At 41.1% G+C, this 66,397-nt stretch overlaps 5 protein-coding genes across 6 annotated transcripts in view; 3 read left to right on the top strand and 2 right to left on the bottom strand.

The window, feature by feature from the left end:
* Window positions 1-6,059: 6,059 nt before the first annotated feature.
* Window positions 6,060-25,225, top strand: arid5a (AT-rich interactive domain 5A). The gene is made up of 7 exons (XM_028578508.1): window positions 6,060-6,094; window positions 11,267-11,337; window positions 16,787-16,955; window positions 18,992-19,044; window positions 21,251-21,348; window positions 21,438-21,603; window positions 23,383-25,225. The coding sequence occupies exons 1-7, from the start codon at window positions 6,091-6,093 to the stop codon at window positions 24,634-24,636; spliced, it is 1,815 nt and encodes a 604-aa protein (XP_028434309.1). The 5' UTR covers window positions 6,060-6,090; the 3' UTR covers window positions 24,637-25,225.
* A 7,943-nt stretch (window positions 25,226-33,168) lies between these two features.
* Window positions 33,169-38,279, bottom strand: si:dkey-31c13.1 (uncharacterized). 2 transcript variants are annotated; one of them, XM_028577920.1, is made up of 5 exons: window positions 37,685-38,279; window positions 36,283-36,434; window positions 34,738-34,857; window positions 34,423-34,575; window positions 33,169-33,671 (listed from the first exon to the last, which is right to left on the bottom strand). In XM_028577920.1, the coding sequence occupies exons 1-5, from the start codon at window positions 37,809-37,811 to the stop codon at window positions 33,324-33,326; spliced, it is 900 nt and encodes a 299-aa protein (XP_028433721.1). In that variant the 5' UTR covers window positions 37,812-38,279; the 3' UTR covers window positions 33,169-33,323. The 2 variants fall into 2 exon arrangements, with proteins under 2 accessions (XP_028433721.1, XP_028433722.1); XM_028577921.1 differs by having other exon boundaries at window positions 34,432-34,575; window positions 37,685-38,278.
* On the top strand, window positions 37,396-48,295 carry gins4 (GINS complex subunit 4 (Sld5 homolog)). Its single transcript, XM_028577922.1, has 8 exons — window positions 37,396-38,337; window positions 39,642-39,728; window positions 43,252-43,365; window positions 43,464-43,561; window positions 44,398-44,486; window positions 45,822-45,912; window positions 46,052-46,156; window positions 47,884-48,295. Exons 1-7 carry the CDS (start codon window positions 38,239-38,241, stop codon window positions 46,146-46,148), a joined length of 675 nt encoding a protein of 224 aa, XP_028433723.1. The 5' UTR covers window positions 37,396-38,238; the 3' UTR covers window positions 46,149-46,156; window positions 47,884-48,295.
* Window positions 48,296-54,612: 6,317 nt separating this feature from the next.
* Window positions 54,613-57,197, top strand: ppp1r3c2b (protein phosphatase 1 regulatory subunit 3C2, duplicate b). Its single transcript, XM_028578996.1, has 3 exons — window positions 54,613-54,646; window positions 54,771-54,847; window positions 55,882-57,197. Exons 2-3 carry the CDS (start codon window positions 54,834-54,836, stop codon window positions 56,738-56,740), a joined length of 873 nt encoding a protein of 290 aa, XP_028434797.1. The 5' UTR covers window positions 54,613-54,646; window positions 54,771-54,833; the 3' UTR covers window positions 56,741-57,197.
* A 4,124-nt stretch (window positions 57,198-61,321) lies between these two features.
* The window catches only part of phyhip (phytanoyl-CoA 2-hydroxylase interacting protein), a 6,961-nt gene continuing 1,885 nt past the window's right edge, over window positions 61,322-66,397 (bottom strand). The window contains exons 2-4 of the mRNA XM_028579051.1: window positions 64,976-65,150; window positions 63,347-63,464; window positions 61,322-61,868 (exon numbers count right to left, since the gene is read on the bottom strand). Coding sequence (XP_028434852.1) covers window positions 61,322-61,868; window positions 63,347-63,464; window positions 64,976-65,150 — 840 coding nt within the window. The remainder of the gene's footprint in view (window positions 61,869-63,346; window positions 63,465-64,975; window positions 65,151-66,397) is intronic.

Here is a 66,397-nt window from a genome sequence, read left to right as displayed (position 1 = left end):
ACCCAAAATTCAGTGAAAGTAGTGATCAAGTACGTGCAATTGTACTTACTTTTCGGGTAATTTGGTTAAAAAGAAACCCATATTTCTGACATAGAAGTTTAGAAAATGGGTCAAATTTGACTCGAGGACAACATGAGGGTTAATCAACTAGGAAAGTAACTTGACCTAGATGTTTTTTTGTACGAACGTAGGGAGAAAGAAATCTTAAGACAACTCCCTCTGACTCAGAACTGAAAGCCGAGAAATAGATGACCCTTTTATTACCCCTTTGCAACTCATGCCTCTAGTGGAAAAAGCTGATTCTGCATTGTCTGCGTGTTTTATTTTTAGCCGTTATATCTTTCAGGCAATGGCCAGTAGGAACCATTTACAGCCCTGTGTAGAACCATTTACAGAAGTAGTGCATCACCTCTTCCTTAAAATGTCAAGTCTGCAGCCAAGTCTCAAAAACGTTCATTTTACTTACATGCAGCGTTGGAAGAAGTATTTAGAGCCTTTAATACTACACTGTAAAAATACTCTGCTACCAGCTAAAGTCCTGCAGTGGAAATGTTACTTAAGTAAAAGTATTTAAGTATCATCAGGAAAATGTACTTAAAGTATTAAAAGTAAAAGAACTCAATGCAGTAAAATCCTCCCATTGTAGAGAGAGTAAAGGATCCAAACAGATGTGTGTTTAATGGTCTAATCATCTCAGCTGAACTTGTAGTCCGTTATATTGTCGGCTAGTTTAATTTAGAATCAAACATCAGATTTTATAAACTACATGTGTTCTGTGTGCATATGTACTTAAAGGTGCACTATGAGATCCTGCATGGTCACTTCTGTTGACGTTCCAAGTAAATTCCAAACAAAACAGAGTAAGCTCGCCCCTCCCCCCATGTTTCTGTAATCCCCACCCCCTCCCCCTCACCTAACCATCTTGTCGTTGATTGGCTGGAACGTGGTTTGTTGTATTTTGGGGCACAGCCTGTGCCCCTAGTGTTTGTTTGACGTTTACGAGCCCTGCGTTGTCTCCCGAGACCGGGCTTTTTCACGTTGTGTTCAGGGGGGCAGGCAGCTAGCGGATCAAGGAGAGAAGCCTACCATTTGGGACAAAAATGAAATTGCGCTGAAACCATGCAGGAACTCATATAGTGTGAGCCTGAACTCTTTTAAAAAGAGCATCAAGGTCTGGTTACTAGAGAGGGTTGCGGAATAGATTAAAGGGCAAGTTACTATTTTTATTTATTTAAGATAAATGTTTTTATGTTATGTCATTGAGTATCTTGTCTCGTCCTGATGTGTGTTGAGGACCACAATGGAAATAAGTCTTGGACTTTATTGTGTTTTTATCCTCGATTGTATTTGATGTCCTTTTATCATGTGTAAGGCAATCTCTTACAATTAAATAAATCAAATCAAATAGTGCACCTTTAAGTTCAGTACTGGACTAAATGTACTTAGTTACATTCCACCACTGCCTACATGTGTGCTCTTGGTTTGTGTTGACTCAGCTGGATGAGTCAAAGTGACATGCTTGTGTTGAGTGACTCCACTTGAAAGGGTTTTTGACATTATAAAGTAATTTCAGCAGCAAATCTATTCTACTTTGGTTCTTTTCAGGTTAGCACAGCAGCAGTTTTATCTACAGTAAAACTTCCCATTCGGGTCAGTGTTGAAAGCTTTGTTTTAAAGCCTGATTTCAGTATTCTTCACCCTGGAACCGTTTTTCACCCATGCATTGGTGTCTAATGTGAACAAAAAAACCGTTGAAACTGGTCCAGTATTAAGCGAGAACCAGGCTCCGATGTTACCCTACAGGACAAATGTTCAGCTTTGGTGTCCGTCCACTAAAAGTGCTGTTTTTGCTGCTGACAGGCTCAGATTATTATTAGCACACCATACACAACATAGCGTTGGCTTCACAGTAACTCTGGACAATCAGTCCTCTACACCACAGCTCACACAATGTCAGTGTGTCTCTACATTTGCATTTCTGCATGTAATGTTTCGGTAACACAGGCCGTTTACTGTACTCATATTTCTTGAAATGAAGAAGTGCTCGCTTCCTTGATTGAGGTTCTTTGAATTTAAATTCACACTTTACTCTCTTAGTCAAAACAGTATGCTTGTGTTGTGTGACTCTGTAAAATCCCTTTTTGATGTCTTCACTTCATTCAAAGTGGACAGAAACAAAAATCAAACTACTAAAAGTTGTCTTGGTTCATCTTTCCACTGTTCCAATAATCACCACTCTGGTTTGGTTGAAATAAACCCTTAATTCACGCATTTACATGTGGAGATATGCTGGCTCTATAAACGCTAAAAGTCCTTATTATTTACATGGAGTCTGGTGGAGATATGCTGGCTCTATACACACTAAAAAGTCCTGATTATTTACAGGGAGTCTGGTGGAAATATGCTGGCTCTATACACGCTAAAAGTCCTTATTTACATGGAGTCTGGTGGAGATATGCTGGCTCTATACACACTAAAAGTCCTGATTATTTACATGGAGTCTGGTGGAAATATACTGGCTCTATACACGCTAAAAGTCCTGATTATTTACATGGAGTCTGGTGGAAATATGCTGGCTCTATACACGCTAAAAGTCCTGATTATTTACATGGAGTCTGGTGGAAATATGCTGGCTCTATACACGCCAAAAGTCCTGATTATTTACATGGAGTCTGGTGGAGATATGCTGGCTCTATACATGCTAAAAGTCCTGATTATTTACATGGAGTCTGGTGGAGATATGCTGGCTCTATACATGCTAAAAGTCCTGATTATTTACATGGAGTCTGGTGGAGATATGCTGGCTCTATACACGCTAAAAGTCCTGATTATTCACATGGAGTCTGGTGGAAATATGCTGGCTCTATACACGCCAAAAGTCCTGATTATTTACATGGAGTCTGGTGGAGATATGCTGGCTCTATACACGCTAAAAGTCCTGATTATTTACATGGAGTCTGGTGAGTTTGGTGATGGTGATTTCGGGGCTGTTTCATGTTAAACAAAAAGGATCGTACTCTTTAAAAAGAAGGTCCATCTCTGTAGGGATCCTTTCCATAATGTTGTCAGACACTTAGAATAATGTAAAGTGAGAGTTCGATATGTGGTGGTTGCATCACTCTAAATAAGAAGAAACAGCTGGATGGAGACCGATAAATGTTAAGCAGCACTTGACTGTTCTTCCCACTTCATCAGCTCCACAACAACAACAACAGTTATTTGTTTTTTACGCAATCACATGTAGCTGAACTAACCAATCAGATGCCAGCAGAACTTAGACTCGGGTAAATGTGAGGAAATCCACAGAGGTAGATTCTTAACTGCTGATGTAAATATATGCAAGTACTGACTGTTTATTTTGTTTTTTTTAAGATCTTAAGATTTTAAGATCTTAAGATTTTGGGCATTTTAGGCCTTTATTTTTATAGAGAGAGGGGGGGGTGACATGCAGCAAAGGGGGTCAAACCCGCGGCCGCTGCGTCGAGGAGTAACCCTCTATATATGGGCGCACCTGCTCCACCATGTGAGCTACCTAGGCGCCCAAGTACTGTATTTACAAATACGTAAATAGTAAACTGTATAAACATTATAAATGGATTTTTGTAGATGAACTCAAATATAATACGTCTCCTTACCAGCAGGCTGCGCTAATCTGTATTGTCGCCCCAAAAAAAGAAAACCGGCAGCTGATTGGACGAACGCGTCACTTGGGTCTGGCTGCTCCCGGATTTTTCAACTGGGCATAATGGTTTGGAATACAGACTTGTATTTTACGAAGATAGTTCGCCGAAACGTGTTTCTGAACACATTTTAAGCGAGAAATAGAATCTGAATCCGTCTTCATTTCAGATCGACAAAGGTCAGTTTGAAAGATTTTCGTCATATTTTGAGAGGCGTTAGGCTCATCCCACTCGCCATTTCCGGGTTAGCCCTCCACCAATCAGATTGGTCATGGAGTCCGACTGCCCGCCCTTCGACCCAGCAGGTCAGACTCGAGTCACCGACCTCGCCAGACTGTCCGACGGCCGATAATCGGGTTGGTGTGTCCGCGCCTTAAGCCTCTGTAAATGGGCGCCTGCTCTACCAGATGAGCTACCCAGGCGCCCATAAATCAGCTTTTAAGGATTACATCAGTAGAGTAATTCATTGTGCGTCAGGGGTTTGCAAATGTGTATGCTTAATGCGTTATTAACAAGGATGTAGCCATACACTCAACTCACAATTTGATTGGTGGTTAGCACTCCACCAATCAGGTTGGTCATTGAGTCCGACTGCCCGCCCTCCGACCCAGCAAGTCAGGTCGGCCCAAATGAAGGCCGACAGCTCCTCCGATGCACACCGAACAGACTCGAGTCACCGACCTCGCCCTAGACTGTCCGACGGCCGACTATCGGGTTGGTGCGTCAGCGCCTTTAGAATAATAATCGGAGCCTGTCAGCGGCAAAAACAGCACTTTTAGTGGACGGAAATTGAAGGTGTGCAGTGGCACATTAGCGTAACATTGCAGCATCAGTCACTTAGATGCAAAAAAATTAAGAAATGGGCATCTGGGTAGCTCACCTCATAGAGCAGGCACCCATATATAGAGGTTTATGTCATTCCCTCTCTCTCTCTACCCTTTCATGTCTTCAGCTATCCTATAAATAAAGGCGTAAAATGCCCAAAATAAACGAAATTACCCTTTAAATTCAAACGATATGATGCACTCACAAAGCAACAATTGACTTCTCACCTTGCTGCAGTGAGGTACAGCTACGTCACCATCCAGCTGAACTATTATTACCATAACCAGTACTTATATAGAACCGTAATAACCCTCTGTCTGTGTTGTGTTTTTATTTTCCAGTTACACTCATATAATAAATTAAGGAAGCAAGATGCTTTCAAAATACCCACTCGTTGTGGTTTTTAATACTTGGTGGTTATACTTCTAAGAAGATATTTGGTAACCACAGGAAATGTCTCTCCCTTTACACACATTATCACACACACGTAGCCTATGTCAAATTATTTTCAAACTCAAGATGCATTTCCGTGCTGAAAAACACATTTTTAAGAACAAACTAAGTGATTTCTATTCTTTCTGATATCTGATCCAGATTACACGCTGTTTAATCTGATCTATGTGTAATATATAGTTCATCAGTAATTTGACAGATCCAAGACTTGTTTGATCCTCCTATTGTACTCTGGGTCAAATTTGACCCATTTTCAAAAGGTTTCTTTATCAGAAATTTTGGTTTCTTTCAACCAAATAAAAAAAAAAAAAAAAAAAACGTGGATGGTTCCATACAGCGCTCTTCACAAATAGAATAAATGATATGTTCACTACTGTCATTGAATTTGGGTGTTTTATTCAATTTTATAGCATTTGAAGAAAAAAAATGATAAAAGAACATTGACAAAAGTGACAAAAATGTTGTAAAAAGCTTCAAAAACGTGGGGAAAAAAATCCCCAAAACATCAAAAGGCGCAGAAAAAATTGCCAGAAACATCGTAAAAAAAGGACAAGCTTGGATAAAAGTGACACAAACGTCGGGAAGAATGACAAAAACATTGCAAAAATCAACAAAAACATTGCAAAAATTACAGAAACTTGGATAAAAATGATAAAAAAAGTGACAAAAATTATTAGTTGTCCCTTTTTTGTCACCTTTTTCAATGTTTTTGTCACCTTTTTTATGCTTTTTTCAAGTCGCTTTTGTTGTCACTTTTTGACACTTTTTTTAGTCACCTTTCTTGTTGCCTTTTTCAATGTTCTTGTCACCTTTTCTGTCGCATTTTTCAACGTCGACGTCACTTTCTTTTGTCGCCTTTTCCGCCAAATTGAGACAAAGAGCAAACAATTTCAACGCAGCTGGTGGTTTTTGGTCTGAGAATCAGGTGATGAAACAGAGAACAGAACCTTGAGTAACGGAAACAAACTCAGTTTCCCAGACTCATTTGCTGCGGTGCGAGCAGAACAACCAATGAAACTGACGTGTGGAGACAACTTCCTGTTTTGTGATGTCAAGTTGAAGAGGGAGCCGCATGAGCTGCTGTCACCAAACACTGTCACGCCGGAGACTGGAAGACACAGCGCTTCTGGAGATGGGTGAGAAGCACTTTTCTGTTTAGTGAAGGCTGATATTAAAACATATTTACTGTTTCATGCATTTAAAACAACAGCTTGTTGTATAGTTTGAGTTAATAATCTTGATGAATTATTTTTATCACTTTAGGCTATGTTTGTATGTCTTTACTTTCTTTTTAACAATCTTTTGTGTCTTTATGAGACTTTTAGAGGCTCTTTTCTACTTATTTATTCACCTGTTTTGCATTTTTGCTGATGTTTTTGCACCGATAGAACTGGATCAAACTTATACAAATACACAAAAAATATATATATCGTTAAATATATCATTATATATATATGAAAAACTGTATCGAGTAATGTAACTTACATTGTTTTGTGAAAAAGAAAACTACCGTAATGTGATTTAGAAACCCATTATGCCTCAGGAATTCTTTTGTTATGAACCACAAGGGTTCAAAATAATCCGTCACAATGTTCTGACTCAGATCAATATCTGGCAAAAACACCACAGCTAACGGCAAGAAAAAAACCCCATATTTCAGCGTAATCTTATCTTATTTATTAAGTGCTTTTATTTATGAGTCTTCTGTCTTGCACTGACTCTTTACTGATTGGTGGATGTGTCAAAACACAATTTAGTTTTTTTACGCAGAGCTTAAAAAAGGACAAATAAAGAAGTCCAAACCAGAAGAGCAACAGCACCCGTTTTAAAAACACAAAGCTAATACACTATATATACTAAAAATATTTCCTCAGCACATGAAATGGAGAAGTTGGAGGCTTCTGAAAGCAGAATTAGAGGTTGAAGCCACAGCACAGGAAACAAGTGAACTCAAAAGAGAAGCATATTGGTGATATCACTGTGGGTGGAGGGCTGCCAGGTTCAGAGATGACAGTTTGTCATGAAAAGAGAAATTCATTCTCAGAATCACATTTCATTCCCAGGGCGTGTTTTATTTTCCTTTTAATGACATGCATTAATACATTTATACCCATATACTCACATGTCAGGCTAAGTTGAGTTTAAGTTTACATTTAAGTTTACTTTACGTTTACATTTGCTTTTAATTTAGGTTAGGTGAGGTTAGTTTACATTTAAGTTAGTTTACGTTTAGGTTAGTTTTGTTTAAGTTAACGTTTACTTTTAATTTAGGTTAGGTTACTATATGTTTAAGTTAGTTTACGTTTAAGTTAGTTTACGTTTAGGTTAGTTTTGTTTAAGTTTACGCTTAAGTTTAGTTTAGGTTAGGTTAGGTTAGTTTACGTTTAAGTTTACGTTTACGTTTACGTTTTATTTAGTTAAGTTAGGTTACTTTGTGTTAGTTTATGTTTAAGTTAGTTTACGTTTTATTTAGTTTATGTTTAGGTTAGTTTTGTTTAAATTTACGTTTAGTTCACTGTTAGTTTAGTTTACTCTTAATTTAGTTTACGTTTAGTTTAAGTCTAGTTTACGTTAGTGCGTTTAAAAATCATCCACAGAATATCGAGCCATGCGTGAGACATGAGAACAAAAGGCACAATCTTCTCAATATCTCACCACCAAAAGTTAAACTATATGCAGTATTTCCTCATGCACATAGCTGTGTTGGAAATATAACAAGTTGAAACCCATGAAATCATAAAGAAACAGAAAAGAAAAGAAAAAACCCAGAAATTAAAAGGGCATCCATAGAAAATATCGCACCTGAACTCATATTCCCCGACCAAAAGTAATATTATCTGCAGCTGGTTTTATCTTTGCTTATACCCACAGAGAATAAAACTTTAGTTACTTTAGTTAGTTTTTTGTCTGAGGTTACCTCACTATCGCCAGATATTGTCGTGTATGTTTATGTGTGCCAATATCATCCGGCGCAGCAAACAAAGCGGTTATGTTCATGAGCAGGAAGTGGTTTTGCAGCTTGTGGTTTTATATCAGACTAAGTTGGTATTATGTTTTACAGATTTCTGTTTTCCTGGCTGATCAATCATCTCACCATTACATTACAAAAAACACTATATAATGGTAGAAATCTTTGTTTTTATAGAGCACCAAAATCATAAAAAAAGTGCTTCACAAAACAGCAAAATAAAACATTTATAAAATGATTTGGTGTATAAAAACCGGTACAGTGTAGCTACTGTAAGAATAAGAAAAAAACATTTTAAAAAGGAATAAAAGAGGTTCAAGCTCAAATAAATATGATATCGTACGAAAATGTATGCACAACAATCCGTATGATATCCTACAGAATTACATCTGGAACACACCGCACACGCGTGGTGTGGTAATTGTAGCCTGTGTGTGTGTGTGTGTGTGTGTGTTCTTGTTTAACTACACATTAACACATTCGTGGGGACCAAAAACCTGGGAGTCCAGTATACTTGTGGGGTCCAATAGCTTTGTGGGACCAAAATGCCGGACTGCACAACTTTAAAGGGCTGTTTGAGGGTTAAGACTTGGTTTTAGGATTAGGGATAGAATTAGGTTATGGTTAGGGTTAGGGTAAGGGTTAAGGTTAGGCATTTAGTTGTGATGGTTAAGGTTAGGGTAAGGGTTAAGGTTAGGCATTTAGTTGTGATGGTTAAGGTTAGGGTAAGGGTTAAGGTTAGGCATTTAGTTGTGATGGTTAGGGTAAGGGGCTAGGGATTGCATTATTTCTGCACTGTGTATCTTCCTGTATGTGATTACCTGCCTATCTTGACACATACACTCGCGTATCGTGCAGTCCATAGAGGAGACGCCAAATCTATTGCTGCAGCGTGCGGGCTGACGGACAGATTGGATAACATGGGCGCCGAAATAAAAATAGCTGCGCTACGCTGGTAAGCTTACTTAAGCGCGCGGTGTGTTTTCCAGCTGCCGGTCACGTGAAATTTAGCCGACAAGAGGTTACAAGAGCACGTTCTGCTACAGTGTCCGGGTTGAACGCAGTGGTGTTGTCTACGTGAAGGCCGTTTTACAGTTGTGCGTAAACTCCACGCCGTAGCCACGCCATCACTCCTACGGCGTCGGGGTTGAACGTGTTTCCTTGTGTGATTTCAGGTGGGTCAATCCAATCAAATCGAAGCATTGACGTCAACGCTGCTGCCAGTTCTGCCGTTGTTTAACTCTTTTCTTCTTCTTCTTCTAGTCCACACGTGTCAAATTCAAGGCCCGAGGGCCAAATCGGGCCCCTCGCCGGTTTTGATCCGGCCCGCATTTCAATTTAGGTTCACAATAAATTTAGGCCCACCTAGTTTTTTGTCACTTCTTCCAAATTTTTGGTGCTTTTAATTTATTTTTTTTACATTTTTGGTGCTTTTTTTTGACATTTTTGACGCCTTTTTACGGAGGTTTATGCGTTTTTTTCAAGATTTAGGCACTTTGTTTTAACGTTTTGACGTTAAGTTTTTGACGCTTTGTTTTTGTCACTTTCTGATGTTCTGACGGTTAAGTTTAGGCACCAAAACGACTAGTTAAGGTTAGATAAAAAAAGATTGTAGGAACATGTGTTTCCTGGGTGAAAGTCTTGTGTTTTTCCCGCTCACTGCCTTGAAAGGGATGTGGTGCATACAGCAATAAATACGTTCAAAACACACGAATTACAGCGCTTTACTTTCTGTAGCCATGTGTGCGAATGGTTCATTAGAACAGCCTGAATTCCACACAGTAAAATACTTTACAAAAAGGAGCAAAACAGAAAACAATAACAGGAGAGTTTATACTGTATTAAATAAAGCCCGCCATACACAACATAGCGTTGGCCTCACAGTAACTCTGGACAACCAGTCCTCTACACCACCGCTCACACAATGTCAGTGTGACTCTACATTTGCATTTCTGCATGTAATGTTTCGGTAACACAGGACGTTTACTGTACTCATATTTCTTGAAATGAAGAAGTGCTCGCTTCCTTGATTGAGGTTCTTTGAATTTAAATTCACACTTTACTATTTTAGTCACAATATGCTTTACTATGTAAGATCCCTTTTTGATGTCTGACAACATAATGGAAAGGATCTCTACAGAGATAGACCTTCTTGTTATAGAGTAAGATCCTTTTTAGTTTAATCAAAAACAGCCCCAAAGTTGCAATGACCGAACCCACCAGACTCCATGTAAATAATCAGGACTTTTAGCGTGTATAGAGCCAGCATATTTCCACCAGACTCCATGTAAATAATCAGGACTTTTAGTGTGTATAGAGCCAGCATATCTCCACCAGACTCCATGTAAATAATCAGGACTTTTAGTGTGTATAGAGCCAGCATATCTCCACCAGACTCCATGTAAATAATCAGGACTTTTAGCGTGTAAAGAGCCAGCATATCTCCACCAGACTCCATGTAAATAATCAGGACTTTTAGCGTGTATAGAGCCAGCATATCTCCACCAGACTCCATGTAAATAATCAGGACTTTTAGCGTGTATAGAGCCAGCATATCTCCACCAGACTCCATGTAAATAATCAGGACTTTTAGCGTGTATAGAGCCAGCATATCTCCACCAGACTCCATGTAAATAATCAGGACATTTAGCGTGTATAGAGCCAACATATCTCCACCAGACTCCATGTAAATAATCAGGACTTTTAGTGTGTATAGAGCCAGCATATTTCCACCAGACTCCATGTAAATAATCAGGACTTTTAGCATGAAAAGAGCCAGCATATCTCCACCAGACTTCATGTAAATAATCAGGACTTTTAGCGTGTATAGAACCAGCATATCTCCACATGTAAATGGGTGAATTAAGGGTTTATTTCAACCAAACTAGAGTGGTGATCGCTGGAACAGTGGAAAGACGAACCAAGACGGCTTTTATTGGTTTCATTTTGATTCTGTCGACTTTGAATGAAGTGTGTTTTACAATGATAAAATCACTGATTATTTACATGGAGTCTGGTGGGTTTGGTGATGGTGACTTTTGAGCTGTTTCATGTTAAACTAAAAAGGATCTTACTCTTTATCAAAAAGCTCTATCTCTGTAGGGATCCTTTCCATAATGTTGTCAGACCCTAAGAATAATAATCTGAATCTGTCGGTGACAAAAACAGCACAGCATTTGCCCGATAATGTTTTGGTAACACGGGACGTTTGCCAATATTTTCTTGAAATGAAGAAGTAGCCTACTCGCTTCCTTGACTGTGGTTCTTTGAATTCAAAATTCACAGTACAGTATACTCGTAGGATTGCTAAATGTCTTGTCTCCTACTGTGTTTCTTGAAGCTCAAGAGGACCAGAGTGAGACGTCCCAACAAACTGCGACCAGTGAGGAGGACAAGGGGACGGGAACGCAGGTACCAAAACCTCAATCACCGCTGATGAAAGTGCCAGTTGGCCTTCTGGCGTCAGTCCGGGCCTTTTCCATCCGTTTCAGTTAATCAGCGACCACAGACATCTCAGAGTGAGCCGTAGCCTACGTTGAGTTTTCATTTCCCTTTTTATAGTGAATTTGCAATTGTTTCAAAAGCCGATTGTGCGTGTACAGTTGTTTCATCTGCTTGTGAAATGAGTAACCAGGGAATAAGTGATTTGGCTTTGTGTCCTGAAAGCAGAGGTGGAAAGTGACAAATGACATGCACTCACGTTACTGTAACTAAGTCGTTTTTAAAATCGGTTCTTTGGCTTCTACTATGTTATGTTTGTTTTTTTCCAACTTTTTTTTTATTTCAATTTGAACAAATAATTGACATACAGCATAGGCCAAGGTGAACAAAGCATGGTTAAAACAGTATGTCACTTTGCCTCGAGTCCCCTAGACCCACCCACAAACCAACCCAGTTCAGGTCCAAAAACAGACCCATGCACACTGACAAACACACACCAGTAAAGACACACGACAACATCCAAAAGATAAAAGTAAAAAAAAAAAAAAAAAAGATAGACAAATTAAAAGAGATAGAGAGGAGAGAAAACAAAAGGGGGAGGGGGGAATAATGCGACCATAGGCTGTGCTCACGGTGTCAAAAATCCTCAATTAATTAATTAATCAGTTAATTTAGGGCAAGACCAGAACATATGAGTATGGTTGGCAGGAGACTGGTTGAGTACGTTTTGTTTAAAGTCTCAAATCACATTCTTAAATAAAAAGGTCTCTAATGTTTTTTTATTGAAAGCGGCTTATCAAATTGCAAACGATAAGTAACTATAAAAAAGTGTAAATAAGATATTAAATAAGGATAAATATAAAAAAGTATATCTCCCCCTCGCCTCTGTTAAATGTAACTAAGTAACTTTTACTCTGAGTACATTTTAAATGAGCTACTTTTTACTCTTACTTGAGTAGATTTGTATATACCGGTACTTTAATTTATACTTAATCCTCCTGTTGTCTAATCTGACCCATTTTCAAAACGTTTCTACATCAGAAATTTGGCTTTCTTTCAACCAAATTGTCAAAAGAAATGACGTGGATGGTTCCCTACAAACGCTCTTCACAAGTAGAATAAAGGATCAGTTCACTACTTTCATTGACTTTGGGTGTTCAACTCAATTTTATAGCACGTGATAACTAAAATTGATAAAAGAACGGTGAAAAAAGTTGACATAAACGTCGGGGAAAAGCGACAAAAGTGTCGAAAAAAAAGACGACCAAAACGTTGCATTTTTATTTTGACGCAGATAACTTGCGCGGTCGACAGAAAGACAACACAAGGGTTAAGTAAAAGTAATGGTACTTCTACTTAAGTAGAATGTTTTTGTACTGTTTCCACCTCACGATACGCAAGCACATCTCACCACCATGAGCCACACCACAATCATATATATATATATATATTTTTTTATTGCACAAACAGAAACTGCACAATGGTCCCCACAAGCCATTATTCTGGTAACTGAATCGAAGAGATACAATATGAGAAAACACAAATTCGCTCATCAAATTTCCAGGGCTGATGTGAGATGAAAGCCCGGCGGTTTCCGTGGTCACCTCTGGCCTGCCGATAGCATCGACTCAGCACGCCAACGACAATCATTGCGAGAATCGCACATATACAACACCTTGACATCAACATCACCCACGCCGTTTTCCAAAAACACAATTTCATCTAGTGGAAATGAAGCGAGTGTTTCACAATGATATTCACTCTCTGGTGTGTCGAGTGGGAGAGAGAGAGAGAGATAGGGAGGGAGAGGGAGAGATAGAGAGAGAGAGGGGGAGAGAGAGAGGGAGAGTGAGGGAGAGAGAGATAGGGAGGGAAAGAGAGAGGGAGAGATGGGGAGAGAGAGAGGGAGAGTGAGGGAGGGAAAGAGAGAGGGAGAGAGAGAGAGAGAGAGAGAGAGAGAGAGAGAGGGGGGAGAGAGGGAGAGTGAGGGAAAGAGAGAGGGAGAGATAGAGAGGGAGAATGAGGGAGAGAGGGAGAGAGAGAGACACACATAAGCAGAGAGAGGGAGAGAGAGATGGGAGGGAGAGAGAGAGAGAGAGAGGGGAGAGAGGGAGAGAGGGAGAGAGAGAGAGAGAGAGAGAGAGAGAGAGAGAGAGAGAGAGAGAGAGAGAGAGAGAGAGAGAGAGAGAGAGAGAGAGGGAGAGAGAGAGAAAGAGAGAGAGAGGGGGGGAGAGAGAGAGAGAGAGAGAGAGAGAGAGAGAGAGAGAGAGAGAGAGAGAGAGAGAGAGAGAGAGAGAGAGAGAGAGAGAGAGGAGAGAGAGGGAGAGAGAGAGAGAGGGAGAGAGAGAGAGAGAGAGAGAGAGAGAGAGAGAGAGGGAGAGAGAGATGCAGCGAAGGGGATCCAGTGCGTGGCTTCTTGTGCAGACGTTTCCTGTTGGCACCCATCGAGCGTTTTGTGAATCAGATCTGAAAACAGTTTCTGAAAGTTGTTGAACTTTATGCAACAACTGCAACCTGCAACAATGTGCAATATTTTAACCTTGTGATTTCAGACGCAGGTGCAAAATCAGGGACTGCAACTAACGATTCCTTTAATCTGTGGATTCTTTTCTCGATTAATGGATTCGTTGTTTGGTCTATAAAATGTCAGAAAATGTCAGAGTTTTCCCAAAAGCCCAAAATGTGTAGTGGATATTATATGCACAAAGACAGCGGTGGAGCAAATATGTCCTCATAGCCACACGAGAGAACGTAACGCTTGCAGTTTTTAACACATTGTTAACGTTGTGAAACTGTTGCAGTTTGGTTACGTTTAGGCCCAAAAACTACTTTGTTAAAGCAACACCAAAGCACTTTTCCTCTTCGGTCCCCCTACAGGTTGGAAGCAGAATTGTTTATTACCGTTAGCATTATGTCTCATTCAGACTACAGGTCAAACTCAACTTCCCTAAGGGCCACACTAGAAAATGAGAATCCCATTAAGGGCCAGACATGGGAAAAGTCATATATCTTTGACTGAATTATTGCATGTCTCATATATGTCGAAGAAAATGCCAAAAACGGTTGGAAAAGGTGTAAAAAAAAAAAAAAAAAACTTTGTGAAAAGTGACAAAAAGTAGGTGGGCCAAAATGTATTGTCAACCTAAATGTAGATAGGGGCCAGATCAAAATTAGCAAGGGGCCGGATTTGAGTTTGACACGTGTGCGCTACCCAATCTGGCAAACATGCATAGCGCGGTTATAGCCGGCAGAGAGCCGCAAAGCGAATCAACTGTTACGAGTTGATGAACCACTGAAACGATTTTGGAAACATTATTTCAAGGTACAAAAGAATCTTTGGTGTTGCTTTAAATTTAGAAAACAATGGTGGGTTGGGTTAAAATCAGACGCTACTACTTACTTCCGTAAAGTTAAAACGATTCACTGTTTACTTGTATTTTCAAACGGGACATGAATACTTTGTCACCTTACTTCCCTGCTTTGCTACCGTCATAACTACAACAGCCACTAGAGGGCGCTATAAACCTAAATATAGGTCGTAACTGCTGCTTGAGCAAATGACCTATGTGGGCGTTTTTCAGAGGAGGACAGTCTCGGTCACAGAGGAGTGAAGAAGCCAGAAAATATTGACGTTAAAGAAGCTAAAATCAGAGAATTTTGGGCAACACAGAGTGACATGACACTGTCATGAACACATGAACCCTAACCCTAACCATAAATTGTCATGACAAAAAAAACGTTTATGACTTGTTTATAATGTTTACAACACGTTCATAACGTGTAACCACATTTTGAAATAATGTTATAGTTGACAACTAATTCATCTTTGTAGTTCTAGTGCAAAAAAACTCACAGTTTTGGAAATACAGACAATTCAAAGTGATGTGTCTGATCTTTAGAAATACAAACCTAATATCAAGCGGAAAGTCAGAGCTGTTGGCTGGGAACAGCAGCCGCGGAGCTGTGACTCAGTCGGGGTTATCTCGGTTACAGGCCTGCACCTTCACTATTACTCACTCTAGAGGCCTACTTCTCGGAACCAGGAACCACATAGAGGAACTCGATTCAATATGAAACCACGCCGAGCTGTTTTGTTTTACAATGACTGCTACAGAAATAAAGCAGCTTCTCCGTGCGCTGACTCAAAAAGTTAAATATTGACACTTGGCCACTGTGGTCTGGTTCTGACATCCTAATGTTATCGATATTGATCGATGCGACGGGCCAATGCGAGATTTCGCATTTGAATATCAGATAGAAGTGAGTAAACCTGAATTTTGTGTTTGGTTTGAGGCAGCGGGAATAGTTTCAGACAACTCATTTATACCAAATAAACTGTTCATTGTCCACATAGATGGTGCATTCACATGTTCCTCCGAAAACTCAGAAAAACTTCCGACTTCGGTGCGTGCTTGAAAGTCGGAAAGTCGGAAAGTTGGAAAAGTTGAGTCACTTGTTTGTCTTCAGACGCCACTACATCTTATTAGTTTAGATGGATGGATGAATAGATAGACTGATAGATAGATAGGTAGATAGATAGATGGACAGTTAGATAGATAGATAGATAGATAGATAGATAGATAGATAGATAGATAGATAGATAGATAGACTGATACATAGACAGATAGGTAGATAGATAGATAGATAGATAGATAGATAGATAGATAGATAGATAGATAGATAGATAGATAAATAGATAGAGAGATATATGTATTGTCCCGGACAAATAAACTGATAAAAGAGATGATTTAAAGTCAGTCTTCCCTGTTTTATATTTGTATCAGTAAACCGTCCTAACTGATGATCTGGATTCTGCAAGACGTGGCTGTTTCATTTCTCCTTTCTAGCAAACCACAAATAGTGACATTGTCAATTTCTTATGCTGGAGTTCTGAGTAGTCTGGGTGGCACCACTAGCGTCTTATTTCTTGGTATTTTAACAATTCCTATTCAAAGTTACTGAAACTAGTTCTGCAGAAATACAGCAAACATGCTGCAACCCCGGTTATTTCTTACATTTTGACAAAGCCGCGTTTTTGTCATCTTTCTCATCACATTGTTTGCACTTAAATGTACAAGATCTTTCGTTTTTGTTTTTCAATGTGACATTTGTGATATCAGCGACTGACAACTCCAGACCAAAAACCCCACAAGTCTGCTGCTTTCTCTCCAGACAGGATGTGTAGCGGTTGTCTATTGAAAGTAGCGGTAAAACCCTACTCTCTGATTTTACCGTTTCATTTCAACTTTGTCTCCCGTGAGATGACTGTGTGCGTCTTCTTTCCCAGCTATGATAATACCTTCAACTGTAAAACAGGTTTCTATAGCGTGTGCGTCACATTTACAGGAGCTGCTTGATTTGCATGCAAAAACATTTTAAAAAACCTTCTCGTTTTTTTTCTTTTCTTCCACGCTATAAGGCTTCTCCCTCCGTCATCGAGATTCACGACTCCATGACCGAATGCGAGGAAGACGCGGCGCCCAGCCCGGTGCAGATGGAGGAGAAGGCTTTTATATCGAGGCTGCACGCATTCATGAAGGACAGAGGAACGCCCATAGAAAGGATCCCACATCTGGGCTTCAAACAGAGTGAGTTGATGTGATGTGGGCAGAGCCAGATGTTGGAAACGTTTGGGGCTCTCAGCCCAAACCAAGCGGGTGAGGGGGGGGTGGTCTGAGGACATGTTTTAAAACTGAGTTTGGAGCTTTATTTAGCCCCCCTCTCGACAAGCATGACATGGTTGACACCACTGGATGCCTTAGGTAAGGGGTGTCGGTCAGTGTAACTCTCATCAGTTCAATTTTCTATAAGCACAAACGGACATTTGGAAAAACTGAAAAATGGGTTCCAATATCCAATTTTTCATTTTTTTTCCACCTTGACAAATTAAAAAATTGGATCTTTAAAACTGTTTTTCCAATTTTCAGATTTTTATTCAGAGGATCAGAAATTTAGAAAATTACAAAATTGCGTCTGAGCTCCAATTATTCATAATACTGCCATGGTATTCTCTCCCTCTGCTTAGCGGAATATGCAGGTCATTATATGGACCAAAAAATACATAAATAAAAAAAACTGATAGACTTTGGGGTCAGAGGTGTTTGCAACTGATGGTTTCAAGTGGGGGGTGGGGCGTAGCTAGGCAGAACGAGGGAGAGAATACCATGGCAGTATTATGAATAATTGGAGCTCAGACGCAATTTTGTAATTTAAAAAATTTCTGAACCCTTTGAATAAAAAACAGAAAATTGGAAAAACAGTTTAAAAAGATCCAATTTGTTAATTTGTCGAGGTGGAAACAAACTGAAAAGTTGGATATTGGAACCCATTTTTCTGTTTTTCCAGCTGTCCATTTGTGCTTAGAGGGTGCGCTGCCTTGCCAACTTCACTGAGGGCCACAATGGAAAATGAGAAACCCATCAAGGGCCAGACGTGTAGAGTTTATTGACTATGCTTTTATTTCATCGAAAGAGTCAAATATCTTGGACTGTATTGTTGCACGTCTCTTTTAGTATTTTTAATTACAGTTTTGGTCGACATAACGGCCTAAAAAAGTCAGCAAAAAAAAAAAAAAAAAACTTCCTTAGCCATGATAAAGTTTAGTAAATCAGACAAAACAAAGATTGTAATTTTAAAAGAAGCTACCACACAGCCAGTGGTGTAGTCTACGTGATAAGCAGATATATACGCAGTATAGCCACTAAGAAAGCTCCAGGATTTCCATATACCCACTTAAAAATGCCCAATGACACGCTACAACATACTGTCCATTATATTTTAGATATATTTTTAATTGTCATCTGTGTTTTTCTTCTTCACATAGGCTAAATAAAGGTATTTCCACCGTAAATTGGGGCATACAAGTGTATCCGAATACAGGAAATGAAGTCTTTGATGCTCAAAACTTCCCTGGAGGAGGACACCCCGCCAAAAAAAAGAGGCAGATTCTGGCTAGTTGTGCACCAAACCAAAAAGACGAAAAACTGTTGTCAAACTCCAAATGACGCGACTCTCGGAGCAGAATTTGGCAGATTTACCGACTTTGAGACTGAGAAACTCCCACAGAACCAGAAAGTATTTGAATATTCAGGCGATGAAATCATCAATCATTGTTTTGCAAGATTTGCTAATCAATATGATGGCAGGAGGAACTCTTTGCTGACTTTCAAAAGTCGGAAAGAGAGACAAAACGATGTAAAACCAAAAAAAAAAAAAAAAAAAAAAAAAAAAAAAGCAACAAAAAAAATGACCAAAAAAAGCAACATTCAGCAACACAGTCAAAGATATTTTACTTTTTTCGGTGTATACATGTTAATTTAACTCTCCATGTCTGGCCCTTGGTGTGATTCTCTTTTCCAGTATGGCCCTAAATGAAAAGGAGTTTGACACCCCTGCGCTACAGCCTCTGAAAGACAGTAAAATCGGCATAAAAAAAAACGGTTACATTTAAACTAGTACATTTTTTACATTTTAGGCACCGTTTTGAAACAAAAAACCAAAAGGTACAAGTATAAATAAATCCACATGAAGCTCCGTGCCTGTTGATGGTCCATTAGCACTGAGCTTGCTGTCACTTGATATTTGAATGAAAATAATGAGGTTCTCATGTGTGTTTTTCCCCCAGTTAATCTTTGGAGGATCTACAAAGCTGTTGATAAATTAGGGGGCTATGATTCGGTAAGTACAAGTTCTCTATTTCACTACTGTTCCTGTCCTTTGATGTGTGTGTGTGTGTGTATGTGTGTCTCTGTGTGTGTGTGTGTGTGTGTGCGCTTGTGTGTGTGTGTGTGTTTGTTTCTGTGTGTGTGTGTGTGTGTGTGTGTGTGCTCTGCTTGTGTGTGTGTGTGTTTGTGTGTGTACAGGTTTCTGAGTGGAAAATGAGCTATATATACTGTATATAATAGGTCAGGTGCTGTGACATGGTGGTGTCTCTTCACACACGGGGGGACATTTAGCCCTGGTTGCTCTGCTGCCTTTGATGGTGACACTGTGGTACGAGTTCTGAGAATGAATGTCGTGTTGAAATGGCAGCAGAGCAGTTATCCAATCAGAGCTGACCCTTGCCGCCACCATCATCGCTTTACTTACTTACTTACTTATAGTACACCAGGGGTCAAAGCAGCAGGAAACAGAAGGCCTGCCATCACACAGCAAATCAACTCATATTTAAATGTTTTAAAATCCACAGCACTCTTTTCACAATTTTGCAAATCTTAGATTCTCAAAGTCCAGTGGGATGTCTTTAAATGTCCAATACCCTAAGATATTCATTTTAATATTATGTCAAACAGAAAACAGCAGGAAATCTCCATATTTGAGAGGCTGACAACAGCTTTTTCTGCCATTTTTGCATGAAAAATTACTTCAATGTTTAATCGATTATAAAAATAGTTGCATACATAGGTGTAATTTACAGGGGGGGGGGGGGGGTTACAATCCCCCCAATAATCAAAACAATGCAACTGCAACATCTCCCTCCCCCCCAAAAAAAGAAAACCTACCCTAATTTCTCTAACATATATAAAGACATTTGCACCATAAATTGGTGCAGAAAAATTCACCAGAATGCAGAAAATGAAGTATTTGACGCTTTAAATTTCAACTTTGCTCCAAAGTGGAGATCTCGGGGCACCCTGGTAGCTCACCTGGTTGAGCGTGCGCCCCATATACTAAGGCTCAGTCCTTACCGCAAGCATTCCAGGTTTGATTCCGACCCGCGGTCCTTTGCTGCATATCATGCCCCTCTCTCTCTCCCCCTACTTTCCTGTCTTAAGCTGCCCTATCCAATAAAGGTAAAAAAAAAAAGCCCCCCAAAAAAAATCTTTAAAAGTGGAGATCTCAACACCCACAATGTTGAACCCAAAGTTATGCCCTTGGTTGCCGATAACGTTTCTGTCGATTAGTTGACTAACCGTTGCAGCTCTAGTCAGTTACTTCTCACACACTTGATAGGTTTGGTACGTGTGCATGCAGATGTTTGAATGTATCTTATCTATTCAAAGGAGTTTCTAGAGACCAGTCAGTTTAAGATGATATGGTCTCACAGTAAAACCTAGCTTACAATGTGTGAATCTATTATGAGTTTGGGCACAACTGTCACACAGAGGAATTGGATCCTGGAATGTGAGAATCTATTAGGAGCATAGGCCATAAAAGGTGTAGTTTAAGAGTAAAACTTGTGCGCTGAAATAGATGTCTCATGCTGTGTAAGCACAAAAAGAGTTTAAAAGGTATTCATTCTGATGTACATGTTGTTCATCCTTGGGCAGACGTGTCTGTATGCTCATGGTTGTCCCAGTGTCATGAAATTTTGTTCACTGTTTAAATAAAGCTGCATTTGATTTGTAATCATCGGACTGGTCGTCATCTTTGAGGTCTCCCCACATCATTTCTGAGTCATCTCCCGATATCAACACTTTAATGAAAAAATGATTGTTAACCATTACAGACACGCGTTGTAACTTACGTAGGGCTGGGAAAGAAAATCGATTTGATTTAAAAAATCGAGTTGGTAGGTCAAATCGATTCATATTTTTAAAAATTCGATTTTTTTGATGTTTTTTTTTATCCAAAATACAGTATAAATAATTTGGATGTTTAACAATCTTTGTCGCACACTGCACAGTGACTTTTAACTTAGAGAAAGGGTTTGCCTTTGCAATTTTGTTTATGTTGATGCACTTTAATTAAATACAATAAATATATATTTTTAAAATATATTTACAGTTCGCAGTTATTTAGTTTTAAATGGAAGGGGGGGCGGGGGAAATCGAATCGAATCGTAAATTGAGTTTTTTATAAAAAAAATCGCAGATTTTTTTAGGGAAACAAATCGGCCAGCTCTAAACTTACGTACATTCTTTCACACTGCGTTCTCCAACAGGTGACCGCACGCCGTCTTTGGAAGAAAGTGTACGACGAGCTGGGAGGAAGTCCAGGCAGCACCAGCGCTGCTACGTGCACTCGCAGACACTACGAGAAGTGAGGAAAACGCCCGTCTCTAACCAACCTGTCATCGATTCAGACCTCTTTATCAGCTGATTCCTGATCCGAGAGTTGTTTTTCCGTAGGCTGGTGCTGCCCTTTGAACGACACCTAAAGGGGGAGGACGACCGGCCGCTGCCTCCGAGCAAACCGCGAAAGCCATATAAGAGGAATCTGGATGCCAAGGTCGCCAAGGCTGAGAGGAAGAGGAAGAGGACTCCGTCGGACATGGAGATGGATTCAGAGATGGAGGTGAGGCAAACTGGGGAGAAATTACGGTGCGTTCTTTTTGTCTGGTAATCGCGACTAGTGGCTCGAGTGTGTCGTCACATCCGTGTCGAAAAAGGAATAACCGCGGGGTTGTTGGGTTGTTTTTGTCACACAAATACTACGAGTCGGAGAAAAGATGGATTTTTGTAACATTTTTAGTAACATTTAGGACTCTATTCACCCAGTTATTGACATATTACACAAATATATTTCACAGTGTGATACATGAAAATTACGTTTTGATTAACGTTAACGTTAGGCTACTGCTCTGCTTTCTGCTCAAGACTCGGCTTAAAGCCGTTGTTGTCATATAGCAACCGAGCGTCTCTAGCCAATTTCAGCTGCACAAGCTACAAAATAACTAATCAGGTGGTATTTAACTCCTAATAAGACTGTAGAGACATGTCTATAGGTAGCAGTATACAGCACTATGTTTAACTCCTAATAAGACTGTAGAGACATGTCTATAGGTAGCAGTATACAGCACTATGTTTAACTCCTAATAAGACTGTAGAGACATGTCTATAGGTAGCAGTATACAGCACTATGTGTACCACTTCTTCATTTGGTTACAACAAAGACAAAAGTGCTTAAAATTGTAGAAAACCACAATGTTTACTACGTGTGATGCACGACGTAGCCATCAAGTGAACTCGGGGTCCTCTGAGTTCAGACGACTTGACGATTCGTATATATACGACCTCGGGGGCGTTCTTTTTGCAACTTCCGGTTTGTAACTCCGGAAAAAAACTCGTAAATTGACTTCAGTGGACAAAAAGAACGCACCAATAGTCTCGCGAGAGCTGCCGAGGAAGGTCTGGCTAGTCCACAAAGCATTCAGGGATGGGAGAAAAACGTGCTCTGGTTTATCGGCATTTCTTTAAAGCAGTGTTTCTCAAATGGGGGTACGTGTACCCCTAGGGGTACTTTGGAGGACTGCAGGGGGTACGTGAGATATTTAACAAAATGTTTAATAGTAACAAGGCTGTTGTCCAGAACATTGTTCCTCTTCATGTAGAATTTATTTTTTTTTTTCTTCCAAAAAAGCGACATTAGTGTCTCCTTCTTTGGACCTAATCTTGCCTTCATTCTACTGTCCTTCTATTTTTTACAAGTTTCTCGCTTCTTTCTTCTTATGTCACTGACAATGATACATTTTGAAGTTTTTGATACTATTTCAACCTTTTTGTCTTTTTTTTTTACAGTTTTTGTCTCCTTTTCTCATCAACATTTAAATGTTTTTTTCAGTTGCAAGGCTGTTTAGTAAATCTATTGCTGAAAGCGCTGTACTGTTCCTGTTTCTATACACCTTTTTTTCTACCGAAAATGATTAGCGCTGGTACCCCCAAAGAAACAATTCAAAAGGGGTACATTATTGAAAAAAGTTTGAGAACCATTTCTTTAAACCAATCACAATCGTCTTGGGGCGGTGCTAGGCGCCGGACGGAGCCACTGCGCCTCTGCAAAATAGCCTCTGGAAGGAACTTGTTTTGGTGGATCATCAACAGAAAACTCAGATTGGACAGATAGTCTAGCTAGCTGTCTGGATTTACCCTGCAGAGATCTGAGGAGCAGTTAACCATAGTCCTCAGAAATCCACCAGAGGTTAGAACGCCAACACAGAGACGGAGGAAGGAAACAAAGAGTTGTTTAGGTTTTCTAACGAGCATAATAGGTCTCCTTTAAAATGTCTCAAAAACAGAGAAATCTGGATTAGTACATAATGTGTCCTAAAACATATCCTGTATGATTTTTTTATAGATTCTCAGCCAGAGAAGTCCGGAGGCTGCCATCCAGAGTGAAGCGCCGATGCATCCTCACCCCGCTCTCTGGGCCGCCCCCTCTGACAGACTCCCCCTCGATCGCTCTCAGCCAAACCGAGCCGCCGCCGACGCCGCCCTTTGCACCCCCGTCTACGCCCACCTCGTCCCGGTCCCCACGTCCAGTCCTTGGACCGCTCATGTCCCGCCCGCTGTTCCCGGAGAGGTCATCTCTCCCCTGGAGAAGAAGAAGCGAGTGGCTCAGGCGAGCCTGAACTTGCCCCCGAGTCCTCACGGCGAGGACAGAGAGCGGCCGTCCGTCATTCACTGCTCCCAGTCTCCGGCGCGGGCTTCTTCCAGCCGAAACTGCAACTCCTCCTCCGACAGCTCCCCGCTGCCTTCGTCCCCTTCGTCTTCCCGCAGCCCGTCCCCTTACTCGGTTTCATCAGAGGACGGCCCGGAGGAGACGAAAGATAAACCTGCGTCAGACTCTGAACTATCCCAAAACTGCTCCAGTTCTGGGAAAAACACATCCAGCTGCAGCGAGGAACGCAAGTCTGCGAGCTGTGGTCCCAAACCCAAAGACCCTGCGGGACAGAATAAAGACGTCCGCTCCCAATCCGCAGATTCCATCAAAATCCAGATTAAAGGCTCCGCCTGGATGCCGATCCACAAAGGGAGCGTCAAATACCATCCCTTCCACCCGCCCTCCTCCTTCGCGGCGAGATCTGACTGGGCTCCAACATCGACCTCTAGTTTCACCAAAGTCGTTCCCAAATCTGTGCAGCTTCTGCGTCCCGCTCCCATTCGGCCGTCTTATAAAACGCCCCAGGGCAGGCTGATGCAGCAGGACGACCCCGTGGCTTGCGCGAAGAAGCTGAACAACGTGGCTCCGTGGCTTTATCAGACAGAGAAGAGGGAGAAATCCAGGACAATGCTACAAAAAGTTCCTTCAATGCAGCAGCAGAGTCTGGCCCACTCCGGCGCCAACCTGCCGGCCTCGTGCGTCCTTCAGAGCTGCGACAAATCCGGGAGAGACTTACGGCACCAGCCTTTCTTACACCCGGCTTTTCTCCCCAACAGAATGAGACTACCTCAGTCTCAGCTAGCGTACCGTCACGTCCCGATGAGTCCGGCTCAGTCTGCTCTCATTGGGTCTGCCGTTTACCCCTATCCCTACTCCATTTCTCTTTTAAACCCCCAAACCTGTTACACGCTACCCGCCATGCATCCCATTTACTCTCACAAGCTGTGATTTCCTTTGCATTTTTAACTCCAGGACTTTCATGAACAAAAGAAGCATCACAGTTGAGCTTTAAACTGAAGAAGGCAGACATTGAGCTTTTTGGTACACTTTTCTGTTTTTTTTCCCCCCATGTGATTAATGCCTACCGTACACTCTGAAAAGACTGAAAAGTCAAGTCAAGTCAAGTGTGACACCATCTCACATCTAAAGACTCTCTGTCACAATGACACAATGAGTTTTTAGTCACAGACTAGAAGATTATTATTATTATTATTATTATTATTATTATTATTATTATACCAAGACTTAAAGCGTAGGATAAAAAGACGTTTGATTTTGTCGGAACATCGAGACGGGACTTAAGACAGTTAGTTTTATTACAACCTCATTCCAAAAAATTGAGACGACGAGAGCGAGACTCTCATGATTTCATTCAGATGTTGGAAATTTGTCTGCGACAGTGGAGTCGCTTGAAACGTCGTTTAATGTAAGGATGGCTTAATTCTAGGGATCGAGCGATGCTGTTTTTTCAAGGCCAATACCGATTATTAGTAGTTAATGAAATGGATAACTTATATTTGGAACCGATATGCATCTACAGTGAAAATGAAAATCATTAAAGTGCTCATATTATGCTTTTTGGCTTTTTCCATTTCCTTTATTGTGTTATATATCTTTTTTGTGGACATTATCGGTTTACAAAGTGAAAAAGCCCAAAGTCCCCCCCCAAAGGGACTTACCATCTCCAACAGAAAACACTGTTCACCAACTGCTCCAAACAGCTCTATTGTAGTCCAGCCTTTACTTTGCTAGCATGGTACACCCTCATACTCTGCTTCTGACTGGCTAGTAGTCCTTACCTAGGTACTGTCAGGGCACGCCCTCATACTCTGCTTCTGACTGGCTAATAGTCCTTACCTAGCTACTGAGCATGTGCGACTCCCAACTGAGATGTCTCACTCTGTAGCTAAAACAGAGAGCTCAACACACAGGGTGAAAAGAGGAGCTGTAGTAATGTGCAACAAAAATATGGTGTTTTTTGAAAATTAAACCATGTAAACCTATTCTGATATAACCTCTAAATACAATTATGACCCTGAAAATGAGCATAATATGAGCACTTTAAGTCAAAATTAAGATTCTGAAATATGTTAAAAATGCTTTAAGCAATTATTTAATAAATGAGAAACTTTGAACATAATCCCCAGTGAGAGAGAGTCAGATAGTGTTGTGGCCGGGACATTAAGTCAGACTCCGTGGTGAAGCCGAAGCAGAAGGACAGACACAGAGAGCTGTAGCCGAGCCAAAGTAGAGCACTTTTTAATTAATTTACTCTATCGGTTATCAGGCAAATAAAACACAGATACAGATAATCTGCAGACTGCAAAAAAACAGGCTGATAATCGGTCTATCCCTACATAATTCGCACATCAATGTTATTTTAAACAGTTGTTTTTGTCAACCCGTTCTCACTCCGAACTCGTAAAATACGGGCGTTTGGGCAGTGGCTGTCAGCGTCTGATACTGGCGAAAAAAGCGCCCTTCAGCGTGTGTGTGCAAAGCACAGGGAGAGCAGCAGCTACACGGTGCTTGAAGATGACATAGCGAGTAGTATGAAAGCCCGAAAATACTCATAGGGAGGTTGGTTGGGGGGGTGGATGGGTCAAACAATACAGGACTTTCACCCAGGAGACCGGGGGATCGTGGCACGCGTGTCACGAAAACATAAGCCCACCCACGACCTTTTCCTTAAAGGGATATGTCTCCGTTTGTTGAAATAGGGCTTATCGTGGTCTCCCCCTAGCTGCATTTTTTGTCCATGCATTGTTTTAGTCCGGTGCAACACCGGCAGCGCCGCCGCTAGTTAGCTTAGCGTAGTGAATGGAATCCTATGTTGCCGGTTAGCATGTTGTGAGTAAAAGTGAGCCAACAAAAGATAAAAAAAACAACCAAATTACTTGCACTGAGACAAAAAATGCGTTGGCCCACCTATCTACAGCCAGGGGAGACCGTGATAAGAACTATTACAACAAACGGTGGCGTATCCCTTTAACCTAACTGTGTCAAAAGTGACGCCAATAGTCCCGACCCAGCACGTTTAGATAACAATTATAACAATAACAACGGCAAAGACACCTGACCAAGCGTCTGTATTTTAAGAGATGAGAGTGAGAATGTGTTGTTTTTGTCATGAGTACTTTCACAAAGCATGCGAATATTATAATGCAATAAAGCGGCTTAATATTTATTTTTTTAGCTCCTTACCGCAAAATAAAGGCTCAGGTTCAAGTCCCCATACAGACCAAAGTACGGTGGTGGACTGGTAGCTGGAGAGGTGCCAGTTCACCTCCTGGACACTGCCAAGGTGCTCTTAGGTCCTGTGGCTTCACACGCAGCCTCCCCCTAGTGAGAAACTAGTTGCTATAATTAACTGTGTGACTGTGTTCTGTGGCTAAAACCAAACTACACTGAAGGGAAATGAAGTCACAGCAGAGAGATATTCAGTATTCATAGGATCACAGGTTGAATCATCTCCTGAAACTCAGAGCAGAACTGTGCAAATTGTACTTATTAAATGTATGTAGCCTATTTATTTTTGTTACAGCGCTACACTGATGCCGACTGATAACACCTGTAACATATGTATAATTAGATTGCCTGGTATTTACCCTATTAACAATTAGCTGAAACATTTCCGTTGAAGTTAAAGATTAGTCTTGCGTTGCCAGCTCTATCTCCACAGCGCTGCAGAGTAAAGTCTGGCTACACCACAGATGCATTCTGGGATGGGAGCAAAAAATGCTCTGGGTTGTTTGTATTTCTTTAATCCAATCACAATCGTCTTGGGCAGCGCTGAGCTCCGGACGCATCGACGGTGGCTCTGCTAAATAGTCTCAGGAAGGAACTTGTTTTGGTGGAACATTTGCACCCTGCAAAAGATACAACAATACAGCAACGTGAGCTATTTAAATGAGCTGATACATGGTTAAACCTCATTGGCTCTTACCAGTGTATCTCCGTGTGTACTTAGTCCAGGGTCAGCCCCATGTTCCCACATTTCTAAGATTTTTCTTAAAGTTAGGCCCTATGTTAGGGTTAGGGTTACATTCCATCTGTAGTCCATTGCTACTGGATAATAGGTTGGGTGTAATTGGCTACCAAATTGGGAGAAAGGGGGATAAAATCTGATACAAATTTATGAAAAAGGAAATATGGGAACATAGGGCCTAATTTTGGAAAAAAATCTTAGAAATGGGGGAAAAAAGGGCCTAATTTTGGAGAAAAAAATCTTAGAAATGGTGGAACATAGGCACGCTCCCCTTCGTCCACAGCAATCCCACCAATTGGTCCCAAAACGTCCCAGTTAGAGAGGAAATGCCCTAAACACATTCTTTGTAAATCTTTACAATTATTTGTAAGGAACCAAACCGGTCTGCCTTGTTGCACCATCCAAATATTCTTCAAAACTCGACACTTTCAGCGTGTAGCTCACTAGCTCGAAGGTTGTTGTTGTTCCCCGAAGAGAACGGAGTTTGAGAACGTCAACACAGAGAGCGGACATGTCAGCCTTTATCCTGCAAATGTACTTTGTTGATCCAGACTTTAAAAAAAGTTAAATCAAGTTCTGTCAAAATTACAGTTGTTGCACATTTTGTTCTCGCACAATTCCATACTTACATTACATTTAGCTGACTGAGTCTTACAATTATTATATATGCTATATGTCAAAGGCCTCTGGAGCAACTAGGGCATAAGTGCCTTGCTCAGGGACACGTTAATGTATTACAGTGGGAATTGAACCTAGATCTCCCACACCAAAGGCATGTGTCATATCCACTGCGCCATCACCACCATACTTTTTTTTTGAAAGCGAAGAACCTTGTTACTGTACTTATTGTGAAGTCTGTTGAACAATACAATGTCATACGAATACTGTATGTACCGGGTAACACTGTTAAATATTGTCAAAGATAATATAAGCAGATCGCATCGTCATTCAAATGTATTTAAAAAAATTAAATGATCATAAATAAATGACAAAAATAAACAAAAAAAACTTTGCTCCTTTGTTTTTAATTCTAGAAATTTTTCTCCATAAAAAATATAAATATTTCCCCCATAATATTTTCTGTCCATTGTTTGTCCACCATTTCTTTTTGTAGACCATGCAACGTTTCGTTTTTTTTGGGTCAGAATTTAAAATTAAAACGTTTTGGGCGTCTTTTTCAACGTTCTTGTCACTTTTTACGACATATTTTGTGGATTTTTTCTACTTTTTTAAGCGTTTTATATATTTTTTTTTCAAATGCTAGAAAATTGATTAAAACACCCAAATGCAATGAAAGTAGTGAAGTGATCATTTATTTTAGTTGTGAAGAGTAATGGTTGTAGGGAACCATCCACGCTATTTTTTTTTTTTGACAATTTGGTTGCAAACATTGACATTGCATTCGCTCTGACTTTAGATTTTAACTTTCGGTTTGTTTCTTCTGGGAATGGTTGTGTTATTATCATCCGTTTATCTGCTTTATAAACTGACTGCAGCTCTGTTGGCTTAAACCCTGCAGGTCTGAAGATTAACCCAGAGGAAGTTACTGTAAGAAACAACGTGCAATGCTGATCGTCACTGCAGCGGATGCAAGATCATTACTGGTAAAAAAAAAAGAAATAACGATGAATTCTGAGGCAAGAGCAATGAGGGGGAAAGAGAAAATGAGGAAATCAGAGAAATGAGATGTTGCTGCAGGCCACAGTGTGGTCTGATAGGAGACAGCTGGAACGAACCAAGCAGATGATTTATTCCCGCTAACTTCACACACCAGCAGGTCGAGATGCACATGGGTGGAGGAGGAGACATGGCGTGCTGGCTTTGGGAAGCTCTGTGGGAAAAATGGCTTCCGTGTTTTGAATGCGGAGGTATCTACAGTATACTCTTTTCTTTGTGTTTGTGTGGATAATCACTTATTTTTCAATTGGCTGTAGGCCAGCGGTTCCCTCCCATTTTCCACGCCAAGGTACCCGAAACTGACACAAATTAGACCACAGACCCCCATCTGATAGGATTTCCCCTACCAATATAAGACTTAGATAGCCTGACGTCGTCAGACTCAGATTCTAGTCACAATATGAGTCTAATGGTGCGTTCCTTTTCTCCACCGAAGTCGATCTACGAGTCGTTTTCCAGAGTTACGAACCGGAAGTTGCAAAAAGAACGCCACCGAGGTCGTATATATACGACTCGTCAAGTCGTCTGAACTCCGAGGACCCCGAGTTCACTTTCAAAGATGGCTACGCCATGCATCAGACGTAGTAAACATTGTGGTTTTCTACAATTTTAAGCACTTTTGTCGTTGTAACCAAATGAAGAAGTCGCACACATAGCACTGTATACTGCTACCTATAGACATGTCTCTACAGTCTTATTAGGAGTTAAACATAGTGCTGTATACTGCTACCTATAGGTATGTCTCTACAGTCTTATTAGGAGTTAAACATAGTGCTGTATACTACTACCTATAGACATGTCTCTACAGTCTTATTAGGAGTTAAACATAGTGCTGTATACTGCTACCTATAGACATGTCTCTACAGTCTTATTAGGAGTTAAACATAGTGCTGTATACTGCTACCTATAGACATGTCTCTACAGTCTTATTAGGAGTTAAACATAGCGCTGTATACTGCTACCTATAGGCATGTCTCTACAGTCTTATTAGGAGTTAAACATAGTGCTGTATACTGCTACCTATAGACATGTCTCTACAGTCTTATTAGGAGTTAAACATAGTGCTGTATACTACTACCTATAGACATGTCTCTACAGTCTTATTAGGAGTTAAACATAGTGCTGTATACTACTACCTATAGACATGTCTCTACAGTCTTATTAGGAGTTAAATACCACCTGATTAGTTATTTTGGAGCTTGTGCAGCTGAAATTGGCTAGAGACGCTCGGTTGCTATATGACAACAAATGCTTTAAGCCGAGTCTTGAGCAGAAAGCAGAGCAGTAGCCTAACGTTAACGTTAATCAAAACGTAATTTTCATGTATCAAACTGTGAAATATACAGTATTTGTGTAATATGTCAATAACTGGGTGAATAGAATCCTAAATGTTACTAAAAATGTTACAAAAATCCATCTTTTCTCCGACTCGTAGTATCGTGTGACATAAAGAACGCAACAACCCCGCGGTTATTCGTTTTTCGACACGGATGTGACGTCACACTCGAGCTACTAGTTGCGATTACACCATAACCATGCGTTTATGGACATCGGAAAAACGTTTTTCCGAGTAAAAACGTCACCATTCACGTAACTTCCTGTGGGAATCAGAGGTGGGAAACTCGGGCTGGATTTTGATAACCGAGTTCCCCAGTTGGTGACGCGTTGTTGACAGCTGACGTTTGATGTCGGCGACTTTGGGTCACTGAACATATTTCAATGACAATAAACTGTTTGGACAAATGCCTCTGCCAAGAAACATACACAGACATAACATGTTTAAAATGAATCATAAATAGGCCTATGTATGTATATCCCGTTGGTTGTCCTGCAGATAACACAAACAAACACCTGGCGATGTGCCGTTTGGATGCTCAGATAAGAAAACAGCAGAGAATCTTTTGTTATTGTGGCCTCCATGTTTTCACACACCTGATGCTCTCGGCTACGGCCAACCGTTGGTGGCAGTCATGCAACAAGTTGTTATGCCAAACGCCCAATATAACAGAAGAAGAAGAACACGCATCCCTACCATGTGAACGCTGCCAGTCGGAAAAACAACGTAACCACGGGGGCGGTCCCTGTTATTCCGAGGTGGCATGAACACAGCATTAGGGAGATACTGCTCCACTGGGCTGTGATTATTATTGCAGTGTTAGTGTTTCTTTGCATACTATGATTTGTTTTTCTTCCAACAAATGATCAGAAATACATTACAATACAATACTATCATTGTAAACGACTGCAGAATTAAATAAAATGCATTAACCAATTATTTGGAGCAAATTGTCATCACTCATGTGTGTGTAAGAGTGCTTCTGAGTGTTCGCAGATTTTGTTCTCAGCTAAGAACAAATCCAAGTTAAGAAAACTTCAGTGAATGTCAGAATCTTCGTAAATAAGTGCATACGAAGGTTTTAAGAACACATTTCTTCATAAGAACGGTTGGTGAATGAGGCCCAAAGTGAGCACCAAAACTAACTAAACAACAGTCAGAGACTCAGATCTTATGACTGTAGTTGGGACTTCTTTAGCAAAGTTTGTCTGTATGTTTTTTGAGTGTTATTTATTACATGTCATTTAGCGGACGCGTTTATCCAAAGCGACTTACAATTGCTATACATGTCTGAAGAAACTAGGGGTGAAGTGTCTTGCTCAGAGACACATACTGTAGGTTGATGTATTGCAGTGGGAATCGAACCCTGGTTCAGTTTTAGACACAGATAAGGTGATATTAAATGGTCCAAAAAGATGTCAAATTGCATTTCTTTAACATCACAACATCACATTTTCTTGAGGGGAGGAGCCCCTAACCCCCCCAAATTATGCGCCACCTCAGTCTTTCGACAAACCCATCAGGGAAAACGTTGTTTTGCTTTTAAATGTTTTATTACAGAACAGAAAAATACTTTGCACATCCGTTTCATGAGACAGGCGCGTCGGAGAGAGACGAGTAGGTCAAAAACTCCTGCACAACGTCCCCACTTAAACGTAAAAAGGTAAATTTAATAGCTGGCAACATTTCGGTCAGCTGATGACGATCTAGTACGGAAACATTGGCAGCAAATAAATTCACCTTTGCGAATAACACAGAGGGCCCTATTTTAACGATCTAAAGTGCACGGTGTGAAGCGCCCGGTGCAGGTGTGTTTAGGGCGTGTCCAAATCCACTTTTGCTAGTTTGACGGCGGAAAAAACGCTCTGTGTGCCGGGTGCCTGGTTCTAAAGGGTTGTCCTTAGTGTCTTCATTAATCAGAGGTGTGTTTTGGGCATAACATGCAATCAACCAATCAGAGATCATCTCCCATTCCCTTTAAAAGCCAGGCGCGTTTGGACCTTGGAGCATTGCTGTTATGATGGAGGATTTGCACCGTAATATTTTTATTTGTAATCTTCTGCATGTGTTTGTGTGTGTGTGTGTGTGTGTGTGTGTGTGCTGTGTGTCCCTGTGTGTGTAACAAGCATAGTGTGCGCGCGCTGCGCACGAGCCTAGGAGCATTTTACTGCTGTTTGTAGTCTGTTTATTGCTGTTGAAATAACAATGAAATGCTGAGTTATCGACTTTAGACCAGGGTTTTGTTGGTCAATGGCGCGATCACTTCCCGCTGCCTCATGATAGCAATACGTCCAGAATTCACCTGAACACACCTCCCTTTAAGACCAGCACGCCCAGAATGCACCTGAACACACCTCCCTGTAAGACAAGCACGCCCAGAATGCACCTGAACACACCCCCAGCACACCCATGGGCGCACAGATGGGCGTGCTGGAGGTGTGTTCAGGTGCATTTGCTATTTAAACGACGCGGGCGCTGGACGGGAAACTGACAACTGCGTCGGTCTTAAACTAGCAAAGGCACTGGCGTTGGGTTTTGCGCTGCGCCGGGTGCAGGATAGGGCCCAGAGTGTGCGAGAGTTATTTGCAGCACGAGGTTTTCAAAAATATTCAACCCTATGCTACAAGCTAAAAACTACATTACATCTGCATTTAAAGCTTGAAGCTGACTTTTCGTTGCTTTAGCAGGGCGGCCAAACCTTCCAGAGTTTTTTCTTTTTTGGGGGATCATGCTGAGCGATTTGAGGTATCTAACTTTTTTGGACGGAGGCGTGTCAGACAGGGGAAGGGGCTCATCTTTAGGGGAATGACGCCTCACATCCTCCAAAAGGTCGTTCAGTCGAACAATCAACGAGTCCAGGAACGGCTCTTCCTGTAGATGGGGAGTGAGAGCGGAGATTTGGCGCAGCATGCTCCCACACTTCTGCCTTTTCTTTGTCTTGTTGCCGTCTTTGGGAGAAGTGGAACTCCTGTCCACCGGCCCCTATGAAGTCACACAACAAAGCTTGTCTTATTATCGGCACTCTTCACAACCTAGGTTCAACATATTTTACCCAATACGAGGTGACATGCAGGCGTGGAAGTTAAAGCCATATGCAACAGGGCTGCCAATATGAGGAAAATATCCAATAGCGTTGTTGAATACTACTTCTAATATTGACTGTTGATTTGTGTCTATTCTACGGTCTACTCTATTCCCTTATAATGCCAATATTTAATGCCATCTATATATATATTTTTAACTTTATCCTTGCACTGCTATAGTTTTATATTATTACTACCGGTATGTCTACATTATTCTCTTATATTGTCCATATTTAATGCTGGTCTCTAGACTATATCCTTGCACTATTGGACTTATTTGCCCTACCACCATGACACCCCCTCTCATAGAGCACCTTACCATGCAGACTGTCACTGCAAGCCTCTCATGCTTATACATCCCTCAGTACATTCATGTGGATTTGTTATTTTATCATCCTGTTTATGATGTATGTGTATGTTGTGTGTGATGTCTTTAAGCTACTGGGACCTTGAATTTCCCCTTGGGGATCAATAAAGTATCTATCTATCTATCTATCTATCTATCTATCTATCTATCCATCTATCTTTCTTAAGATAAATACACAGATATTAAAGTGTACTCAGTTCTGCTGCTTTCTGAGCCCTTTGACAAGGTCATTCGTCAGGTTACCGGTTCTCCAAGTGTGTCCTCAAAAGAAAGGATTGCTGACCTCTCTTACCACAGGATGGTTCTTGTGCTCCTCGATCCCTGGGAAGCATGCGACATATTGCTCCTCAAACTTCACTTCAGACGGGTTTGTTGCTAAGGCACGTCTCAGACGCCCAGCGCACTCCTTCCTCTGTTTATGGATGTCATTGGGTATCTGAAAAAGCACACAATATTAACTGATATTGTTACGACCGCCAGTTCCCCCACTTGCCAACCAGTTTCTCTTCAATGAACACTGAATAAGAAAGGAAAATTAGTCAAGCAGACTAGAACGGCGGCTCGTTTGGAATATCACTGAAGAAATATAAATAAATACCTTGTAATCAGGGAATCTGATTAGATGAACCACATATATTCTGGCTGGGCAGTCCAGTTTCTTCGAGTCTTTGAGAATACTTCGCCTCTTTTTATAACAGTGGTCCGAGTGGTCATCAAGCTAAAGACAAATAGGGAGAGAAGCTAACGTTACACTGCAGGAAATACACAATATACAGTTTTTTTTATTCATGAATTGTGAAAGACAAAGACATTCCATCTGTGTTGATATTTAGCACCAGTACTTGGTCGGAGAGGTTAACACGCCACTGGTGCATTCAGACCAAAAAAAGTGATCCGCCGATTCGCCGCAAGGTTGTGTAACTTAAACGGCCCATTTGTGTGACGTCTTGTTTTTTAACCCCTAAAAATAGCACAAGAAGTAGAATTTATATTTTATACTGTATATAGTTCTCCGTACGATTGTTTATAGAAGGCAGCTTTATCCAACAGGAGAGAGAGAGAAAGAGACGAGCGAGACATAGCGAGTGCTTTGTCGTTGCAGTAAAACATTCAGCTGTTACACAAACTCCCGGCCATTTCGGTGCTTGTGTATCGTTTTTTTACCCTCATAGTGTTTTAAATCTTTCTTGTGGCAGCGATAGAGGTAGTAATGTCCCATAAATGCCCTATTTCCCCCTCTGGGCTCACCAAAACGGACGTAAAAGCATATTAACCGTTCACTGCACGTGATCGCTAGTAAACATATTACACTTACAGAATAAGGAGAATGGTGTTCGCAATCATCCCCCCCAGACACCTATACAACATTTCTACACCCCTCCCCCTGCGGATTTTGGGTGATTTTTGCAAATGCTCTGATTAATAAATGTAAACAAATAATGCTTTGCTTCTATGACAGTTTATTTTGAGCACCTAGCCTTGTCCAATGTGCTCCGGGCTCTGTGGGTTTTTGATGCGTTTGGGACTTTTCCCTCTTCCCCTGACTTAGAGCTGGGAGATATGGAGAAAATCCAATATCACGATAAGATATTTTTGACCAAATATCTCAATAGCGATATTGCGGCAATATTGTAGGGTTGACTATTAGTGCTTTCACAACATATTAAACACAATGAGATTTTAGATGAATAAATAATCACCATAATGTGGGTAAAGGCAAATAACAAAACAACTAGAACAGTCTGGTAAGACATCACTTTACTGTAATGCAGCCTTTAAAACCAGGAAAAGACAACACTTGTTTCATATCACGATATCCAAAATTTAAGACGATATTTAGCCTCATACATTATATATATATATATATATATATATATATATATATATATATATATCTCGATGTTGATATTATGTCCATATTTTGCCCAGCCCTAACCCCTGACCTGCCTTCAGACCCCTCTCTTTTTCTTTACAAATGAAGCTCTGAATATAACACATGAAATGTACCAAACTCACACAGCAATGTACCAAACCGTTCCCCGGGCTAAAATATGTGTATTTATTTTTTCTCCATAACCACCTGGCCCCCCCCAGGTTGAAATGTGAGGCAAAGTGGATGCTGGGTAACTGTTTATTGACATACCAGTTGTAGTTGTCTTGTCTGTTTATCATGTTTGTGCTTGTCTAACCCTTGGTGACAGGAGTAGACCCTCCTCCCCACCACCATGAAGGGGATCCCGTCAAAGGGAACGTATTGCAGCTCCCACATTATTTTTTTGGATCCTGGTTTGGGGTCTGTAAAGGCAAGTTCACATGTCAACAGTAAATCAGTGTTCTCAGTGCAACATCCAGCTAGCTAGCTAAGGGTTGAGGCTAAATGTATGGTGGCCGAGACGGTTCAACACAAATACAAAAAGCTAAGCTTCACTTACTACTCAAACATACAAGAACTTTCCTCCTCCGAACACCACACTCACTTTCATTGTCGCTTATGTATTTGTGTTGTAGCTTTTGTATTTGTGTTGTACAGTCCCTCCAGAAAAACGTGATTATGCGATCACATAATTCAACGCACAATCAGCCAAAGTCCACATATTTATGCGAGGGGGGGGGGCACATTTAATCAATCAATATCAAATACGCCACACTTTCGCCGCATAAATTGCCAATTTCCGCAAAAATATGCAGGGCTTGCATGATTTCATAATCCCCGCATTTTCATTGCAAAAAAAGTCACAATATATCTTGGCAGAAAGTTGAAAAATTTTGTGTTTACTTCACACAAGAGCAGCCATTTCCCCCTGTTGCAATGGGAACGTTATGAAGTGACGTTATGAAGTGACGTTATGAAGTGACGTTATGAAGTGACGTTATGAAGTGACGTTATGAAGTGACGTTATGAAGTGACGTTATGAAGTGACGTGGACATCATCGAAAAGCAGGGTGTTGAAAAAAAAATAAAAAAAAAAATCACATATTTTTCACTTTTTCATCAAACCGCAGTTTTTGCAAGTTCCCGCAATTTCATCACATAAAATTGCATAAATATCCCGCATATTCCATCGCATTTTTTAAGAAAACGTGCCACATAATCAAGGATTTTTGCCAGCAACAATCACAAAAAAACTCTGCATTTTTCTGGAAGGATTGGTTGTAGCTTTTATATTTGTGTTGTAGCAAAGTAGCTTTTGCGTTTGTGTTGTAGCTTTTGCGTTTGTGTTGTAGCTTTTGTATTTGTGTCGAACCGTCTCGGCCACCGTATGAATGGGATAACGTTACAGCTATGGCGAGGATAGTTTAGCAACAAAACGACTAGTTAATTTTAGGGAAAAGATCTTGGTTTGGATTAAAACACTCACGAGGAACAAACACGCGTTTCCTGGGTTAAAGTATTTAAAAAAAATACAGGACTATATTAGCCTAGATTTTGCTTAACTTCCGGCGTTAGCTGTATCCCTTTTAGCCACAATCATAGCTAATATAATAACGTTACGCCAAATAAAACCTAACTGAAGGCAGTCTTGTTTAGAGCTACAAAAACGTACCGTCCACACCAAAAGCCTTGTCTTTTGTCCAAACGACGAACTTTGTCATCGTGTCCTCCTCGAAACCTTTAAGATTCTGATCAAAACACCCATTCGAGGGGAATCGTTTACAACCACCGGTCGCCATTAGTGTTTAGAATTCGCGGGATTTTGCGAGATTTGCGTCACTTCCCGCCTATTAGAGACAGACGCTCACACCAACCACGATATAAACTGTAGTTTGAATGTCTTTAAAGCATTTGATTGTACAACCCGTTCTTATTATACACCCATGTACACAATACGCACAGCCTGGGAAAAACCTTGCCTTGCAGACTGAATGCAGGGTAAAAACAAACCTATGACATATAATCTCGCGAGAAGAGTTGTTGTGGTGGCGCGAATTAACAAGGATTCTCAGACACACAGAGCTCAGTAGCTGGTGGACGTTTCTTCGGTAAACTTTTTCTAAACTACTCCGTGTGAAACGCTTATAACGTTACATTTTACTTTTTAGTTCAGCATACAGGTCGCGTTCCGGTTAACGTTGTCTGTTTGCTTCGTGACCGAAAAGTATGTCGGACGCTTTGTCTGATGCCGGCAGCGACGTCAACCAAGATGACGCTCAGGAGGATGTTATGACCCCGGCGGAGCTGATAGCCAAACTGGAAGAAGTGAGCTCAATGTTTTACAAAATGATGATCCTATTTGACGGTAACATGAGGAGCCATTAGACCTTTTCAGTGGAATTCCATTGCTAGGAAACAGCCTGACCGCTTGTTAACTTCATGTCAGTTGATGTCATTAACATACATTCACACAGGACATTAACGGGCCATTTAGAAAGTTTATGTTTACAACTGTCATAGTATAGGGTCCCATAGATGTATGTGTATATATATCATATCCCATCTCATAGATCCAATAGATGTGTGTGTGTGTGTGTGTGTGTGTGTGTGTGTGTGTGTGTGTGTGTGTGTGTGTGTGTGTGTCTCTGTGTCTCTCTCTCTCTCTGTCATATCCCATCTCATAGATCCCACAGGTGTGTGTGTGTGTGTGTGTATGTATGTATGTGTGTGTGTGTGTGTGTGTGTGTGTGTGTGTGTTTCTCTCTCTGTCATATCCCATCTCATAGATCCCATAGATGTGTGTGTATATATATATATATATATATATAAAACATATTTCAGTGGTGTAGTCTAATGTATTGTAGTGGCAGTGTTTCCTCTATGTTGGTTTGACCGTGGCGTACCCCCACGCAACATTTCTGCCCCCCCACGGTATCAGAAATAGGGCTGCATTGGTAGAGTGCATGTCGGAGAACATTTTATTAAGATAATGTAATTAATAGTGAGGTTTATTGCTATTTGCTACAGAATGCTTAGCCTATATGTCAAGATCAAAGTTGGCCTATATAGTAACTAAAAAAAATATACAGTTCAATCACAACAGAAAATATACCTCATTGTGTGTGTGAATAGAGGTGAATAAATATATTTGTTTGTGTTGCAGCAAAGTGTCAGCTCCGTTTTGGGTGGGGGGGACACTGAGTGGGTATACTGTAATGTATATGTATGGGTTTATACTGTATATATGGGCCAGAATGGGCCATTTGGGGGGGGCCATATAATATTTTGGTGGGGTCTGGGTGTCCTCCCCCAGGAAGGTTTTGAGCATTAACGACTTCATTTCCTGTATTCTGACACTTTTATGCACCAAATTTGCGGTGGAAATACCTTTTTTATTTAGCCTATGTGAAGAAGAAAAACACAGATGACAATTCAAAATATATCAAAATGACAATGCAAAGTATGTTGTTTCGTGTCATTGCACATTTTTAAGGTGGGTATATGGAAATCCTGGAGCCTTCTTAGTGGCTATACTGTGTATACCTGCCTATCACATAGACTACACTGCTGACGTGTTTGTATCTATGGCCGGATCCTCACCGCTGTGTGTTTCTCTGGGTCACTAACAGGCTTGGCTGAATGAGAAGTTCTCCCCGGAGCTGCTGGAGAACAAATCGGAGGTGGTGGAGTGTGTGATGGAGCAGCTGAGCCACATGGTAAACTAAATGAGGGCGGGGGGGGGGGGGGGGGGGCTGCTCTCTGGGTTGTGTGTCCAACTTACTGTCTGTTCAGAAACCCTCACAGTGCCACCTTCTTTTAAATGTAGCTCATGTCACAGATCAGCACATACAGTCAGTGTGGTGCCCAAGGGCAGTGGTGAAATGAAGCTAAGTACTTTAACTCCAGTACTGTTGTTAAGTCCAAATGTTTACTACTTTACTTGTAGTCTTTTCTTTTCATGCCATTTTCTACTTCTACTCCGCTACATTTCAGAGAGAAATATTGTTCTTTTTACTCCACTACATTCGTCTGTTACAACTTTAGTTACTAGTTACTTTAGTTACTCCACTACATTCATCTGTCACAGCTTTAGTTACTTTAGTTACTCCACTACATTCATCTGTTACAGCTTTAGTTACTAGTTACTTTAGTTACTCCGCTACATTAATCTGTTACAGCTTTAGTTACTAGTTACTTTAGTTACTCAGCTACATTCATCTGTTCCAGCTTTAGTTACTAGTTACTTTAGTTACTCCGCTACATTCATCTGTTACAGCTTTAGTTACCAGTTACTTTAGTTACTCCTCTACATTCATCAGTTCCAGCTTTAGTTACTAGTTACTTTAGTTACTCCGCTACATTCATCTGTTCCAGCTTTAGTTACTAGTTACTTTAGTTACTCTGCTACATTCATCTGTTACAGCTTTAGTTACTAGTTACTTTAGTTACTCCGCTACATTCATCTGTTACAGCTTTAGTTACTAGTTACTTTAGTTACTCCTCTACATTCATCAGTTCCAGCTTTAGTTACTAGTTACTTTAGTTACTCCGCTACATTCATCTGTTACAGCTTTAGTTACTAGTTACTTTAGTTACTCTGCTACATTCATCTGTTCCAGCTTTAGTTACTAGTTACTTTAGTTACTCCTCTACATTCATCAGTTCCAACTTTAGTTACTAGTTACTTTAGTTACTCCGCTACATTCATCTGTTACAGCTTTAGTTACTAGTTACTTTAGTTACTCTGCTACATTCATCTGTTCCAGCTTTAGTTACTAGTTACTTTAGTTACTAGTTACTTTAGTTACTCCGCTACATTCATGTTACAGCTTTAGTTACTTTAGTTACTCCGCTACATTCATCTGTTACAGCTTTAGTTACTAGTTACTTTAGTTACTCCACTACATTCATCTGACAGCTTTAGTAACTTTACACGTGAAGATTTTTGTACACAAAACCCATGTAGTTTATCAAATCTGATGATTTATTATAAATTAAACTACCCAACAATATATCGGCCTACAAGTCCAGCTGAGATGATGAGACACATTGAACACTGCTTACTTTATACTTTAAGTAGCCTACATTTTCCTGATGATACTTAAGTTAAATTTTAAGTGCAGGAGTTTTACTTGTAACAGAGTATTTTTACAGTGTGGTATTAATACTTTTACTAAAGTAAAAGATCTGAATACTTCCTCCCCCACTTTCCTCGGACGTAGGTTTTGTTTCAACAATAACATTTTGAGCGTTAAAACACTTAACTTCTGCATTCTGGTGAATATTTATGCAACAATTTATGGTGCAAGTGTCTTTATTTATGTAGAGGAAATAATTATTCTCCTGTATTGTTCAAAACTCATTGCATATTCAGAACATCGCAAGTGTTTCGGGACGTTATCTTTTAGGAATCGTGAATCAGAATCACTTTATTCGCCAAATGCATCAGCAGACACACAGGAATTTGACCCGGCAACGAGTAACACAGAAGCTCAACAAACAAACAGTATATGCGTATAGCTGCATAAAGCCATGCTTAAAACAATTAAATAAAATAGTCCAAAGATAAAATAGTGAAGGGGGGGGGGGGCAGTGGATCAGCTATTCAGGAGGGAAATTGCTCTTGGGGGAAAAAGCTTTTAAGGTGGCGTGAGGTCCTTGTCCTCATCGCACTGTGCCTTCTTCCTGAGGGAAGCTGCCTAAAAATGTCCCTTGCTGGATGGGTGACTGATCAGCAGCAGTTGTAGCTGCCCTCTTCCTGACTCTGTTCTCACACAGGTCACTGAGTAACAGCTGCCTGTGTCCAGTCAGCCTCTCTGCTGTGCACACAATGCCCTGCAGTCTGTTCTTCGCCTGGGCCGACACTGAGCCAAACCGTACAGTAATGAACATCTACAACAACAAATCTGTTAGAGACCTTGTTAAAGCCAGTTTAACTCTACATAAAAGACATGAAATCAAATCTGTATTTTCCACACTCATTACATTACATGTCATTTAGCTGACGCTTTTATCCAAAGCGACTTACAATTGCTATATAAGTCAGAGGTCGCACGCCTCTGGAGCAACTAGGGGTTAAGTGTCTTGCTCAGGGACACGTTGGTTGATGTATCGCAGTGGGAATCGAACCCAGATCTCCCGCACCAAAGGCACGTGTCATATCCGCTGCACCGTCATCACCCCAGACTCCTGTTGTGTTCTTTAACCCCCCGCTGTAGCACAAGTAGACACAGTTTTGAGCCCCCTGAACGGTTATTTTGACCTCTTTTGGGGAGTGTGGTTTCATATTTTTCGGGTGGGACAAATCTCCCTCTTCTAAATATTGGAGAGAGACATATCCCCCTGCATGCCCCCCTGAAATCTACCCCTATATACACGGGTATACCTTCTTCTCTGTGGGTTGTGTCTAACTTAGTGTACATTCAGAAACACTCATGACTCCACCTAGATTTCAAAATGTCACCGAACAGTCAGTGAGGTGCAGGGCGCAAAACCAATGATTATCATGCTTAGCTTTGAGAAGTATTCATGTCTTCTTCTTTTTTTAAGTAATACCACACTGTAAAAGTGCAGTTACAAGTAAATAGTCCTGCATTTCAAATGTTAGATTAGTATGCAAACATAAGTATTGATACCATTAGCAAAATGTACTTAAAAATCTAAATTTAAGTACATAAGTAGCCTTCGGTTTGTGTTGTGTAGGTTGAAGAAGTTAATTTCAGCTTGTTATAGGCTGCATTATTTGACATTGAAACCGAAAGCTGTTCATATTTTAATCTGCACACATTTTGACGCTAGAGCTCAGAGCGATCTTTTTCTCTTTCTGCCCTTTTAGTTGTCAGTCTGGTTTGTTTTGCATGTATAAAACAAACCCTTTTTATACAAAATAAAATGTTTCCAAGATTACTTTTTTCATCCTGCAAGTATGAAAGACTGTTATATAAAATTATAAAGGAGTCCTTACAGCAATCTGATCGTACCGAATCAAGTTATTCTGGCAGGTAATTCAGGGTTCATGCGCACAGGAATCCCAGAAGTAGTTGTTGGCAATTAAAAACAATCTTCTGCCTCAAGCTCTTTTTAAATAACTAAAAGAAAGAAGAAAAGAACAACCGAGTAAAAGAACAATCTGAATCTAAGACAAACTGAAAGTTTTCATATTCTCTTGTGGTCATTGGAAGTCAAGCTGAATAAAGAAACTGTTCATCTCTGACCGTGTCCTGACATGTTCTCCGACAGGACGCCAACTTGCAGCGGGTGAAGAAAGGCGACGCGAAGGCCAGCATCCATCGCATGGAGATCGACAGGATTCGCTTCGTGCTCAGCAGCTACCTGCGCTCTCGTCTGAGGAAGGTCCGTAGGCTCAGCAACGCGGCGTGCAAAATAAAGCTCTCGTTTCGCTCAGTCCCTGTCGACAAAGTCGCCTGATCTTTGTGCCCCCCTATGTCTAGATTGAGAAGTTTTTCCCGCATGTCCTGGAGAGAGAAAAGTCTCGAGGGGAGGGAGATCCGTCGCTGCTTTCACCCGAGGAGTTTGCCTTTGCCAAAGAGTGAGTATGCAGGGTTTCTCCTGGCTCAGAATGGGCCTTTTGTGGGGCCCCATTAAGTGTGGGGTCCTGTGATACATTTTTATTAACCAATTTATGGTGAAAACGTCTTTATTTACAGTACAGGCCAAAAGTTTGGACACACCTTCTCATTCAATGCGTTTCCTTTTTATTTTCATGACTATTTACATTGTAGATTCTCACTGAAGGCATCAAAACTATGAATGAACACATATGGAATTATGTACTTAACAAAAAAGTGTGAAATAACTGAAAACATGTCTTATATTTTAGATTCTTCAAAGTAGCCACCCTTTGCTTTTTTTATTAATAAGGAAAAAAATTCCACTAATTAACCCTGACAAAGCACACCTGTGAAGGTAAAACCATTTCAGGTGACTACCTCATGAAGCTCATTGAGAGAACACCAAGGGTTTGCTGAGTTATCAAAAAAAGCAAAGGGTGGCTACTTTGAGGAATCTAAAATATAAGACATGTTTTCAGTTATTTCACACTTTTTTTGTTAAGTACATAATTCCATATGTGTTCATTCATAGTTTTGATGCCTTCAGTGAGAATCTACAATGTAAATAGTCATGAAAATAAAGAAACACATTGAATGAGAAGGTGTGTCCAAACTTTTGGCCTGTACTGTATAAATATAATGAAATGTAACGGTCCGCATGTAATGGTTAACATTGGCTAAAACTTCTTTTGGAGGGAGCTAAAGAAATAAATTTTTTCAGGAAACATCTGAGAAACCTCCGGTGAGAGCTGATTGTTTATCCTACTGTTTTTGTAACACTTGGGGTTTAAAAACTCATTTCTCTGGCGTGCAGGTACTATGCGAACACAGAAACCTACCTGAAGGCTGTAGCACTGAAGCGCATGCCGCCCAACCTGCAGACGGTGGATATGCTCAAAGCAGGTAACGTCTGTTTTGTATTTTCTGTATTTTCACCTCACAGGCTCCCTATATTTACCCTTCAGTCTTGAATAAGTTGTGCCAGAAATGCTGCTTTATTAGCCTGCACTGGCAGATGTTTGCATTTGCTCTGACATTTTCACTGACCATCGCACTCAAACTAAATGTATTCTAACTAGTGCAGTGCCCGTTGAAAATGTGCCTGTTTGGAACGGGCCGATTGCTTGGTCTGTGGTTTTTTGCTTTTGCGGTAGCAGGGCCTCGTCTGTGGAACACCCTGCCTTTTAGAGATTAGAACAGCCCCCAACCTTGCTATCTTCAAGTCGTTGGTAAAAACCTACTTATTCTCATTAGCATATTGATCACTGATATAGAGTCACTTTTGACAGGCTGTGGAGGAGGCTCTATTGTTGCCGGTGTGTCTGGATGTTACCTGCAGGCACTATCGCGGAGACTACAGTATTATCCTATTATTAGGCTTAGTTGTTTACGCTTATTACTGCCTGTCAGGTAAGCAGAGAATCCTTCTGAAAATGAGCATCTGCAGGAAAATACACGACTACCTCTTTATCTCGTTCAAGTACATCGGCTTACGATTATTTTCAGAGGCCTTTTAAGAATGTCTTGATAGGACACTATCTCTCTCTCTCTCTCTCTCTCTCTCTCTCTCTCTCTCTCCCTCTCTCCGATAGAAATAGACAGGATGAGTGGGGGAAAACTGGTAATTATAGTGTGTGTGTGAGAAAACAGACATTTTAGTGTTGTCTTTTTCGTTGTCTCGTATTATCGTTAACGAGTTGAACGCTTCAGCAGAGGTGTTTTTCCATACAGGTTTACTGGCTTGACGGTTAAGTGTGGATTTGATTCGCGGGGGTGTTTTGCTGACGGTAATGTTATTAGCGTTAGAAGTTAGCAGTACGCTTAATTAACCGGACCCAGGGTGGGTCTGATGAAAAGCGTCTGTGTCTGCCCGCTCAGCTCCGAGATAAGTCTCCATTAGATAGTTGTTTAGTGCTCCCGACTCCTGGAACTAATTCCAACGCTCAATTGTGCCTTTTGGACAATTTAGAAATCTGGTTTTAAACTTGCAAACTTCTACTTGTAATTGCTTTATATAATTGCACTTTATTTTGCATCCTTACTATCCTGATTTAATTTATCAAATCATTTTCCCAATTCAGAAAGTTTTATCGTCTTTCTACTTTTCTTATGATGGTGTTTTTCTGTGATGTTGTTTCCGTGTTTTTGTCTTTTTTTAATTGGACTCAATGTGGTCTTAAATGAGGTTCGCCCCTCAATGATCGCTCGAGTATAAAACCCAAATTGAATTATTCCCAGTGCCTGAGCCCTGCCTGGACTCGTTTGTGTTTCTTCGAGTGAAGGACAGACAGGAAAACATCTTGGTCGAGCCTGAAACCGACGATCAGAGGTACGTTTTCATCGTTTGTCATTGGTTTTTAAAACCCACCGGTCGGCAGTGTCCCTTTTCCACATCCACTACGGTTTTATATTTCTGCGAAGATACTGAAAAACAGCTGATATGATCTCTGCTTTTCCTCTTCTGTCAGAGAGTACGTTGTAGATCTGGAAGAGGGCTCTCAACATCTGATGCGGTATCGAACGATCGCACCGCTTGTTTCCAGCGGAGCTGTGCAGTTGATCTGAACGTTGAGGTAAGTAACGGTGAGTTTGTGTGTCTTCTTCCTCAGTAACTCAACGCTGCCCTGACGCCCTCCAGTGCTGACATCTGCTGATTAATTTCTGCAGCTCTTACATTACATAAGCATCTGCTTTGCAGTGCCATCTGGATTAATTTATAGCTAGCTTTTTTGTTTTGTTTTTCTTTGTGCAGTTTTCTTTGTCTTTTGCCAACAGATTATGAAAGAAATGTCTGCATTAAGAACCAAAACATGTTTACAATACTGCCCTACAAAGGCAAAACGCCGTAACATCATGTTTGGGCAAAAATTAATTGTCACTTTTGGGGTATTTGAGACCTCCTTTATCATGTGAATAAATATCGTGAGTCAATTTGATTGTTTTAACGAGAAAATAAAAGACTATGACAACCGTAACATCCAAAACCATACGAGAAACCACAGCAGAACGCCGTAACAGCTGTTACGGCTCTTTGCCTGTGTTCCGGCACGCTGAAGTTGAGTTAAGGTGTTCTGACTTTGTTTAGCCAGCCATCAAGAGAGATGTTACTGTGCCGCCGTGATGTTACTGTACTCTGGCCTCGTCGTACTGTCAAAGTTTGCCGCTTTTAATTGCTAGAAAGGTCTTCAGCCTTGATTTAAAAGAGCTGAGAATTGCGGCGGAGCTGCAGTTTTCTGGGAGTTTGTTCCAGATATGTGGAGCATAACAACTGAATGCTGCCTCCCCCAGTTTAGTTCTGACTCTGGGGACAGAAAGCAGACCCTGTCCCAGACCACCTGAGAGGTCTGGGGGGGTCATAGTGTAGTAGACCTGTCCCAGACCACCTGAGGGTACTGTATCTGAAGTCTCTTTTATATATATACCTTAGTGGTCCCCTAATACTGTATCTGAAGTCTCTTTTATATAGACCTTAGTGGTCCCCTAATACTGTATCTGAAGTCTCTTTTATATAGACCTTAGTGGTCCCCTAATACTGTATCTGAAGTCTCTTTTGTATAGACCTTAGTGGTCCCCTAATACTGTATCTGAAGTCTCTTTTATATAGGCCTTAGTGGTCCCCTAATACTGTATCTGAAGTCTCTTTTATATAGACCTTAGTGGTCCCCTAATACTGTATCTGAAGTCTCTTTTATATAGACCTTAGTGGTCCCCTAATACTGTATCTGAAGTCTCTTTCCCCAAATTCAGTCTTGATGCAGAATTACAGCCACTAGAGCCAGTCCCACAATGAGCTTTCCTTAGGATGTACCATTTCTGTGTCTGTAGCTATTGAGGAGGAGAGAGGGGGGGGGGCAAGGTGGAGGATGGGGTGTGGTCTTGACCAACTGCCACTTTGCTTGTTTGAAAGCCATGATGTCTCTCTCTTATGGGTGGGCCAAATTCTCTGGGTGGGCCAAGCAGAGAAATGGGAGGTAACCTTGTTCCGTATGACCTCATAAGGAGAAGATTCCAGATCGGCCCATCTGAGCTTTCATTTTCTCAAAGGCAGAGCAGGATACCCAGGGCTCGGTTTACACCTATCACCATTTCTAGCCACTGGGGGACCATAGGCAGGCTGGGGGAACGCATATTAATGTTGAAAAACCTCATAAAGTGAAATGTTGATGTCATGGGACCTTTTTTAAGGTGATAATAAGCTGACTTTGTAATTGTGTCAATGCATACATAGTTTACAATTGGGTAGATTTGTAATTTCACTGAACTACACTCTCAAATAACCCAGTTATTCTTGTTGTTACAGGTCTGTCTGTTGCTGTGGATGTGCTTGGCTCCCGGAGGTCAGAAAAATGAGCAGTGACCTATTTTTGTAATATGAGGAACATTAACCTGCAGAGATTACATCTGGGAATGCACCCATCTTCCTCACCCTTGTCGGGATTAAGGACAAACTCGTGGGACACTAACGCTGCCGTTAGCGGCTGCATGTCTTCCAGTTACAAGTTACTCTGGAAAAATAACCGCAAACATCACTCATATCGTCAGAAGTGTTTGCTGACGAATGAACCCTGTTCACCAAAGCAGCGTTCGCAGAGCTGCGGTGTTATTTTTGGCTCTTTTTAATCATGTCACAGCATTAGTTTGGTTACATAATCATAATGTATTCTGATGTGTTGGTGTCTGTGAGGTTGCTAAAGAAAAGTTTAATCTGCTGATTTATTTTGTTATTTTTATCTAGCTGAGGCTCAGTAACAGCGAAGGCATTTCAACAGTTTGCTGAGCATCGTACTGCGTAGCAACTAGGGCCTGTATATTTCAAACAAGCATGCAAAACACTGTTTAAACTTTAGACTAGTATTGAAGTCCACTGATTTATTTTACATGCAGCGAAACAAGAGAAAGTAGTAGCTAGTTGTGTGTTATATACCAGGGCTGTAGTCAAGTCCACCTATGTTAAGTCCAAGACCAGGACTAGTCTAGACAGAGTCTAAATGAGAGACAAGACAGAAACCAAAGAATCCTCTTCAAGGCCACTCACTTACCTGTTTATTATTTATGTGATGTGGGAGACAGTATATCTTCTATAAGATGATCATTTTTCTTTATTATTTGTAATAATCAAAAAGCAAGTGCAGAGTGACACACTATAACATCAAATTAGGCCCGATTATTATTTACTTAAAGGTGCTGTAGGTAGGATTGTGAAGATCCAGGACTTAGCCAAAAAAATTGAAACATCGACAACTTCTCAGTATTCCCCCCCTTTCTGCTAAAGCCCAAAACAGTCTCTTAAGCCCCGCCCCCCGCAAGGGAGAATGAATGCGTGTGCATGAGCAGTGATTGACACGCAGTCAGACTCCCTCTCCTGGCCCTGATTGGTGCATCTGAACAGGGAGCTGTGGATTTTTGCAAATCTCACTACAGGCTGTAGGTGGAGCCAGAGGAGCTGGATTTATTTTAAATGACCTGCTTGATGTAGTTTTAATGGAACATAGGGTCACTTTCAGCTAATATGACAAAAAGTTAGTTTTAGAAGTCTTACCTACTGCACCTTTTTAAAATATAAAATGGAAATGTTCCCATTCTTGACCTTATGAATCCAGAGTACAAAGTGCTCGCTGACATGGTGTCTGTGGCCAAAATTAAACGAATTGATACCTGATGATTGAGGTATATGATGCAGCCAGGCGTGTACCAGGCGACCAATCACGATGCCCGTTCTAGATGGATTTTGAATTATACTAATAGTTGTTTTCTGAGCCCACCGCACTTCATCAAAGGTTTTGTTTTGAAGGAGGAAGTTACTTTAGAAAAAATGCATATAGTGCTGGACTCGGTCGAGACCAACTACAATATTTGACACGTCCGAGTCCGAGACAATAGAAAAGCGAGTCCGGACTCGAGTACTACAGCCCTGTTATATACCTGAGTTATGTTTTGTATAGGCTACAACTAACGATTATTTTCATCGCCGATTTAATCTATCAATTATTTCCTGGATTAATGGATTAGTTGTTAGACGACGTCCTCAAAGATATTCAGTTTACTGTCACAGAGGAGAGAAGAAACTAGAACAATATTCACATTTAACAAGCTGGAATCATTACCCAAGTTACACACCAAGTTACACACTTTAAAGTGCGTCTGTGTTTGAAAGAAAGTTGTTTCTTTTGATCGCCATTTTATAATTACATCTACCTTTTAAATTAATATGCCTTCCTGTCATTATGTATGTATCTATCTATCTATATCTCAGTCCCTCCAGAAAAATGTGATTATGCGATCGCATAATTCAATGCATAATCAGCCAAAGTTTGCATATTTATTTGGGTGCTGCACTTTTTCAAATTCATCATAAAGCAGTGTGTTGGGGGAATCACTTTTTTTTTCTCTCTTTCATCAAACTGCAGTTTTTGCAAGTTCCCGCAGTTTCATCTCATAAAATTGCATAAATATCCCGCATATTAAGAAAACGTGCCACATAATCAAGGATTTTTTTTTTTGAAGGAAATAAAAAAAATATATATATATGACAGAGATCTTGTTAATGTTCAGTTAACTTTGCATCTCTCTGCCTCAGCTACCACATCCAGTATTGTAAATATGTTTTTAACTCTCGTCTGCTTCACAAGTTTAATTTGGCCCTGATAGGATGTTGTCTTCTCTGAGACATAATTGTTGAAATAATATTGTTATGTAAGAGTCCCAGATCTAGTAGTCAGTGCTTATTGTTTGCCCTCACACAAATTGCCCAGATTTTTGGTACTAATAAGAGACTGAGGGAGCACCAGGCTTTGCAAAACTGAACTAAGCGTCAACAGACTGTCGTCCTTTTGACCTGCACTGCTGATCCAGCTAATATAGAGTCCTATAATCCAGTGTTATTATTATGAGATTAGGAATAATACACTGGGAGAGTCTTCATGATCTATCCAGGAAAGATTTTAGACCCGTGATAACATACAGAGAAGCAGTTAGAGTACATGAACACAACTCCTTCATATTCATATTAAAATGTTGGGAAATGAAAGCATTTAAAAACGTGGTTTTTGAGAAAAATAAAAAATTGTAAATGATTGAGTGTTGTGAAAGCTTTTGATTTCATTATTTATTAAACGCTGCATCCAACATAATCATCTTACAAGTCACTGTCACCTTTCTGGACTTAATTAGTCAAATCTTGACCAGTAAAACCTCTTGTAATCAAGTCTTAAATCATCAAAATGTCCTCTAGTTTGTTGTCCAAAAACATCTCATTAACAGTCCGATGCCGTCCTATCAGGACCCAGACCTACAGTAGTGCTCATAAGTGTATGAACCCATGCTAAAGTTGAAATAATAAATGTTCTTCCTTTTAAAATACAGGGGGCATAAGTCAGTCGACCCCTATGTTAAATCCCCATAGAGGCAGGCAGATATTTATTTTTAAAGGCCAGTTATTTCATGGATCCAGAATACTATGCATCCTGATAAAGTTCCCTTGGCCTTTGGAATTAAAATAGCCCCCCCACATCATCACATCACAAGAAAAATGGGTCAAATGGACGACATATAAAATAGCATTAGAATCTGTGTAATCTGAATGTTTTTATTATTATTTTTTTTTTTATCAGGACATCTGGTTGCTGTCTTATGTTTGTTTGTTCATTTGATCTTATTTTAGCATTTTGTAATCATTTTCAAAACTGAGATTACTTATATGTTTTTTTCTTTGTTCTCCTTCTTTCCTAAAACAATAAAGATAAGAGTGAAAAAATACATTAATAAATAAAAATAGGAATGTTGTGTGGACTAGCCAGACCTTCCTCCGCGGCGCTGTGGAGGAGGTTTCATGTAACGCACGTTCCACACGTACTTTGCAGGGATTCTTGAACATCTTCCAGTCGGCTGACTGCTGTTGATTTGAAACCCGTTACCTCTGCATCCCACATACTGACGTCAGCCGGTGATACCGACACTCTCTGGGGCAGATCTTCTCAGGACAGGAGTGGTCTGAGAATAGAGCCGGTATGACTCCGATAGTTTCCACAATGCAGAGTAGAGTTACACACAGTAGACCGACTCCACCGGCACGGCCTTTTATTCCAACTTTAAACTATGTCCCCCAAAGGAAAACTTCTCTTTTATCTAAAAAAAAATAAAAAAGAGATACATTTCTGTTTGTTCATCTCACTTCAATTTTCTTTATTATTTCTTATAGTAGTATTCTTGCACAAAAAAACGTTTTTACTTTCATTTTTCTTTTGTTTTTTTAAGAAATTATTTGTACATAATAACCAATCCATCATAAATAAAACGTCTGCAAAGAAGACCAAAAAAAAAAAAAAAAAAAAAATCCCTAAGGGGCTTATAAAGTGTCTCCCTTTAACATAGAGTATGATTACAGTTTAATATGTAACAACAAAGTATCAAATAACATAATGTACACATATACACATCAATAAAGACAAAAAATGGAGATGAAAGAAAAATCAAATGATAAATAAACCAACAATAAAAGAAGGAAAAGCTGAAATATAGCCTGACAAGCCAGAGCCACATCCAGATGTTGGGTCTGGGAACTGACCATTGGCAGGGCTCAATCTGATGGGCGGGATAAACTGTTGTCTTTCAAATTCCCCTCTGCACGCAATAGGATAGAGCTACAACCAATCAGAGCAACGCTAGCTGGTGGATTAAACTTTAAACTCTGAACACATCTTCCTTTTTTAAGAATGACCTCAGTGCCGTTCTTTGATCTTTTCTCAAAGAAAAGCTGAACTCCAAGTCTTCCAAAGACCCCTGTTCTCCAGCAGCAGCAGCCATCTTCTTTGTTTTCAAGTAGCAGGAAATTCACGCAGAAACGTCGCAACTCTGCCGTCATTATGTTAAGCCCCGCCCACCGACTCTATACACGATGTGATTGGCCTGACTAGAGTTTGTTTTTCCGGCTCGCAAGCCAACGGAGGGTTACTAGACTGACCCTGGCTGAAAGTTACATTTGCTGCTGTAGGGTGGTCTAGATTTCTAGGCTAGCTGAAATATAAAATTTGAAAGAAATGTAATTTGTTGAAGTGCTCTGCCTATGTATGTTAATCGGATTAAACGAGAAGCAGCAGTGCAGTCGTGAGTAAGAAAACGATACCGTTTGAAAGCGTTTTTAAACCTGTTGGGCCCTATCCTGCACCCGGCGCAGCGCAAAGCCCGACGCAAGTGTCTTTGCTAGTTTAAGACCGAAGCAGTTGTCAGGTTCCCGTCCAGCATCTGCGTTGTTTAAATAGCAAATGCACCTGCGCCCATGGGCGTGCTGGTCTTACAGGGAGGTGTGTTCAGGTGCATTCTGGGCGTGCTGGTCTTACAGGGAGGTGTGTTCAGGTGCATTCTGGGCGTGCTGGTCTTACAGGGAGGTGTGTTCAGGTGCATTCTGGGCGTGCTGGTCTTACAGGGAGGTGTGTTCAGGTGCATTCTGGGCGTGCTGGTCTTACAGGGAGGTGTGTTCAGGTGCATTCTGGGCGTGCTGGTCTTACAGGGAGGTGTGTTCAGGTGCATTCTGGGCGTGCTGGTCTTACAGGGAGGTGTGTTCAGGTGCATTCTGGGCGTGCTGGTCTTACAGGGAGGTGTGTTCAGGTGCATTCTGGGCGTGCTGGTCTTACAGGGAGGTGTGTTCAGGTGCATTCTGGACGTATTGCTATCTTGAGGCAGTGGGAAGTGATGGCACCATTGACCAACAAAAACCTGGTCTAAAGTCAATAACGCAGCATTTCATTGTTATTTTAACAGAGCATTAGTAGAATGCTCCTGGGCTCGTGGACAGCACGTGCACACTATGCTTGTTACACACTATCCTTGTTACACACTATCCTTGTTACACACTATCCTTGTTACACACTGTGCTTGTTACACACTATGCTTGTTACACACTATGCTTGTTACACACTGTGCTTGTTACACAGTAGAGTGCGGATCGGGCTGCATTTTTCTGTCCGAGCCCGGTGCAAATCCTCCATCATAACAGCAATGCTCCAAGGTCCAACGCGCCTGGCTTTTAAAGGGAATGGGAGATGATCTCTGATTGGTTGATTGCATGTTACACCCAAAACACACCTCTGATTAATGAAGACACTAAGTACAACCCTTTAGAACCAGGCACCCGGCACACAGAGCGTTTTTTCAGCTGTCAAACTAGCAAAAGTGATTTTAAGATCATTAAAATAGGGCCCTAAAAGTAAAATTCTCGTGTAATTTACATAATGAAAGATCGATACTTGGCGTCCGTGTATCGATATGGTGCCACGGAAAATATAGCTATATTCTGCTGCTGATGTAGTTTCCCCCTCCCCCCCAACCCCCTAGTTATGACCTGAGATATCAGAGACATCATTTCACAAAAACATGTTCTCGGCAGTCAAAGACACAATTAGAGTACGAGTTTTTAACTTTTTCTTTTACGTTTTTCCCACTTTTTTTCATGTTTGCCGCTTTGTTCACATTTTTACGTTTCACGTTTTTGTCATTTTTTTGGTCTATGTTTTCTGCATTTTTCAACCTTTTTTCAACAGTTTTTATTTTTTCCGGCTTTGTTCACATTTGTGACAGTTTTTTTTATTTTTGAAGCTTTATTTAAAAAAAAATTGTGGTTCTTTTATTTCTTTTTTTTGGCTTTTAAAAAAATGTTTGACGCTTTTTCACATTTTTGACAGTTTATTTTTAAATTTTTTAAGCTTTATTTAAAAAAAATTGGGGTTCTTTTATGTCTAAAAAAAAAAATTCACATCTTTTTTGGGACACTTTTTTAAAATTTTTACATTTGAACTTTTTTCCCCCACATTTTTCTTCAGTTTTTTTAATGTTTGACGCTTTTTTTGTTGACATTTTTCATGCTTTTTTTAGTAACGCCTTAGTTAAATGTCGCTGGAAATGATCTGAAATGAGGCCAAAACAACGTTATGACAGAACCAAAAGACGTAGCTGATTGGTCCTGAGAGGGGAGGGGGGGCGGGGTTTAACAGAGGTATAAATAGGACGCTGTGTGACATTCAGAGGCATGACTGAGACTACACACATCAACTTGCTGCTCATGGGAGTTTGTAAGTAAGATGTAAAATATATTTGCCAATTCCTCTCACATGCATCGGATCAATGATTTGACAATATTCATCAAAATACTTCCTGTTTCAAAACAGACTTTCAATGTTTTTCTCTATTTTAAAGAACTCCAACCACAACATTGAGGATAATATTCCCAGTGCTCAGCACCAGACTACCAGGAAGGAGATGTCCAGTACAACGTAAGAGCTTAATGCAGATTGTGTAGTGTGTAGTAATTCTGTTGCTGTGATGTGCATTAGTCTTGCAAGAGTGAGGGTGAATTTATTATGTCACCTTAATCTTGCGATGCATACCGTAATGCATCTCATTAAAGGGTACCTTCAGTTTTTTTCAACCTGGACCCTATTTTCCCATATGTGGTCTGATGGGAACAACAATCTTTGAAATTGGTCCAGTATTAAGCAATACAACAAGTTGCAATGTATCTTCAATTGGCAATTGTCTGACAACATTATGGAAAGGATCCCTACAGAGATAGACCTTCTTGTTAAAGAGTAAGATCCTTTTAGGTTAACATGAAACAGCTTCAAAATCACCATCACCAAACCCACCAGACTCCATGTAAATAAACAGTTATTCTATTATCATAAAACACACTCATTCAAAGTCGATAGAAACTAAATAAAACTATCAAACACTGTCTTGATTCATCTTTCCACTGTTCCAACAATCACCACTCTGGTTTGGTTGAAATAAACTCTTAATTCACCCATTTACATGTGGAGATATACTGGCTCTATACACGCTAAAAGTCCTGATTATTTACATGGAGTCTGGTGGAGTTTGGTGATGGTGATTTCGGGGCTGTTTCATGTTAAACTAAAAGGATCTTACTCTTTAACAAAAAGCTCTATCTCTGTAGGGATCCTTTCCATAATGTTGTCACACACTTAATAATAACTGATAATATGATAATAATAATAATCTGAGTCTGTCAGCGGTAAAAACAGAACTTTAAATCGACGCAAATTGAAGGTGCGCAATTGCACATTACACGTTACATTGCAGCTTGTTCTGCGTCTCGCCTAATACTGGACCATTTTCAAAGATTGTTGTTCCCATCCGTCACTTAGACACTAAACATGGGGAGACAAACAGAGTTACCCTTTAATGCCCCTCATTAATAACAGCACAATTGCAATATTTACAAAAGTTTAATCACACTTCTAGGGCAGCAGTCTTCACTGAAATCACCGTTTCTCTCTCTTGGCAGTTTCCTGCCGCCGGCCGGCCTCAGGTCAATGGCCCAATCTGCCGGACTTGCGGAGATTGCAGTTAGGCTGTGCTTGAACCAACGCGAACATCTGTGTCCTCACGTTTGGGTCCCCATCCTGAAGCCCCAGCGCCCCTGCATCCGTCCTCCAGTTTCAGACATCTTGAGCCAAGTCTACCTGCTCCCTCCGCTCCCGTTCTCCTTGGACTATGACGACTCGGACGATGACCTTTGGCTCCCGATCAACAAGAACAGACGCGTGATCTTCGCCGACTCGCGGGGATTGTCCCTGACGGCCGTGCAAGAGTTTTCCGACGAAGAGGAGCAGTCGGACCTCAGCCTGCTGCCGTCGCTGCGGGGTTTGGGAAGCATGACGGGGGACGGCTACAGCTGCACCGTCAGCACCTGCTGCCCGGGAACTCGGCTCAAACTGGGCTTCCCACAGCCTTCCGCCGATTTCAAGGCCTTCCGTGCCAAGCTGGCGGAGAGCATGGTCACCCTGGAGAACTGCAGCGTGACTGAACAGGCGCTGCGAGGCACGGTGCGAGTCAGGAACATCAGTCTCCAGAAGGACGTGCGTACGCGCATCACCTTTGACTCGTGGCAGAGCTACGGAGATGTGCCGTGCACGTACGTGCAGAAACGCTTCGGAGGGCCTCAGACAGACATCTTCGAATTCGACATTGCCGTTCCAAAAGTGCTGGATGCTAAAAGGAAGATAGAGTTCTGTTTGAGTTATTTGCCAGCAGGGCACAGCCAGCCCTTTTGGGATAATAACAACGGACAGAATTACAGCATTGCCGTGTGTGTGAGCTCACATCTCTGTCGCGGGAAGAATCCAATGCCTGCCGTGTGCTAGAAGACTCGGAAAAGACTTTGAAAAGACTGAAGTCTGACACCATCTCCCATTTAAAGACGCTGAGTTTTATGACCTCCCTACTCCACAGCAGACAGGAAACAAACATCATTTCACTAGCTGCTTTACCTTATCGTACGCACCAGCCCACTGTGAAATAGTTCTCTCGTCGCGCCTTGCATCCTAGCCACTGAACGCTCTATGGTGATTTCGTCAGGAAAATGATTCGCCATTGTACACTGTATGTGTAGGTGTGTGAGGAAGTTGCCAGTGGAGAGCCAGCATCTTTTTATTTGAGGTTAGGCCTGCTAACTCAAAGTGCACAGATTTGTTGATTAAATCAACTAATCGATTGGTCGACCAAATCCTGTGTTGTGCCTGGCACACACTAGAAGACGCTAGTCTCGCTTTGCCAGATCTTCCTCCACAGCGCTGCATAGGAGGGTCTGGCGAGTCCATACAGCATTCCTGGATGGGAGAAAAACGCACTCTGCTTTATTGGCATTTCTTTAAACCAATCACAATCATCTTGGGCGGCACTAAGTGCCCGAACCGAGCCACGGTGCCTCTGCAAAATAGCCTCGGGAAGGAACTTGTTTTGGTGGAACGTGTTTACGTTCAAAAGTAGTTTTAGTCGTGCAACAGAAAACTCAGATTGGACAGATGGTCTAGCTAGCTGTCTGGATTTACCCTGCAGAGATCTGAGGAGCAGTTAATAAAAGTATAAAAGCTTAAATTGGACCGTCGAGGATATCGGACTGAGTTCTGTGACCACCTTACTCCCAGTGGTGTAGTCTAATATATTGTAGTGGGTATACTGTACTATCATAGTGGGGGGTCTGGGTGTCCTCCCGAGGGAAGTTTTGAGTAACAACTTCATTTCCTGTATTCGGATACACTTTTATGCACCAATTTACGGTGGAAATCCCTTTATTTAGCCTGATGTGAAGAAGAAAAACACAGATGACAATTCACAATATATCGTAAATATAATGTAAAGTATGTCGTTGCGTGTCATTTGGCATTTTTAAGTGGGTATGTGGAAATCCTGGAGCTTTCTTAGTGGCTATACTGTGTATCACACAGACTACACCGCTGCTAACTCCAAACGATTGAGATGACAGGAGCAAGACTCTTGTGATTTCATTCCCATATTGGAAATTAAGTCCTGGGTAAAGATGAAGTGGATTTTTTTTAATTATTGCATTTGAATTTGTTTTCATAAATGTTGTAGACATCTTTGTTAGTGCTTTGTATAAAAAAAAATCTTAAAAACGGGTCGTTGCATTCACTTTTCATTTCCATTTCTCTTCTTTTTTTTTTTTTTTCTTCTGGCCAGTCACCAGCGCATGCATTACTGTTTGTCACCAGGGACCGGAGGGATCCCTTTCACTTTGGCCTTTTCTAGGATTCCCATATAGGTCAGAGATTACTGGGCAGGGACTAACCCAAACCCCACAGCAAGAGAGAAGCTAATCTTAGCTCAGCGCTGTTTATAGAGCCGAGGCTCGCTGTCACAGAATGATTGCAGGGAAACGTTTGTGATACCATCATCCCTGTCACCTTCCTCCTAAAAACCCAACACCTGCTTTCGTTGTCACATTGCAGCAAATTATTTACAGTAAATGTCTGTCGTGCAACATTTAGACACTGAGTTACAATTTCCAAATCATAACTCTTCAATGAGATTTTTAAGACGCATGAAAGCATTTTGGCCAGGAAGCTGAAAACTGGAAAGATACAATCTGACATTAGTTTTAGACATTTGGCAAAAATAAGACAAAACATCTGGCAGCGACTTAATAGAGAGATTTTTATAGAGAAAGTAAATCTGTAATGTTTTAAAAGGGGCATGCTTCCAGCGTTTGGACATTCAGCTTGAATCAAACTAATTTCTCTGAGAAATCACATCAAACTTGTACAACATGAACACAAAATCAAATACATCTTAAAGGGGAACTATGCAGTTTTTTTTAGCTTAATTTACCTTAACTGAACAGCTTCGGAGTCATTGGAATGGTTATATGACTTTTTTTTGGGTTGAATTGTGGTCGTCTCGCTCCCCCCTAGCACCTGTGAGCGGAAAAACCACTCTTGCAACGTTCGGCCGGCAAGCCGCTGGCCTCAGCATCAGGAAGTATGGCGTGATATCAGGTCTCGCCATGGAATGTATTGCTTCACGGCACTGCACATGTTAAACAAACGCACCTATACGCCCATTCAGGAAGCGGCTAACAAGGTAGCGATGGAGTTTTTCACACTATCGTCATGGCTGAGTCGGCTAAAAAGAAGCAGAAAGCTCGGAAAGCATTGTCGGAGGAACAGAGGAAGAGGAAACGGCAGACTGACCGAGAGAGGAGACAAAAGGAAACATCGGAGCTATAGGGGGAGCGCTATAGAGAAACCTGCCAGCAAAAAGCTAGAAAACAGCGAAGAAATGGCTAAAACTGCATAGTGCCTCTTTAAAGGGTAACTACCTTTTTTTTTTCAACCTGGACCCTATTTTCCTATGTTTTTGTGTCTAAGTGACTGATGGGAACAATAATCTTTGACTTTGGTCCAGTATTAAGTGAGATCGTAAGTTAATAGCTACAATATAAGTTAATAAGGTTATTGTCCAGCAGGTATTTACCTTTATAAAGGTGCTTGTTCTGCCGCTGACAGGCTCAGATTAATAATCTAAGTGTCTGACAACATTATGGAAAGGATTTCTAAGGAGGTCGACCTCTCTGTTAAAGAGTAAGATCCTTTTTTAAAACATAAAAACATCCGCGAAATTGCTAAATCCACCAGACTCCATGTAAAATAACAGTATTTTTAGCATCGTAAATTACACTTCTTTCACAGTCGAAACAATGAAAAGCTGTTTTGGGTCGTCTTTCCACTTTTCCAACCATCACAACTCTGGTTGTGGTAGAAATAAACACATAGTTTACTGATATACATTACATGTGAAAATATGTTGGCTCTATAAACACTACTACTACAACATACTGCTTTTTTTAAAGGAGTCTGGTGGGTTTTGTGCTAGTGACTAAAGAGCTGTTTCTTGTTAAACAGAAAAGGTCTCAAAGAGGTTTTAAAGTTCTCTCTCTGTAGGGATCCTTTCCATAATGTTGTCAGATACTTAGAATAATAATCTGAGCCTGTCAGCGGCAAATGAGAATTTTTGTGAAGATAAATACAAGCTGGACAACTGCCCTATTAATTTACACAGTAGCTTGTTTCGCCACCGCCAACTGCAGCGATCTCGTTTAATACTGGACCAATGTCAAAGATTGTTGTTCCCATCAGTCACTTAGACACAAAAACACAGGAAAATAGGGTCCAGGTTGAAAAAAATGGTAGTTACCCTTGAAGGAAAGAAATGTAAATTTAAAAAAAAGTACACAAAATGAAGCACAGATGACTCCGGACAAATGAGGAGCACAGATATTTTCCAGCCTTCTAAAGCTTTCTATCATGTCTTTAATTATGTTTTGTTCAGCCGTCACGGATGTATAGTGTTTCCAGCTGTGAGCATGATGCAGTTCTGCGATACACATTGTTAATCTTCTATTTAATACTCACTATTCTAGTCCAGGCATGGGGGGCAGGAAGAGGGGCAGCAGCATGCATGCACCGAGAGGTGGGCTGTTTCCACGGTGTCCTAAAGCAGGGGCGGAGACAGACATATAACATTCGGGGCTTAGCCCAAAATCTAAGGGGGGGTTCCGGGGGCATGCTCCATTTACGGCAGCTATTTGCACCATTTTCTTTTCAAGCCATTTGATAATAAAATGCCTAAAAATCTGTACATCATTTAGGGAAAACAGGATAGTTGCCAAGGAAAAGAATCATCCTGTAGAGCTGAAATCCTGTTTTATATCTATAACTGTCTTAATCATTCTGAAACCAGAACACAACTAATGTTGAGGTTGTAGAGCGGCAGGATTAATCAGTTTGTCAACTATTGAATTAATCGGCAACTATTTTGATAATTGATTAATCGCTTTGAGTCATTTTTTCTTTTAAAAAAATTCTCAGATTCGTTAAAAGTTTGTTAAAAGTGAATATTTTGTATTTTCTTCTCTCCTCTAACCCTAATCCAGAAAATAATCGACAGATTAATCGACAATGACAATATTTGTTATTTGCAGACACACAAAATGACTCGTTTCACTATCTAGAATTTGATCCATTCGGTCCAATATCATTTCAAACGTATTCGACATCTTCATCGATAATGAAAATAATCGTTCGTTGCAGCCCTCGTCTGATGTTACTATTTTTAGGTTGTATAATGTAGGTATGGTAGGAATTTGGTGTAAACAGCACTACTGATCTTGAAACCAATTTACAGTAGAGTTCACAAAATGAACGGCGATATATTTTCCCAGTAACAGAGCTTTTGCTGCATTGATTTGGTCCAATCAGAGAGACAGAGTGGAAATGACACAGAGTTAAAGTTATTTAAAAAAAAAACAAATAAAAACATTTAGGGCTGGAGCCCTAGAAGCCGCCCCCCCACCCCCCCCACCCCTACAAGCGATGTTCTCCAATGTTTTGTCTTTCAGTATTTGTCCGGTCCGTCCTACATCTCGCTCAGCGACCCACGCTGATATTGCACACTTTGCAGCTCGGGTCTTTCTTGGCGTTGGCTGTGGTCAGGCTCATGAGCTGGTGGTGGCCTCGGATCGGCTCCACGAGGCCCTGATCCAAAGGAACCGGCTCTGTGAAAAGCACCTCCAGGATGACGTCGCTGGCGTGGCAGTACCGAGGCTCCTCCCCCGGTGTCTGCGGCGCCGTGTACGTCAGGAAGGGGTTGGACGCCAAGTCCAGCATTGGCAGCCGAGTGCGACAAAAGTTATCTCCCTCTGAGCCGACGGGAGCCAGCACCAGCACCACGTAGTGGTACGCTGTGTACATACAGTAGAAGTCCGCGAAGTACAGCGAGATGTTGGGGTTCAGCAGGTGTCCGGCGGGGATCTGGAAACGCAGCGGGCCGTAGGGGGAGTCCTGGGGAGGGAGGCCTGTATCGAACTCTGTGTTGCAGCTGAAGAAGACGCCTTGCAGTTTGCCGTTGATCGGAGAGCCGTGACTCCCGCTGATGTCTTTCAGGGCCGGACGCATCAGGCCTCCGCATTCCCTTCTATACTCCAAGATATGAAGAGAAAAAGGAGAATTATAGGCCTTCCTCACATTTTGGGGAATACACTTTTCTTCATGTGGGTTTAATGAGGAAAATCGATATCAATCTTATGTCTGTACGCTGAATTTGAAGCTACAGCGAGCAGCTGGTTAGCTTAGCTTAGCACAAAGACTGGATACAGGGAGCCTGGCTCTGTCGGACTCTACAAAAATCTGGCGGTGCAGTTAAGTTTAGCCGACAAAAGATCAACAGTTAAGTTTAGACACGACTAGTTAGGATTACGAGAACGTTTGTGGTTTTGGGATAAAACATCGGTCCCCTTAAAGGACCATTTTGGCGCAAAATGAACCTAGGGGTTAATAACATATGTGTACCGAGTCGACCGTTCTCTGGGATCTGTTTTCATGCTAATCGAATGTGTCTCTCTCTTCAAACAAGGTAGCGCAAACTGGTGATTAAACGCTACTGTCTTTATAATCTATCTTTTTAATAAACTGTCTGTACGCTTACAAAGTTCTCAATGCTTCAGTTTACATGTAGAGACCCTCGTTATGCTACCGTGGAAGTGTGGTGTAGTATCTGGAGTTATAACCTTGCTCTATTCTTGTTAGGGAATTTTGCTGAGTCTATATGGAATTTGCTTTCTGAGAATTTACGACTTTACCTTATGTCTCTGTTAAGGAATTATAAGGGTTTTGTTCTATTCTTGCTTTCTACCCCTCATATAACTATGTCTTATGTTACACCATACCCAGCATATATACAGTGCTTCAACAGCAGAACGACTTATTTTGGGACCAGGTCTGTCGTATCTCCAAGTTTCTGCAGGAGCTTGTAAATTGATGCTGAAATTCTTTGATAAAATAAACCCTTTTACAACAAGAACAGTGTCGGCAAATTCCTCTTCATTCATCACCACAGCATTGTTATTAAAGACACCACAGTGGCCTTGTTAGTGGTGTAGAAATAGCGATTTACCCTCTGCCCCAAAAGGTAGCGTTAGCTGCTAATCACCGGTTTGCAGTAGCTTGTTTCAAGCTAAAGACACATTTAATTAGCATTGAAACAGACCCCAGAGAACAGTCGACTAGGTACACATATGTTATTAACCCCCTAGGTTCATTTTGCACCGGAATTGTCCTTTAAGTAGTACTCCTGGTATACACACAACCGTTTCCTGGGTGAAAGTTTTGTGTTTTCCTCATAACTTCTTCTGGCATACCCTCCCATCCTGCCCTCTAAAGTTTGTATAATGAGCACGAAACCGACATTTAAAACAATGGTGGTTTCACAGCGGGTAATGTGCCAGACATCACCGTCACCGTGAGATGCTAGGCAACCAGCGGGCCATAGAGGTGCTGGTATAGGCAGCTTTTTTGTTGCCATTGGACAGAGCCAGAGTAGTTGTTTCTGTGTGGTTTAAGTGCTGCTGGAATTGCTTTGGGCGTACAATTAAGAGATAAGGATGCAGCTCTGACCTGACATAGTCGAAGTAGTCTGGGTGCTGGTTGCGATAAAACACAGAGAATTTCAGCAGCCTCACTGCTGAGCCCGTGGCCTTGTCGAGGAGCTGCTGTAGGTGTTCCATGGCGTAGTCTGCAAAGTGGATGGAAAGGAGTTGTGTAAAATATGAATGCCTAGCCTGTGAAGTTGTACTTATTTTATACTCTACTCATACTCTATGTATGGTGCGTTCTTTTTGTCTTGTAATTGTGACTAGTAGCTTGAGTGTGTCGTCAACATTTTTAGTAACATTTAGTATTCTATTCACTCAGTTATTGACATATTACACCAATATATTTCCCAGTTTGATACATGAAACGTTAACGTTAGGCTACTGCTCTGCTTTCTGCTCCAGACTCGGCTTAAAGCCGTTGTTGTCATATAGCAACCGAGCGTCTCTAGCCAATTTCAGCTGCACAAGCTACAAAATAACTAATCAGGCGGTATTTACCTCCTAATAAGACTGTAGAGACATGTCTATAGGTAGCAGTATACAGCACTATGTTTAACTCCTAATAAGACTGTAGAGACATGTCTATAGGTAGCAGTATACAGCGCTATGTTTAACTCCTAATAAGACTGTAGAGACATGTCTATAGGTAGCAGTATACAGCACTATGTTTAACTCCTAATAAGACTGTAGAGACATGTCTATAGGTAGCAGTATACAGCACTATGTGTACGACTTCTTCATTTGGTTACAACAACAACAAAAGTGCTTAAAATTGTAGAAAACCACAATGTTTACTACGTGTGATGCACGAGGTAGCCATCTTTGAAAGTGAACTCGGGGTCCTCTGAGTTCAGACGACTTGACGAGTCGTATATATACGACCTCGGTGGCGTTCTTTTTGCAACTTCCGGTTCGTAACTCCGGAAAACGACTCGTAGATCGACTTCGGTGGACAAAAAAAACGCACCAATAGTCTCGCATCGCCAGACCTCACTCCACAGTGCTGTGGAGTGAGGTCTGGCTACACCACAGATGCATTCTGGGATAGGAGAAAAACTCTCTGGGTTGTTTGCATTTCTTTAAACCAATCACAGTCGTCTTGGGTGGACACAGCGACGGTGGCTCTGCTAAATAGTCTCGGGAAGGACCTGGTTTTGGTGGAACATTTGCACCCCGCAAAAGGAAACGCCACATCCAATATTAAAGGAAGTTAACTGTTACAATACAGTAACGTGAGCTATTTAAATTAGCTGATACATGGTTAAACCTCATTGGCTCTTACCAGCGTATCTCTGTGTGTACTTCGTCCACAGCAATCCCACCAATCAGTCCCAAAACGTCCCAGTTAGAGAGGAAATGCCCTAAACATATTCTTAGTAAATCTTTACAATTATCCCCCGAAAGAACCGAGCAGGCCTGCCTTGTTGCACCATCCAAATTTTCTCAAAAACTTGACTTTTTCAGCGTGTAGCTCGCTAGCTCGGAGTTTATTGCTGTTTCCCGAAGAGAACGGAGTCCGGGAACGGCAACGCACAGAGAGTGGACATTACGCAGGCTGTCAGGCTTTATCCTGGAAATGTACTTCCGTTGATCCAAACTATACTGTATATATTTTACATGTAACTTTAGCTGTCAGGTGTGTTATCCTCACCCCCGGTGCAGAACTCCACCACCTGGCTCCACTCCGACACCAGGTAGTCTCCGTCTGGCTGTCGGACAGCCGTCTGGACAGCGACGCAGTACTCCGTCCGTGGGCTGAGGAACCAATGTCCCCTCACCGCCATGGGGAGAGGCACCGCCTTGGCCACCAGCTTGGTTGGCACATCCTGGGAGACAAAGGAAACAGGAAGGAGTTGACGTCAGGTGCCAGGATGCAAGGCGAGAGAACAGGCTGCTGTGTGTTTAATTTACATGTCAAAGCAAATGTAAATGTAATTGTTGAGTCCGACAGCTCCCTCCATAACATTTGCCTTATTAGCATAATATTCCACTTCAAGCCCAAGCTGCTGTAACTAGGATACATCTAATCAAACCGCTGGCTTTGTTTTGGCCAAGGCCTCTTAGAAGCACAGCTAATTACCAAAGGCTCAGAGGGTCCATATAGCCATGGAAACACCTCTGATGCAGGTTTGTTTGTTGCACAGACAGCATATCCTGCATTCAGGAACAACTCACTCAGTCCTAGCCCTGCCTCAACTTCACATAGACACTAATAGGCCTTAATTACGGTTAATATTTTGCATCTGAAATGAAGGGAGATTATAAGTATTAGACTTCAGCTACTTGAGCTTAATTTAGACACCAAATTGATCACTTAAAGACAGGGGCTCAGCCCAAACCAAGGGGGACCAGGGGCATGCTCAAAATGTAGCCCCTCCTCTCTCCACAAGCTAACATGACACCACATTGACACCACTGGTTTCCTCAGCTTTCCAAGTTTCATATGATACCAATATATTCACTATATCTCTAAGACGGAACCAGCTACAGCCTCTGAAAGAAGTAAAGTCGGCCTAAAAGATTTGGTGCCTTGAAGGTCCCATTGATCCCCAGTGGTCACGTAGCTTAGAATCCCAAAATGTCACGTGACAGCAAGTTGTCCTCATTCTCAATATCACACTCATTTTCAGGTTCATACTTGTATTTTGAGTTTCTACTAGAACATGTTTACATCCTTCAGTGTTCAAAAAACACCTTATTTGTCTCATTGTCTGTCTGAATATACTTGTATTCACCCTGTCTCTTTAAGATCCACTCCGCTCTCAGTGTCTCTGCACTGTCATTGCAGCCGGGGAATGACTGTAACAGGACTGTAGCTGCACTTTCTACCTGCATGCATGCATACTGTAGTGTAGTTGTGACATCACAACTCTACAGAAGTCCTGACGGCTCGTTTAAAGTTTCTGAATTCGAGCTGTGTGTATTTCTCTGTGGGTTTAGCACTTTGATACTATCACAGTATTTATATAGAACCTCGATATGCTTAATAATCAAAAAAAGACATTGGGTTCTTACTTTTAACATTATGGGACCTTTGTGTCACTTTGTTGCCTCGAGATCTCGTATCTGCTTT

This window comes from Perca flavescens, chromosome 5 (assembly GCF_004354835.1).
Source record: "Perca flavescens isolate YP-PL-M2 chromosome 5, PFLA_1.0, whole genome shotgun sequence".
Classification (NCBI taxonomy): domain Eukaryota; kingdom Metazoa; phylum Chordata; class Actinopteri; order Perciformes; family Percidae; genus Perca; species Perca flavescens.
This window is presented reverse-complemented; position numbering and strand designations above follow the sequence as displayed.

Bases quoted from the DNA above. Each gene is read 5' to 3' on its own strand.
- gins4 (XM_028577922.1), top strand. From the start codon at position 38,239: ATGTCGGACGCTTTGTCTGATGCCGGCAGCGACGTCAACCAAGATGAC. The intron at 44,487-45,821 runs GTAACGTCTGTT...AATTATTCCCAG, and splicing joins GGTGGATATGCTCAAAGCAG to TGCCTGAGCCCTGCCTGGAC. The intron at 45,913-46,051 runs GTACGTTTTCAT...CTCTTCTGTCAG, and splicing joins CCTGAAACCGACGATCAGAG to AGAGTACGTTGTAGATCTGG.
- arid5a (XM_028578508.1), top strand. The intron at 11,338-16,786 runs GTACCAAAACCT...CCACGCTATAAG, and splicing joins ACAAGGGGACGGGAACGCAG to GCTTCTCCCTCCGTCATCGA. The intron at 16,956-18,991 runs GTGAGTTGATGT...TTTTTCCCCCAG, and splicing joins ACATCTGGGCTTCAAACAGA to TTAATCTTTGGAGGATCTAC.
- si:dkey-31c13.1 (XM_028577920.1), bottom strand. From the start codon at position 37,811: ATGGCGACCGGTGGTTGTAAACGATTCCCCTCGAATGGGTGTTTTGAT. The intron at 34,576-34,737 runs GTATTTATTTAT...GTGCTTTTTCAG, and splicing joins TCAGATTCCCTGATTACAAG to ATACCCAATGACATCCATAA. The intron at 33,672-34,422 runs GTCAGCAATCCT...GTGACTTCATAG, and splicing joins ACCATCCTGTGGTAAGAGAG to GGGCCGGTGGACAGGAGTTC.